The sequence below is a fragment of the Lolium rigidum genome, chromosome 5, assembly GCF_022539505.1.
Source record: "Lolium rigidum isolate FL_2022 chromosome 5, APGP_CSIRO_Lrig_0.1, whole genome shotgun sequence".
Lineage (NCBI taxonomy): Eukaryota > Viridiplantae > Streptophyta > Magnoliopsida > Poales > Poaceae > Lolium > Lolium rigidum.
The window spans coordinates 189935314-189998969 of NC_061512.1; the positions used below are offsets into that span (position 1 = coordinate 189935314).

General features: G+C 46.0%; 1 protein-coding gene and 1 long non-coding RNA gene across 2 annotated transcripts; one reads left to right on the top strand and one right to left on the bottom strand.

The window, feature by feature from the left end:
• Window positions 1-34948: 34948 nt before the first annotated feature.
• Window positions 34949-38910, bottom strand: LOC124651967. The gene is made up of 4 exons (XR_006987532.1): window positions 36570-38910; window positions 36050-36442; window positions 35584-35782; window positions 34949-35325 (listed from the first exon to the last, which is right to left on the bottom strand). It is a non-coding gene; the product is annotated as an uncharacterized LOC124651967 (long non-coding RNA).
• A 6643-nt stretch (window positions 38911-45553) lies between these two features.
• Window positions 45554-46678, top strand: LOC124657963 (gibberellin-regulated protein 12-like). Its single transcript, XM_047196420.1, has 4 exons — window positions 45554-45694; window positions 45792-45839; window positions 45955-45982; window positions 46263-46678. Exons 1-4 carry the CDS (start codon window positions 45623-45625, stop codon window positions 46442-46444), a joined length of 330 nt encoding a protein of 109 aa, XP_047052376.1. The 5' UTR covers window positions 45554-45622; the 3' UTR covers window positions 46445-46678.
• The last annotated feature ends 16978 nt before the right edge of the window (window positions 46679-63656 follow it).

Here is a 63656-nt window from a genome sequence, read left to right on the forward strand (position 1 = left end):
CAGCGACGGGCAACACCGTAGAGCCGGGAATCTCCCGGGACTACGGCTGGCCCTGGTCCCTCCGAGCGACGGCCCGCAAAGCCTTCGGCACGCACGTCCGATGCCGATGCAGGGCGTGCCACCCGACCTATACCTGGTCGGGAAGGTGTTGGATGATGCCTCGCTTAGTTTCCTGCATGGCATACACGTAAACATTAAATACGAGCCTCGATCGGCTCTCGGGTTGTCTCGTGAATCGGCTCAAAGAGCCGATCCACCCATGATGCGTACGAGGTGTACGATCAGATGGTGGTCCTGCTTGATCAAGATAAAGCTAAAACGACCTACTACGATTTAGGGTTTTCACCACATAATCGGAACATCCTACTCGTGATTGAGCCTGGCGGCCACGCACGGTGATCGTAAACCGACCCTAGACAAGGCCTAAAAACCAACACGAAGTTGATCCTCGGAACATCCTGTCTAGGGCTAGCAAACTACACCCTACGCCACTGGATCCTTCAACCCGTTTGTAAGGCCTAACTATGCAGATATTAAACTAATCCTTGAAGAACAAGGAGCAATCATAACGGATCGGATCTACTAAATAATGATCAAGCGGGGTGCCGCCCTTACACCCAAGGTAGGTGTAAGGGCAGCTAGATGCCTAAGGGTTGCACGACGATAGCATATGATATGATGAACAATGCTAACCCTAAAACATCTATGATAACCACGTTGCTCGCCATCAAAAAGGCTTCAGCACGAGCAACGCATGAACGACGAATAACGTAGTCTGCCTAGATCGCAGGATGCGATCTAGGCAGCATGGTGCTTACCCGGAAGAAACCCTCGAGACGGGGGAGTTGGCGATGCGCCTAGATTGGTTTGTGGTGAACGTGATTGTTGTTTATTTCATAAACCCTAGATACATATTTATAGTCCGTAGACTTTCTAACATGGGAACAATCCCAACCGGGCACGAGCCCAAACTTCTAACTAACCGACACGTATCCTACTATGTTACAGATACACGGGCAAACTAGCCCAAACTTTGCATATAAGGCCGATTCATGTCTCTCTTCCATGTATATTCTTCAAGCCCATTTTCAATCGCGGCCCACCTCTGATCCGGTCAAATTCTGGTGATAACACATGCCCCCCTGGTTTTGGAAATGACATTTCCAAAATCATTATGCTTTTCCTTCGTCGGGTCATGTCGTGGCGGAAGCGTAGACCGTCGCAGTATCCTTCATCATGATGCCTTGCCTTCTTGACTTCTATGCGCGATTCGCCAATTCTTTGGCACCACTTCCTCGGAAACTGCTATAACATTAACTCTCCCCAATATCCCATTATTTAACCGCGTCGCGCAGTTCGCCCCTTCACCCTCCTGCTCCGTACTAGCCATCGGCAAAAACCCCCATTCCCCCGTAGCCATGTCTTCTTCTTCCTCCTCCTCTTCTGCCTCCTCAAACCTCTCCTACGTATCATCTCCCTTCCGTGAGCCGACGCCAGAGTGGGGCTCGTTGGCGGCGCACGACATCCTCGCCCCAACGACGTGGGATAAGGAGGAACACGATTCCTCCATCTGGTCCGAGGATGACAAATCCTTGACCGACGGAGAGGACGACCTTCAATTCCTCGTCGACGGGGAGGAGGAGGCGGAGAGCGAGGACGACCGCTTCTCCTGGGACGACTTCACCTCCTCCGAGGAAGAGGCGAAAGAGGACGACGACGACTCCCTCGAAGGATACCCACCGGCGAAGCGCCTCCGCGCCTGGTGGGACGACGACAGCGATGACGACGATGAGGAAGACGAGGCTCCCGTAGAAGGCTACGGGAGCAGCGATGAGGAGCCTATCGCAGCAGCTGCGCCGGCGGCAGTGACGACGACGACGAGGGCAGCAACGGCCCTTAGATTAGGGACTAGTAGTAGTAGTCAGCTTTTGTTCTTTCTTCCCCGAGCAATCGGCTCTTTCTTTGTAAGAAATCCCACTATTAATGAAGAGAATATTCCCCAATTAATCTTACTTTCTTGTCAACTTTGCCGATCGTCGAACGAAGTCGCTGTACAGAGAGCCGATGGCAGGGCACCAGCTTGTACTATAAACGCGATTTGAGGCCAAGTCGTTGCCTATCCACACGGGCCAACAGGTCTAGCTCATGTCCCAACCATCCTCCAATCTTAAACGTGCAGATTGAACTCCTTAGCAACCACTAGGAGACTCATCCCAAACATCATGATTTCTGGTTTGAACCGATACGTTAACCTGCTTAATTGAGCTTGTACCTCTAGAGTCGATGGCAATGTATCGGCTTTTATTATTCTGAAGTCGATACCCGTGCATCGGCTGTCTCCACATGTTTTCTCAAGTCGATGTCTGCGCATCGGCCGTGATTTTTTTTACCGGCCGATTTAGAATCGGCCTCCATATCTCACTGCCCATCCTCCCACATGCTTGGGAAATACTTCTTGAGATGCTGGCCATTGACGGCCACTGGAAACTTCACACCATCCAACTGTTCAAGCATGTAGGCATTGCCCTTCAGAACTTGGATGACTTTGTAAGGACCGTGCCAATTAGGAGACCATTTGCCGTATGCTTTATCCCTGGTTCCTAGTGGCAACACGGCTTCCCATACTAGATCACCAACTTGAAACTCCTTTGGTCTCACCTTCTTATTGTATGCCCGAGCTACCTCGGCTTTGTTCTCTTTAATCTTTTCTAACGACCAAAGTCTAAGTTCCGTTGCATCCTCAATAGTGTCACTCATCAGGGTTGCATATTCCTCAGGCGACAGGTCATTCTGAAACGTGACACGTCTCGATCCAGCCGTAATTTCCCAAGGTAATACGGCCTCCTTCCCATGATCAAGCTGGTACGGCGAAGTCTTTATAGCTCCATGGCATGACATGCGATAGGCCCACAAAGCCTCTGACAACGTCTCATGCCACACCCTGGGGTTCTCCTCAATCTTCCTCTTAATCAGCTTGATCAGGCTTTGATTGGATGCTTCGGCTTGCCCGTTGGCTTGAGCATAGTATGGAGATGATCGGATTAGCTTAATCCCCATGTCATCGCAGAACTTTCCGAATTCTTTAGAGACAAAGACCGAACCTCCATCGGTCGTGATGGTTTGGGGAATCCCGAACCTATGAATGACATGTTCTTTGACAAATTGGATAACATCTTCCGATTTTACTTTCTTCATGGGAACGGCCTCCACCCATTTGGTGAAATAATCTGTAATGGCCAGAATCCACTCGTGGTTCTTGCTTGACGGAGGATGTGTTTTGCCGATCATATCCATGCCCCAACCTCGAAATGGCCAAGGTTTGATGATGGGGTTCATCGCTGATGCGGGTACCATCTCGGATTTTTCCGAACATCCGACACGCTTGGCATCCCTTGTAGTAGTTGAAGCAGTCTTCCAGCGATGGTAGGCCAATAAAACCCCGATCGCCCGATTAACCACTTCATCTTATGGGCCGATTGGTGCGTTCCACAGCGCCTTCATGCACCTCATGTAAGAGCCGATTAGACTCGGTTGGTCCCGTGCATTTGAGTAGTAACCCTTCCAACGTCCCGTAGAACATGTCATCTCCTATAAGGACATATTTCATAGCCTTGTATCTTATCCTTTTAGGTACCCCCGAGCCGAATCCTTCAAATAATTGAGATATCGGCTCTCCAATCATCCTGTTCCGGGAACCGCACTCGAACTTCTGACCCGTCCGGTATGTCCTTGTATCCCGACGCCATCCGTGCGAGATCATTGGCGTCGGTATTCGAGACCTTGGGACCCAATTGAAATTGATGTACCGAAAATGTGTCATCAGCTCACGACACTCCACCCAATATGGAAAAAGTGACTCACTCTCGCACTTGTATTCGTCCGTGAGTTGAGAGATCACCAACTTCGAGTCTCCAAAAGCTCCACCGCCTCTGCCCCGGCTTCCAAAAGCAACTCCATTCCCTTGCGCACTGCCTCATACTCAGCAACATTGTTGGTGCAAGGGGTAGATAGCCTGATGGCGAAAGAATATGTTGCCCCCCGAGGCGAAACGAGCAGAATGTCGATGCCACAACCATCGTCACAAGCCGATCCATCGAAGAACATAGCCCACTCACGTACAGATAGTGCTGCTATATTAGTATTAATCCGTTCAGCTATAAGATCGGCCAATGCTTGTCCCTTGATCGCTTTCGCAGGCGATACCGAAGATCGAACTCCGTCAACGCAAACATCCACTTACCAAGCCGGCCTTTCAAAACGAGGGCCGACAGCATGTGCTTGACAACGTCGACTTGCATATGACGATGATCTCTCGTCGTCAAAAGGATGTGATGAAGCTTGGTGCGGGTGAAGAACAGGCAAAGGCAAAGCTTCTCGACCTCGGGATACCTTGTCTCCGCGTCCAACATCCTTCTGCCGAGGTAGAAAACGACCTTTTCAACACCCTCGTAGAGTTGCACCACCACCGAAGCGATGGACGTGTCGGCCATGCGATAAGTAGATATAAAACGGCCTGTCTTGTTGGGGTGGAACCAAGCACGAGCGGCGTTGTCAGATACCGCTTAATCTCGTCAAACGCCTGCTGCTGTTCTGCCCCCCAGTGAAACTCGTCATCGGACTTAATCTTCACCAGCGCCATGAACAGCTCGATTCGTCCTGACAGGTTAGAGATGAATCGTCGGACGAAGTTGATCTTGCCGATAAGACGTTGGAGCTCTTTCTTCGTGGTGGGCGGCTGCATGGTACGCACTGCCTCCTGACTTTTCAGGCCGATCTCAATTCCCCGTTCATGAACCGGAAAACCTAGAACCGACCGGCCGTCACACCAAAGGCACACTTCTTTGGATTCATTCTCGGTCCGAACTTCCGAGTTCGGTCTAGGATGCGTCACAAATCATCCAAGTGTCCCTCCATGGAGACGGACTTGACTACCACGTCATCGATGTAGATTTCCACCAACTTGCCGATCAGATCGTGAAATATATAATTCATGGCTCTTTGGTACGTTGCACCGGCATTCTTCAACCCAAAGGTCATGACCACATATTCAAACAAGCCTACCGCCCTCGGTACTCCGAATGCGGTCTTGTGTATATCTTCCGGAGCCATGAAGATCTGGTTATAGCCGGCGTTGCCATCCATGAAGCTCAACACCTTGTGACCAGCAGTCGCATTGATCAATGTTTCCGCCACGGGCATCGGATACTCATCTTTTGGAGTGGCTCTGTTAAGATCTCGGAAATCGATGGCCACACGCCATCGGCCGTCTTTCTTTTCTACGAGAACGATACCGGAGATCCATTCGAGCATACCCGCATGGCCCGATGAACCCGGCGGCCAACATCTTCTCGATCTCTTTCTTGACCTCTTCCAGAATTTCAGCCTTCATCTGACGTGCTCGTTGTTGGAACGGCCGAAACCCTTTCTTAAGGGGAAGCCGATGTTCGATGCTCCTCCTGTCCAACCCAGGCATCTCTGTGTAATCCCATGCAAAGCAATCTGGGTATTCTTTCAGCAGAGCTATCATCTGACCCCTAAGATGTGGATCTAACTTCTTGCTGATAAAAGTTGGTCGCGGCTTATCCCCAGGACCGATGTCGACTTCTTCTAACTCATCAGCCGATGTAAACCCATATCCTAGCTTTCCGTCACCCGTGAGGTCGACACCAAATACGGGGAGAGCGTGTGGTACGGATAATGCGGGCCGATCGCTGGAATCGGCCTTCATCTTGATTGTAACCAGGATTTTTTGGAGGTGTCGGGGCCGATCGCGTGGAACAGCTTCCTCCTTGCCTTCGCTGTGAGAGCAGCTGCCCTCGTCTGTGTCCTTACCAGGGTGGTGCCCGAGCCCTATCATGTTGATGTTGAACGAGAATCTTGGCTGGCACCCTCCAGGGTAAGTGAACTCCACCATGTTAACGGCGGGTGCCGGTGAAATCGGCACTTCTGGTGCTGCCAACGCAAACGGCAGCGGTGGACGGGACTGGAGTGGCATCTCTCCTTGGTGAGTCCCCAGAGCTGGTCCTGACGGAGAATATTGATGGCTCATGATTTCCTGGATCACGCGCGAGCGACACGCTCCAAAGTGTTCACCAGGCTCTCGTAATGTCGGTGCAGCCGAATGAGCCACCATGAAGTTAATCTCCCGACGCAGCGACCTGGTGCGTTCTTCTCGACGGGGTAGACAGGTCCACTCCATCGAGCGCGCCTCAGGCGAGAACCCTTTCCACCCGATGCCATGTGAGCGGGTTCTCGTGAAAAGAGCCGATGAGGTCGGCTTCGAGGACCGCTTTGATCTCGTCATGCTTCTTCTTGAGCTCCTCGCTCGGATCCTCGTACTTGACCGGAGTGCCTTCCGCCATCTCGGATGTAGATGGCGATGCGGTTGATGTCGAAGATTGTCCCACCGGGCGTGCCGGAATGTGTTGCGGTCGGAAACCCACCGGCGGGCAGCGACGGGCAACACCGTAGAGCCGGGAATCTCCCGAGGATCGCGGCTGGCCCTGGTCCCTCCGAGCGACGGCCCGCAAAGCCTTCGGCACACACGTCCGATGCTGATGCAAGGGCGTGCCACCTGACCTATACCTGGTCAGGAAGGTGTTGGATGATGCCTCGCTTAGTTTCCTGCATGGCATACACGTAAACATTAAATACGAGCCTCGATCGGCTCTCAGGTTGTCCTGTGAATTGGCTCAAAGAGCCGATCCACCCATGATGCGTACGAGGTGTACGATCAGATGGTGGTCCTTCTTGATCAAGATAAAGCTAAAACGACCTACTACGATTTAGGGTTTTCACCACATAATCGGAACATCCTACTCGTGATTGAGCCTGGCGGCCACGCACGGTGATCGTAAACCGACCCTAGACAAGGCCTAAAAACCAACACGAAGTTGATCCTCGGAACATCCCTGTCTAGGGCTAGCAAACTACACCCTACGCGCCACTGGATCCTTCAACCCGTTTGTAAGGCCTAACTATGCAGATATTAAACTAATCCTTGAAGAACAAGGAGCAATCATAACGGATCGGATCTACTAAATAATGATCAAGCGGGGTGCCGTCCTTACACCCAAGATAGGTGTAAGGGCGGCTAGATGCCTAAGGGTTGCACGACGATAGCATATGATATGATGAACAATGCTAACCCTAAAACATCTATGATAACCACGTTGCTCGCCATCAAAAAGGCTTCAGCACGAGCAACGCATGAACGACGAATAAACGTGTGCTGCCTAGATCGCAGGATGCGATCTAGGCAGCATGGTGCTTACCCGCAAGAAACCCTCGAGACGGGGGAGTTGGCGATGCGCCTAGATTGGTTTGTGGTGAACGTGATTGTTGTTTATTTCATAAACCCTAGATACATATTTATAGTCCGTAGACTTTCTAACGTGGGAACAATCCCAACCGGGCACGAGCCCAAAATTCTAACTAACCGACACGTATCATACTATGTTACAGATACACGGGCAAACTAGCCCAAACTTTGCATATAAGGCCGATTCATGTCTCTCTTCCATGTATATTCTTCAAGCCCATCTTCAATCGCGGCCCACCTCTGATCCGGTCAAATTCTGGTGATAACACCAATATAGATATATTTTTGGGTGCGAATCTGGAATCTTACCGTTGAAATATTTGGGCATCCCTGTTCATTATAGGTCACTTCGGAATGCGGAGTGGAATACTATTGAGAGTCGGTTTGCATCCAAGGGGGTGCTGGTGGAGTAAAATGTTTTCTTATGGAGATAGATTGGTTTTGATTAACTCGGTTCTTACAAGCCTTCCTATGTTCATGCTTTCGTTCTTGGAAATTCCGATTGGGGTGAGGAAGAGGCTAGATTATTATAGGTCAAATTTTTTCTAGCAATCTGATGAACACAAGAAGAAATATAGGTTATCTAAGTGGAATATTTTGTGCAGACCAAAGGAACAAGGGGGTTTGGGCATTGAGGCGTTGGAACTTAAGAACAAATGCTTACTTAGCAAATGGTTGTTTAAACTCCTCTCGGAGGAGGGTATGTGGCAGCAAATTCTTTGTAACAAATACCTCAAAATAAAACACTAGCACAAGTAGAGGTTAAACCAACTGATTCACCCTTATGGAAAATGTCTTATGCATGTTAAATAAGACTTCTTCAATAAAGGATATTTAAGAGTTGGGGATGGAACAAATGTGTATGGATGGGAGATTTGCCTTTGTCTCATCAATATCCGGCACTATATAATATTGTTCAACTTAAGAATGTGTTAGTATCAACAGTACTTTCTACTGAACCTATTAATATTACTTTTAGAAGAGGGTTGAATGATAATAAATGGGTACAATGGTTACATATATGCCAACGCTTAATTTCAATAAATTTAACGGCTGAACCAGATAAGTTTGTTTGGAAGCTTACTGATTCGGGTATTTTTTCCAGTCAAGTCTATGTATCTTGATTGGATGAATGGGCATACTGTTTACCTTCGAAAATATCTATGGAAGCTAAAAATTCCTTTGAAAAATAAAATCTTTATGTGGTTCCTTAATAACATGGTGCTTCTAACTAAGGATAACTTAGCCGAAGGAAAGTGGAAGGGATGTCAAAAGTGTTGTTTTTGTGATTCCACGGAAACCGTTAATCATTTGTTTATTCAATGCCCTTTTGCGAAGATAATATGGTGTATGATGTACCTTACATATAACATCCCTCCACCAGCTAATGTTACTAATATGTTTGGTAGATAGCTGAATGGTGTGGGGAAAAATAATAAACAGAAGATTCGGATTGGAGTTTCGGCCATTTGTTGGGCTGTTTGGAGAACTAGAAATGATATAATTTTTAACAAACAAAGTGGAACTAATTTTTTGCAGGTTATCCGGCTAGCTGCTCATACAATTCAGAATGGGTTTTCCTTCTCCCGTCGGAGCAGCGGGACGATATGGTTATGGATGCAACCGGATGCTAGTGGTTGCTCAGGACTTCTATTTCCAGGCTACTGGGTGGCGGCATCTTAATAGAATAGCAAATGCATAGATTTTCTATTAGCCGTATTTTCTTTTGGTTGATTCATGTATCCACCTTAGCTTTTCCATAATTTTATTGAGTGAGGATGGATTCTTCTGGATTTGATACAATGATTTTAATAAAGCAAGCCGTGTGCATATATTGATGCAGAGGCTGGGGCTATGCTCCTTTATCGAAAAAATGTATAAAAGAGCAACCGCACAGAACTAAACGATCTTTTCAAAATAGGTAAGTTTGGCCCAAAAACTTTATGCTCGAAGCAAGCCTTCATATTTCCCTCCCTCGACAAGCCCCGGTAAACACTAGTTTGATTGTCGTGATGCGAGTAATAAGTTTGACATGATAAGGGGATCAACACTGAAAAGTCCCTTTAGCTCCCAAGTGAAACTTTACTATATCTAAGTAGTTTACACAATGTCGTGGGTTTTTGAAAGTAACGAACAACCCTAGTCAGTGTCTTAGAGGAAGTATTTATAGACGGTGTCACCCTAAGATTCAGCCCAGCCCATATGTCAGCTATTGAAAAGGGGAAAAAATAAAAAGGCCTACCATCAGTAAGGTGAGCCTGACCCTATAGAGAAATGGGCTGATTACAAACCCAACTTTAGAGCATCTCCAACAGAGCCCAAACTCGCGGCCGAAACTGAAAAAGTCCGATGAGAATAGGGGTTCGGTTCGGAGATGGGCCAGAACGGAGCCCGAACTCGCGGCATGGCCCGTAAAACGAGTCCGGGCCCCCGAGAAATCGAGCGGACGCCCCGTATTAAAAGGGGCCACAGAGGGGAATTCGGTTCGTAAACCCTACTCCCCTCAGCCGCTTTCACTCCCGTCGCCGCCGCCCGCATCCTCTCCGGCGAGCGATTCCGCCTCCTCCGACGCCGCTCTGCCGCTTCGGCCACCCCCGTCCGTCCGAAATGGGGCGTTTAAGAGTGTGGGTAGGGGAGGTGGCCGAATCGGCGGCGGAAAAGCACCTCGTCGTCCGCTGGGTGTACGGGCGGAGGTGAACTGCGCCAGGCGGTTGCGCTCCGATGGCGCATGGAAGCGGGCCGGCCGAAAGTGGCCGTAACTTATGGCGCACCGTCAAGCGCGCGAGGAGGCGGCTGAGGAAGGAGGAGCGGAGGTGCCCCCCCGCGCGGCAACGATGATGACGACACCGACGGGCTGCCTCTAGCATGCGGGAGCACCTCCGAGGCGACGGCCTTCGAGGTGGTGGCGCTCATCGTCGCCTAGGAATAGTCGGCGACCAAAACCCTCCGCCGGCGACATGAAGCACCTCAGTGACAGTATAGTCCATCCGGGACTAAATCTAGTCTAATTAGGCCCCTATTACCGAACGCGAAGATGCATGTATTTTGCCTGCCTTATTGTAAATTATCAACGAATTCAACTTGATCAGAGCAAATCAAGTTCAACCGCGAGTTTCATTTTCCCGCGACGTTTGATTTCCGCGTTTTCGGTTCACGAGTTCGTTTTCTGTTTTGCGCCGTGACAAAATCCAACATTTTCCCATAGTTCGGAAGACCGAACTCGTAGTATTCGGTTCCGCGATATACAGGTTCTGCTAGAGATGCTCTTAAAGTTGTCGAGAGCTTGGAACGAAGCGGAACGGACGGACCGGGTTGCTTCCTGAATCTGTTCTGTGAAGAACGCTAGGGAGTGAGTGAAGGGAAATAAGGGTTAGGGCATCTCTAACGGGGCGACGTAAATGAAAGCTGAGCGACCGTTTGCGTCCGTGTGGGCCAAAAATGCGTCTAGAATCGGCTCCAGTGGGACGACGCATAGTGACTGTGTCGCCAGCAGCGACGCAAACGTGGCGCATATTTGCGCCTGGGATGCGTCGCGACGGACGCTGCGCGGATACCCAAGTGATCGCTCGCGTTTCCACCGGCCCACCTGTTAGCGAGCCATATGGCTGCATCGAGGGCATCGCTTCCGCGGCCAGCGCTTTCGCGTCTGCGTCGCAGCCTTCGTCATCAATATCGCTGCTGCCTCTTCTGCGCGCGCACTGGCGGGCGGCGGCTAGGCTTCTGCGCCGCCTTCAATGTCATCGTGTCCCGCGTGCGGCCGGCATTAAAAGTCGACCGGCAGCGGCACCAAGAAACCAAGAAACGCCCACACCATGGATACATCCACTCCCACCACCGTTGCGCGCCACCGCAACACCAGAAGAAGAAGAACGGTATCGAGGCGTCCGGCAGCGGCACCAAAAAGCGGAGCGGACGCATAGGGTGCTGCTACCCGTCAACATGGCGCGGCTCATGCAACGAACTGGATGACGTGCACATGCTAGGTGGATGGCGGCTCAGCTACCTCCGGGTGCCTGTCCCGCTCGTGCCTGCATGCGAGCCAGAGAGGAGCGCCGAGATCCGGCGCAGGCGGCGGTACCTGCCGCCGGACCTCCGCGCCGATCCCGCCTACTCCATCGACTCCTACACCTGGCGCACCTAGCGCGAGACCGAGAAGGATCCGAGGAGGAGGGCGTGCTTCCTCGACGACATGGACTTCCCGTTTGACCATCCATTGTCGCCTCGTTGTCGAACATGGAAGCCGCTAGCCCCTGCATAGGACGACGACGACTACAACGACGTGCTGGCCTACCACAATGAGGAGGCCAAGAACGACAACGACGACTACGTCGCCTGCATTTTCCAGGAATAGCAGTTGGCCATGGTGGAGGGCCGAAAGTTCGAGTACCCGGAGACAATGACGGACGATGAGATTGCGAGGCTCAGCGTCCTCGTCTCGGAGGCTCACCGCTACTACCGGCCTGGGATGCTCCACCTCCACCACCGCCGGCGGCACCGGTATATGTTCTGTCGTTTAGGTCGGCTCATATGGTCGCTCCCGTAGTCGCGTTAGAGATGCCCTTAGAGCATGTCTAACAGGCCCCTTATAACCCGCCCACCCCGTAAAATTCCGGCGAGATACGGGGCAGGCGCGGTTTGGGCCGTCTAGCAGGCCCCGTATTCGGGCCGCCCCGTTTCGGCGGAATACGGGGCCCAGGAAATCGGCCCCTCCGCCCCCTACTTAGAGCATGTCTAACAGGCCCCTTATAACCCGCCCACCCCATAAAATTCCGGCGAGATACGGGGCAGGCGCGGTTTGGGCCGTCTAGCAGGCCCCGTATTCGGGCCGCCCCGTTTCGGCGGAATACGGGGCCCGAGAAATCGGCCCCTCCGCCCCCTACTTATACCGGGCGCAGGTGCGAGTGAGGGGTTAACCCCTCACTCGCAACCCTAGCTCCGCCGTGCGCCGCCGCCTCCTCCTCCTGCTCCGGCGAGCAATTCGTCCCAACCCCGCGCCGCATTCCACCCAATCTCAAGCATGGACCCCCGCCGCCGTAGTACCGCCTCGCCGACGAGCGGATCCAAGCGATCCCGCTCGCCGGACAACGTGGAGGATGCCTGGCGGCTTTTTTGCAAAAGATCCGCCGCCGACAGCCGTCGCGCGGCCCCGCAAGCACGACGGCGGGGAGTTCGTCCCGGCAAAGCTCGCGACTTCACGCGGGGCGGCCGCCGGTACCACGAGGACCCGCCGCTCAAGCCGATGAGCGGCCCGAAGTTCCCGGCGTGGCTCGCCGAGCGGGAGCGCCAACGCCGGTGAGCGAGGCGTGGAGGGCGACCATCGGGAGCACCGGCCGGCGGAGGTGCCCCGCTCGCCGGCGAGGAGGAGGAGGAAGACGAGGACAAGGACCCCGCCTTCTTGAAGGCGATTCAAGACTCCCTCAAGGACGCCGCCGAGAAGGACAAGGCGGAGGAGGAAGAAAGGGCGCGGCCATCGCCGCCGTGAAGGAGGCGGAGGCGCGGGCGGCGCGGGCGCAGGCGGAGGCCGATGGGTTCATCATCGACCTCTCCGACTAGAAGTCGCGATCCGATCGCGCATTTTGTATGTATGTAGGTACGTCGATTTCTATGTATGATCGACGAACTATGAATGAAAGTTTCCCGGGGTTTTAAATTTACAAATATACGGGATCAAATACGGGTTCTGTTAGACGGAGCGGTGTCTAATCGACCATTTTTTTTATACGGGGCGAAATTCGAGCGTTATGCGGGGCAGAAAAGTAAGGGCCTGCTAGACATTCTCTTATTAGCTAGCTCTTGCCGCTGGCGCGAGCTCAGGGTGCAAGCGGGACGCTCTGCGGGGGCCCGCTGGTGCGCCGCACATGACCGCAACTTTATGTTGTGTGCCGCGTATGAGCCGCGTGTCTACGGAGCGTTTTTGCGGCGCCGTGCATACGCCGCGTATGCCGCGCATTGGCCGCGTCGCGCAGCCAGCGTGCGCTAGCTAGGCTAGCTCGTTTTTCATCCTGATCGGTGATCGCTAGCTAGCACCCTGATCGCTAGCTAGCTCGGATGAAGAAAAAACGTCAGCTCTCTTTATACACTAATAAAGATCAATTAGTTTAGCAGTAATACTTCATCACAACACAATATTAATATTTCTGAATAATTTTTCTGAACAATCCTATTCAGAAGCTTCCTTATTTCTTCAAGATCAACATCACAATAGCAGATGAACATGAAAATTGCTTCTTCATCTTGACTGAAAATAAGACAATCTTGTGCATTCAAACATGGAAAGGCAACATTACAGTACCCCTGAATTCAAACATCCAGAGTTGCTTCTTCATCTTGACTAAAAATAAAGCGATCTTGTGCATTCAAACATGGAAAGTTGCCATTGTCACTTGCTACCCAAACATGGAAATTAGCTCTGCTCTTACCTAGCTAGCTCAAATGCAAAAGGAGTCAACTCTCATACTGCATTACAACACAACAATAGAAACCAGTGGCTGATAATGTGTATTAGCTCCCAGACTTACTCGCCATCCTCCCTGAACAAGTGCTGGCCATCCAGCTGTTGTTGCTCCCTTCAGGTCGTCGCTGAAGAAGCACATTCAGCCTGAAAGAAAATTCAGGTTAGATAGTTTCCTTTCTCAAGATACTCTACTGCCTGTTGTAGCCAACAAGATTCATGTCATTTCAAGTGCATTCCCAAACACTTGTTGCATACTCATGAGAGGAAATTATTCCCAGGAATTGTTCTACAAAAACACACTGAAATTTCTTATGCAAAAAATGTGTGAAAAAACCTGCAAGTAGTTTCATTGAACGTAAGTAACTAGAGCCCTAGATTGGAAATGCAAACAAGGAATTTGCTGCTACTAGTTCAAGTAGACCAAGTGTCCATGCTCTATTACACAGTTACAGAAATTTTAACACATAAATATTGCTGCAAACATTTCTAATGATGATTAAATTTCAAGTAGACCAAGTGTTCAGGGAATGGTGGATTTGCACACACTCCTGGAGAGGGTTCTTTCAAACAGTGTAGGATCCATGAGCACCACATGTTTAAAATCACAGAAAAACAAGTGTACATCTAGTTCCTGGTAGCACATTTAGTTAACTAAAATATAGTTCCTGGTAGTACATATAGCTCTGGTTGCCAATACATAGCATGGTTGCCAATACAGGCCCTCAGGACAGAGAGGGAATAGAGATAGAGCAACTCAAGGTACCTGGTATGATGCAAGGGAAGCTTCAAACAAATTCCTACTCATTCTTCCTAGCGTCTGAAAGTGTAAGAGTAATTTTATTAGCCACAAGAAAATATTACATGAGCCAAAGGAAAAGGGAAAAAAATACATACCAGCTGCCTTAAACCAATCCTGTAGACATATCAAAGACTCAACGGTAGTGGGCGCAAGGCTGCTCCTATAATCGCTGATGACGCGTCCTCCGGTGCTAAAAGCTGACTCAGAAGGCACAGTTGAGGCAGGGATAGCCAATACGTCACGGGCAATTTTAGAGAGCACGGGATATATCTCAGATTTTGTTTTCCACCAATGTAGCATATCAACCTTCTCCTTTCGAGGTGTCAACTGTTCTTTCAAATATTGATCTAGCTCATTGCTTGATTGCTGTCTTTTGGACTTCATGTACTGATCCCACTCTGCTAGTGGATCATTATCATCTTCCACTTCCTGAGTATCACTGTCTCTCTGTGACTCAACCTCTTTATTGTACTCATTGAAGAGCTTCTGCATGTTATTCTTCACTTCACCCATCCATGTTTCCGCCTCCTTTTCACTTCCAAAGTCATTCAATAGAAACTCAAGGAAGTCGTACTTGTACCTTGGATCAAGAACAATAGGAATGCAAGCAGACATGTATGTCTCCTGCCAATATTGGTTGAACTTGGTTTGCATCTGTTCAACCATCCTTGCAATGGTTTTGTCCTGAACTGATGCTTCATTCCTCTCAATTTTTCTGTTCAGAATTGACCCTTCTTTATTCAACAAATTCTTGATGCTCCACAACTGGTAGAAGTAAAGATGAGAGGTTGGGTACTTTGAGCCTGAAAGAGTTTCTGTTGCCGTGTAGAAGACCTCCAACACCTTCATTACAGCTTCAGCCAAGTCCCATTCCGAGTTCAAAGGAGCAAACGTGTACTCCTTATCTTGATTTTCTAGGGAAAGGAATGCACTCCGAAGAGGTAAAGCAGCTTGAAGCATCAAGAATGTTGAATTCCAGCGGCTTGCCACATCAGGAGAAGGAGTATTCGTAGGCAGACCTTCTTGTATGATTATTGCATCAAACTTCTCAATTCTTGATTGCGAGCTTCCCACATACTTCACACTCTCTCTAATGTTATTGATAATATTCTTTATAACTCTAAGACCATCTTGGACAATTAAATTGAGAACATGTGTAGCACAGCGAAAATGAAGCAACTTCCCTTCTAAAACTAGAAAACCTTTTTTCTTCAAATTTGTCCTCAATGAGTTCACCATTGCCGTGTTTACTGCTGCATTGTCCAATGTAAAGCTAAACAGCTTGTCTTCTAAGTTCCAGTCATGAAGAGTGTTTAGAACTGAGTTGAACATGTTCACAGAGTTGTGTGGTGTCTCTAGCATAACAAACCTTATAATATATTTGTGAAGCTTCCAATCATCGGTAACAAAATGACAAGTCAAGCACAAGTATCCCAATTTCTGGTTTGAGGTCCACATATCTCCTGTGAGAGATACGCGATAGGAAGCATTTTCGAATAACTCTTTCATTAAATCTCCATGATACTTGAATGAATCTAGACAATCATTCTTTATTGTTGTCCTAGAGATATTCTCAAACCATGGATTCAAGGAGGCTGTGAATTCTCTAAAGGCTGTGTATTCAACTAAAGAAAAAGGCATTTCATTCATGACAACCAGCTTGAGCAACTTTCTTCTTGCCAACTTAGGATTGTACTTCCAATTGGGCGCAATCTCATCAGGACGACCCATCTTAGCAATCATGTCATCCATAGAAGTTTTAGCTTCACATACCTTTAAATGTCTTTTCATGTGGCTGGTTCCAGTGTCTCTACTAGCCGCAAATATTTGATGACAATGAATGCATTTGCCTTGCACAAGCTTCCCATCCTTATATATTGGTTCAGCTTCTCTCCATATGTCCGATATCAATTTGCGGGGCTTTCGTTTTGATGCTACACGAATGAGAAAAAGATTAGGTAGCCCAACAAGAGTAAACAAAAACTAATTGAGTAATACATGTATACATGGTCCAGGAGAAATATCATACCATGTGAATTGGCCGCTGTTGTATCAGGAGAAAGATCATGAAGAGAAGGGGAACCTATTTGAGAACAACTTGGTGGTTGTGGTGTCTTGGGTGAACCTGCCATTTTTGCTCTTTTCGCTGCTGCAGACCTGACAAGGAAATTAACCCCCGGTGAACTCGTCAATTTTGGAGATCGTAGTCCCGCACTGGCTGGCTTGGTATTTCTGCCCCGGTAATCTGGAAGCTGCTTGTCCTGAGACTTAACCACCTTCTGGCACTTCTCCTGAGAAACAAAGGTAATGAAATTAGTATATCAAAAACAAGCAAAAGGTCATTTGTTTTAGGAGCTAGCAACTACTATAATTATATCACCATTTCAGTTTCATGTGCTACATAACTTGCAGTAAGCAGGTCAAATGTTCCATTCCACAGGCTCTATCATTTGTTTCAGGAGCTAGCAACTACTATAAGTATATCATCATTTCACAAGCACTGTTGTTTGTTTCAGGAGCAACCAAATTCTGGACCCCCTCGGCCCTTGTTCATTTTAAATGGTCCTCTCACATCCTTTTTTACTTCAAAGTGCATGTACTTGGCTGTATACATGAGACATGAACTGTAATGTGCTTCCCAAGGTAACCAAGTACGTAAGGCTCGGCAATTTTCAGACATAAGAAATAAGGAAACTAAATAGAAGAGCTTGATTAATTCATTAATTTTGAAACATATCCGGAACCATAAAAGCCATACCCAATTACCCAGAGCTCTGATTAGGAACAATAAAATGGCTTGTCTGACTACGGACAGGACAGAGAGCACATCTCAAAATCTGAATATATGGGAAAAATCAGTACTACTATACTAGTCCTATGACTCCTATCTGAACAGACATGGTGGGAGCCTGGGTTACAAAATTAGTTTGTCCCTACTTCCAGTGATCTGGATTGTGTGAAGAAATTTAACAATCTAGACGAGGAGATTACATTCAGACTCTTCTGCAAACTAAATTCAGGCTGCGATGAATTCAGCCATATCTCTGAACCGACGTGATGTTTTGCACTCAGAGCTGAGAACCAGATGTGGCAAATTAGTTTTGCTTGTGACAGAAATTTAGTTACCTTGATGAGGGAGCTACCGTTGAGCTTCTTGCGCTGATTTTGCTTCATGTTCTTGCACTGCGGCTGCTTCCCGCCGCCGCCCATCTTGAGACCACGGTCGCCGTCCGTCCCAGGATTTGGTTCGCCATCAACGACCTCTTGGCCTCCGACCCTCCCCACGCCGTACGTGCCAGCCGCCGCCGGTAATAACCCTGGCTCGGTTGCCTCCATTGCCGTCCCAGCCTGCTGCTGCCCGTCGCCGGCCCTGGGGGCTGTTGAATCGAGGCAACCGAGCAGGGAGGGGGTCGAGGGGAGCACTGGAGGTGGCAACGGAGAGGCCTCCGGAGCCGGAGGAGGAAGGGCGGCCATGGCGGTTGGCGGCGCTCCGGTGGCGGCGCCGAAATCCGGTGGCGGCGCTCCGGTGAGGGCGCTCCGCTCGGGCATTAGGAGACTCCGTCTCCGTGGCGGTGGGGAAGGAGACGAAGGAGCCCTATCCTATCGACGCTCTCTGCGATCTGCGGCGTGATACGGCAACTGTGGGCCGGCCCGCAGTTGCCGCTTGTTTTTATTGCAGCTCCGCGGATGCTCGCATGTGTGGCTAAATGGGCCCAAATTCGCGGCACCGCGGACGGCCCACTCCCGCTTGTGTGGCTAAATGAGCCGTTGCTGACGCTGCGGCGCGCGGCGCGACGCACGAGTTCATGTTCAGGTGAGAGTGGGATTGCGACAGTGGCGGTTGTTGGTCGCCTCGCCTGGGCCCTGGCTGGCTATGCATGGGGACCGCCGTGCCGTGCCGGGCGCTGCAGCAGCAGCACAATTTTTTTTTTTTTTTTTTTTGTTGCAGCAGCAGCACATGACGGCCACGACGGGCGTCTCGTTTCAGTAGGACCCGACGGCTCAGGGTCTCAACTCTGGACCCGGCCTGGGGCCTGGGAGCGAGCTGCGGAAATGCCTGTGACAGAGTCATACCCGCCGGTAGCCCGGCCCATCCCCATCTGGATCTCCGCATTGCGAGTTGTTCTTCAAATTGGTTTTTTTTGTCTCCAGTTGCAGGCTCCTTGATTGCGAATGCGAGGACCCCGGGGGCCAGGGGCAGGACACACAGCATAGCAGTTAGCAGACGCGTACTTCAGCCTTGCAGTGCATTCCTTGCGTACGAACACTACTTACAGTTGGGGTAATCTAATTATGAGCACGGAGGAATGTGGATTTAGTGGTATCTTTCGAGGCAACCGTGCGTGCCTGCAGCTGGTAATCGTAAGCCCAGATCGCCAATGGTGCGCCCCTACGGTTTACTATCTTTTCACAGGGTACCGTGCGTGCATGCAGTTCACTCCGTCCTGCAGCTAAGCGTCGCTCCCCCTGCCTAGCTTCGGCAAAGCTCCCATTCCATTTCCCCACAACGTCGTACGTGGAGACGTAGACCCACGGGCCAGGGGAGGAGGTCGCGGCTGGACTGGGATTCAGTAACTACAGCAGGGCACGGCGTGCCATGCTCCCTTCCATCCACCTTTCAAATTGAATCCAATGGCTCACACCAAGCAAAAGCAAAAGGAGAGGCATACAAAGACTTCCCCTCCGTACTTGCCCAGTATTTACCCAATCTTAGTCAAAATTGAAGTTATAAACTCTAGCTTACATTATTTTCCGTGAACATACTTGCCCATTGTAAGAGCAAAACACGCGCGAACCTCCAGCGGACGCGCGAAAAAGCCGCGCGCCTTAAATTTTTTGCCGCGCGCTTTTGCGCCATCCTACGCGCCAAACTTGCTGCGCCGATGGCCGCGCGCTATAAAACGCCGCGCGCGCACAACCGCCAGGAAGTTGCACCCTCGTGTCGCTTCGCCGCCCTCCACCTCGCTCCACGTTGATCCCGCCGCAAGGCGGCGTGCGTACGAGGCGGCGCACGAGGCGGCGTGCGTACGACGCGGTCGTCTGGCGCCTCGACCGCTCCCGTCGCTCGATGAACTTCGATGACGTCTGGACGCGGCAGCAGGCGGAAGCCCTCGTGCCGCCGGCGGCGGCCGTCACGCGCGAGGCGAGGCAGCGCCAGCGTGAGCTCGAGTAGCGCCTCGTCATCGTAGAGCGCGACGAGCGCCTACGCCTCGAGTGGGGGCGCCAGTTCCCGGAGGACGTCGGCGCGATGTAGGCCTTCTACGAGAAGAAGGAAGAGGAGAAGGCGACGCTTAAGGCGGTCAAGAAGGCGGACCGGGAGGAGAGGAGGGCGAAGGCGGCGACGAGAAAGAAGGCGAGGGAGGAGAAGGCTGCGAGGAAGGCGGAGGAGAAGAAAAATTGCGCCGGCCTGTCGACGATCATCGTCGACTCCTCCTCCTTCGAGTGGACATCAACTCCGGGCTCCTCCGACTTCGATTGGGATTACGAGTAGTTTAGACTGCAGCTTAATAATCTAGATATATATGGAATAAAATGAAGCCAAGAAAAAAATAGTGCCTCTGAACTGATACAATTTAGCAATTTGTCTAACACTGAAATTCTACATCACTTAACAGTGAGCATACTTAACAGTGTGTGTGCCCTTTTTTTTGCCTTTGCTTGCTGTGAGCCATTGGATGTAATTTCGAAGGTGGGTGGAAGGAGGCATGGCACGCCGTGCCCTGCTGTAGTGATGTTACTGAATCCCAGTCCGTCGTGGCTGTGTTCTTCTTTCCTTTGCCATGAGGGGCAGGATCTCCCTCCGCCGTGCCTCGTGAGACCATCTCTAAGGTCTTGTTTGGAAACAGTGAATTCAAGTGTTCTGTATTATAAATAATATCAGTTGGTTCCCCGCGCGTTGCTGCGTATAACGGTATGAACATAAATTACACAATATATCTTAACAATCTGGGATCAATAAAAGAAAATATATTACACCGAGAATTTTGATAACATAATTATTGTTCCAAATATGCAAAATACTATGACAATATACAATGAAATTGAAAGTGGCTTGTCTTGCAGCACTATGGCGTGTAGCCGGTGATGATGACCGAGAAACAACTATCATAAGGATACACTTACAGGCTTACAGTATATGGTAAGAATCTCGATCCAATGTTTCATATAGTTTAATAGATTAGACCTCAGGTAAAGGAAGTGAAATCAGGACTAAGATATTCCCACATTTATATATTGGCTATGGGCAGCAAGCATAAGAGTTGATGCTTTCGGCATATAGAGCTCAACTCTCCCATCACTTTTGCAACGTAGGGTCTTCAGACGACTTTCAACTCAGAGCTGACGGCACATTCTTGCATCTCCGAAAAACATAAGGGCATGAACAATGGAGGCAGCTGTCCAACTAGGGTTGGATAAAACTTTTGACATATGCATGGCATGTTATGGTCCCATTAATATGTCTTTTTCTCAAAAGCTGATTTGGTTTTTCTTTTTCTCTCTCACATTTTCCACTTTATGGCTGAAGAGGTTGCCTCCTGACGAAGAGGCTGCCTCCTCAGCCGAACCTACTTTGGACCACCCGAACCTAGTTAAAGGTGTGAGGCAACACCCCTAGGGCTATGCATTGGGCATGCCCTAAGAGTTACCTTGTAGACTGAATAAAATACAACATCTTATGGGGATTCTTGGTGTCAATATGTTGCCACCACATTGGTGCAAATAATTGAATCATCCGTATAGGTTGTTGCTGCAAAATTCACTAAATAGATTGAGTATTTTAAAACTACTAAAGCTTATCTAAAAAAACTTGACTACATAAGAGATAACATAAATGCAAAGATAGACGATTTAAAAAGTAAGAGATCATCAGAGTGCTCTTACGTGTCTGTTGTGAAATAAAACATGTGATCAATTGTATTGGGAGGGATGCCTCCCAAAAGGTGTCTGTTGGGGAAGAGGTGTCTCCCCAACACACCCCTTCAGCCTGTATATAAGTGGGTCTCCCACATTACAATCAAACAAGAGAATCATTTGCTCTATTTCTTTATTTCTCTTCTCTTAATACTACAACACGTTATCAGCACGTAGATTCTACGGTGAGCAGTAAACCTCACTCATCGGAGATTGTTGTGCGGCGGCTCAATATGCACATGCATCAACTTGGATTCTGGGAACAATCCCACAGACTGCTTCGTGGCTTGAACTACTACTATCAATGCGTGACGAACTCGCCGACGCACACACTGAAAACAGGCAATGCTGAAGAAAATCTGATCGGCATGCATCATGTAGCATGCTGTTGCATGCACGGATTTAATACTCACCGGTCACCGCTTTCGATTGGTTAGTTTAATGTCTATTTTGTTGGAACGGGTGAACTAACCATTACACTGTTTACCTTGCATCAAATAAGCGGAACGCATGAACTGGTGCGGTGGCCTTGCCTTCGCCGAGGCGACACCGACGGAGGCCATCAGCGGCATCAACCACTACCGGAACTTCACGGAACTTCATCCAGCAGCAGTGGTAGCGGCAAAGGCGCGTAGCGCCACTCCACTAGCCTGTCGCGACATGGCCATCGGTCTGAGGCAATGGCGGCCGGCGCGCTACCAACCTGGCGCACGTGCTCGTGAGCGGCGGCGGCCAAGGGCTAGCACGACATCAGTGTAGCCGCGGCCAAGAGCGACGGCGCTGGAACACGGGATCCTCCCGGCACCGGCCTGGCCCGAGGCAAAGGCCGTAGTCCAACGCCGGTACGGTGCTTTCCACGGCGGCAAGTGCGCTCCCGAACCGGCGCGGGTGTTTGAGCCCGGCATCGGCTAAGGTCCTGCGCGACACTGCTAGGCTCTCAGTCTCAGGGCGGCGGCATTTCCTCCGCACGGCGTGGCCTTGTCTCCAAGAGGCAGACAAACGAGGCGACGGGCTCCCGCGCGGAAGCCGACGGCCACCCCGCACGGCAGCGTGCAGCCGTGGAGGCATGGCGGGTCTGCGGCCTCAGGAGAGTGGTCAGGTCGACCATGGCCTGCCCGTGGCGTAACGGCCTCATACAGACCGGCGGCGAGCCGGCGAGAGCCAGTCCCGGCGGCGGTGGTTATTTCCCATTGGGGAATTCTGTAACCGCACGGGAGAGGATGGAAAAAGCCTATCCATTTTGTGATCAGCCCATGAATTCTTTGGTATTCACAAAAGTTCATGGATTTTCTGATTCACCACCAGAATTTTTCAGATCTTGAGGTCTACCTCTTGGACTTAGAGAAATTGCAATCGAGTCTTGTTGGACTCTTGCTGTTTTCAGCAGTTCGACCATTAAGTTATTGATTGATATTTGTGAGGCTTGAGAGCAAATATGCATAATAAACCATTGGTCCTGCTGAATTGCATAATAATTAATTATGCATCATTTTACGACGTATGTATTACATGTGTAATACTGTCGCAAAGTAATATGGTTGCTCCATTATTCTTATAGAATATGGAATTTGCTTGCAAATTTGGAATATATCAGGTAGCAAAGTGTATGACATTTGCATAACTATGTCAAGTTTATACTTGTCAATTAGAAGGTAATTGATATGTGGCATCTACTACTTAACTGTAGATTATGCACCGTTACCTTAAGGTCTAAATTATGTCATTATGACATAATGACCCCTTCAATTTTGCACACAACTTATGGATTGCATGATGGCAACGAATTTATTTCGTTCTCAACTGCGAGGTCTACACCACCATGCGGTGATTACCTTCAATGTGTTTTAATTAACACAAGGTTGAAAAAGCTCCATAAGAGTGAGGTCTACACTACTTAGTAGCGATTATCTCCATCTGTTTCAAGCAAAAAACAAAGACGCAATAGTTATGGCATAGTATCATAGCAACAAAATATTTTTTGTTTAAAACTATGATGTCTACACATCTGGTGACTACCTTGATGAAGTTTTTTCAAATGCTTCGCAACTTCATAGCATTTGTCATTGGTTGTGACTTTAGTGTCACGTACTTCACCAAATGTGGAACCAAGACATTAGCGACGATAACATCGCCATGTTATGCTATGAAGAGAATTATGCAACATACTTGCATAATTTAGTGATTACCTTCCATGGAACACAACTTATGAGACGCCATCATAGCTATGAATTAATTTTTAGGCACAACTGAGAGGTTTAACACCATTTTATGGTAATTACCTTCATGTGTTATAAATAACATAAGGTTGTGGAGGCTATGATCGATGAGAATGTCCATAAGAGTGAGGCACCACTAGGTGGTTGACTACCTCCATGTGTTGAAATTAAAGATTTATCCCTTTTGAGGTGACTAACTTTAATTTGAAGATCTACACCACATTGTGGCGTTCTTGTGGAAGGCTTGACCTATGGGTCACTACGAATCACCATGACCATGATTATGCTTAGCCATAGCATTTTCATCCTACTTAATTTACTCATGGTAAATTAATGCATCATATGGCTGACCTTTCTCGAAAGGTAGTGCGATGAGACGACATTATGTGGGAGTAATCATTTAACATGGATCCTGGACATTGATGATTTTGTCGACCCGTGGCCATGTCGCCACAGAAACTCCACATGTAGATAATGTCATGGCTATTTATAAGATAGCATAATCGCAATGACTCAATTCTCAAATTGAGTATTTAAATGGATGGTGAATATCCATTTTCCCTTTTGGGACCCCCTTAAGGAGATATATTGTTATAAGCATCACACAATGACTATTCATTCGTGTTCGGGACTTCGAGTCCGTTGAGGCTTATAAGTTATTTGTCTATAAATCAACATCTAGTTGAGATTATATGATAAGGCAATTTCGGATACATATCTGATTGTAAGCCCTTACTGTACTTTACATTCTCCTATGATGGTAAATATAAATATCATTTTATTTCAGGGCGAAAATATGATGAACTTCTTATGAAGGATCGTCATGTTCAATGGGTGTTATACCATAGCCTGAAATTCATGCTTGCGCTCTTAGTGCTAAGCAATTTAGTGGTTAAAAACCATGGAGAGTTGAATGTAAAATAAAGGTAAAATAACAAATAAAAATGGAGTATATATCTCAAAAGGGAATGGATCATTTAAGAGAAATGATCGCAATGACAACTCTCAAGTTTGTCAAAGGGATGGTAGTACGAAATATCGTACAAATGGTTATCAATATGTCAAGTATCTGATTGAATCATACCACCAACTCCATATCGGAGAAGGAAAATAAGTTTAATGGGATAAGATTGAAGTTCAACTTCAAAGGAACAACCAGAAATATTCTGGTACTGTAGAAGGAAAATTAAACTCCGCTACAGTGATGATATACTTGTGGATGCTTATTCCCAAGATGTCCTGGAGATCTCGTGTAGTCTCCTGGTTATCCTAAATATCATTAGCCTATAATTGTACTACTACATGTAGTATAATTCGCAACATTATGTCCCGAGGACATGATAGTTGAGAAAATTGAGTGTATGAATCATTTCATACTCAATTTTGTTGCGTCCACAATAATTTTTCCTCCTTTATCACCATGGTATGGGAAGTTAGAGAAATTATTGACAATTCTATTGACCAACACTTGACTGTTGAAAATTCCCAACAATCATAAGATTTTATGTGCACTAGACGTGCCATAATGGGAATTAATTTTAAGGCACTCTCACCTTAAAATTTAGAATGAGCCACACATTACTCTTGAAAGCATTCAAGAATGTATGTGGATTACTCAACCATTGTGTGGGTTATGTTGGTGCTTCGTGGTTGCACAAATGCATATTGAAGATGGTCTTATGTGTGTATCATTCACACAAAACCATGTGAATACTGAATTAAGTGCTCAAATTGACGAATTTAGAGCAAAGTATCCTAACGTGGGATAATGCCATTGGAATGGAATTTTCGTTGAATTTGATTCATGAACATACAATGGTCATATTCAGTATATTTTGTACATACCCACAATGGTTTGGCTGGATCTCTTCTGAAAGAGAGTCAAAGTTGCACGGTCAATGTTACATAATTGCGATTTTCCAATATTTAGTTGGTGGTAAAATGCGAAATCACACGCCGCATGTTTAATACCGCGTCCCCTTGCAGTTTGTACGTGGAAATAGGATTTCCCATCTACGGTAATCGGTTGCATCCGATATCACCACCCCAGCGTATGTCATGGGCCCTCACATATATTTGGGATCTATGTGAATAATAACTGTGGTATGATTATTAATCCGTCACATAACTTAACCCTGAAAAGGGCGTTAGGGCCTGTACGCTGATTGCTTTTGCAATAAGGACATTTTCTGGCATTAGGGGGAGATATGTACTACATGGAATGCCAGGAAATGGCTAAGAAATATCGTTGACATTTGATCCACGTACTTAAGAAACTGAACTAGAGGTTCAGGTTATGAGTAATTTGCATTTTATTGCAAATAATCTGCCAATATATTTACTAATGACAGAGGTGTCATTTTGTCCATGTATCAGATTGAGTGGAGGTACCTAATAAACCACTCGTCTCCCCATATGAGAGCAAGAGGGGGAGAATTATGATCATATGAGACTAAGTTCTCTTTGTTTTTGTTGGAACAAAGGAGATGGTCTCCCAATCACTAAATGTGGTTCAACCTGAGATTGAATGACACCTGAAGGATGTGTATCATCCAGGACCCAGCAGAGTGTGCACACATTTTTGTATGCTGGGACATCGAAACACCTTGACTCTGTTGTTATGGGAAGTCACAACGAGTTGAGAGGCACAATGAAAATTCCACTGATGATACTGATTCATGAGAATCGTATATGAGAAAGTCTACATATGTCGACATATAAATCTTCCTGGAATTGCTAAAATCCTTTTGGGCCCTGAACCAAAATCCATGGAGAGTGTTGTTGCACTTATATTGGTTCAAATGAAAGAAAGCAATTGATAAAGAATAGCGCTCGCTCATCAGAGAGAGGTACTTACGATAGTAAAACCTTCTCCTCATAAGTATCTCCCATAGGGAAGAGAGAATGAGGTGGTGATAAAGCGAGGCTTTTGTAGCACAAGGGTTTTTCGCAGAAGCCCGACATCAGTCATGATGTGATATACCTTCTTGGTATGAGTGGAATTATGTTTCGATACTAAATGTCATTAGCAGTCATGATCCATGTGGTTGATGTATGTAGTTGTGCCTACATACTCCCACTGGTCACTCAATTTGGACTTATATATTGAAGTCATTGAAGGACTTAATATTCTGAATCCAAAGGAAAATCGCAACATGTGTGTGTGAAACTTTTGTAGTCATTCTATGACTTGAAGTAGACGGAGATAATAATTTGGTACAACCGACTGTGTGAGTTCTTCCATGATAAGGATAACTCTAATATCAATGATTGTTGATGTGTACTCATGGATAAATCTTTAATTGGATTTTACGTCACATAAGTGGTGTTGATGATCCTATCATCAATGTTTTCATGCGAGACATTTGAGATACACACAATCATTTTAAGACGGAGATTTGGGTCAAACCAAATCGTGCTTAAGTCTTAACTTGAGCTTGTTCCCCCAGGAATAAATGTATATCAGTCTTCATATATCCCAAAATATTGAATAAGTTCAATACAGATATATAATATCAGAGACACATATGGTCATATTATACCTAATATGGGATACCAATCCTTGTAAAGGTGGGAAGATGGTGAAGTGATAGATGGAGCTGAAGTTCCATATCTACCATCGGAGCACTAAGATATCTTGCAAAATACGTCAGGCCTGACATTATGTTTGTTGGCAATTTATTGAGAGTGCAATTCCCCGAAAGGTATAAGGTTTGTGTATGGATTATTCTAAGATATATCCAAGGCACAAAACTCTTGATTATTTCTAGTATGAAAATCAAGATGGGACTAATGTGTGATATATGATAGTGGCTAATTATCTGATCCCAACAGTGCCATATCAAAGACTGGATTTACTGGAAGAGTATTCAGAAGGAAGCCTTCAGAATAGACTCTAAATGGATCCTTCCAGTGATCATTCTGCAGAAATCATATGAATCATCACAAGATGTGTATGAATTCGTAGAATGATTGGCCACATGTGAGTTCATGTGGAGATTCATTCGAATCACCTATCATTATCTACCAAGATAATGTCACTTGTATTGCTTATGAGTTATATTTATCCTCATAAATTACAAAATATTGTGATATTCACAGTATCTCTACCAACAGTTGTATTCCAAAATTAAGTTTATGGAATTGGTATGAGACAACCTTTAGGTTTGCAATGTTGAGGGGGAGTAAATCCCTAGTTATAACTCGTTGATGATCTTCCGATCACTTATGTTGTACTCTTTTTTTCTTTATGAGTTTTTCCTAAGGTTTCTCATATAAGGTTTTTAATGAGACAATATAAATACAAGTGCGGACGTATGACACATGGTTTCTCCTTAATTTTTCACACTGAGTTTTAAAGGAGTTTTCGGTGGCATAACATTATAATATTTCTCCTCAATTTTTCCCACAGGTTTTTTAGGAGGAGTTTTTGGATTGCAATATACAGATGACAAATTGATCAAGTGTATTGGGAGGGATGCCTCCCAGAAGGTGTTTGTTGGGGAAGAGGTGTCTCCCCAACACACCCCTTCACCCTGTATATAAGTGGGTCTCCCACATTGCAATCAAACAAGAGAATCATTTGCTCCATTTCTTTGTGTCTCTTCTCTCAATACTACAACAGTGTCCTCATATAATGTGGATAATTAGTGAACCAATCAGAGTAAGGATATGAGCAGCATGTGTTCTAGGGAAGGAGAAAATCTGCAAAAGGAGCAAATTAGCAAACGCTTAAGCTGGAAGAGCTAAACAAACATAATTTTGGAGAGATTTACCAGAGAAAGTGAGCGAGTGCAGCTGCCAATGGGGAAAGAGGTTTTGGAGCCAAGACCTGTTGCCGGAGACTTGAGCGGCTAAGCGGAGTCATGGTTGTGGCGTCGGTTGAGAAATCATCACCAAAAATGTTACAATGCGACATGTGGTGTCACAACCCAGCAGGATACCGCGCGATTGTCGCCGTCGCTATATCGTGGCAATTCTTGCTGTAGTGAAGCTGGATGTTCGACTCAATAAGAGATCCTACACGGAAACAGAATGAAGGTTGCTTCCGAAAGGTCACTAGGGATCATTGGGAAATATAGGAGTGGTGTTTTGGAACATGGGAGCATATGCTCCCTATATTTTGAAATGCATGTTACATGTATTTTAAATTTCAAAAAAATTGAAACAAAAAATCCGCACGTACATCTTCACGTGCTACGCGCTCACAAAGTCGTTTCATAAAAAATGAACTTATCATGTGACGTGTGTAAAAAAGACAAAATTCACTGCTGAAAACAATGCTTTTCACAGGATAAGTTTTCTCTTTTTTACATAGGCCACAAAAAATATTATTTTTTCGTGAAACTTGACGCATACACACATATTATGGAGATGTACATGTAGAATTTTTTGTCAAAATTTTTCCACACTTCGAAATATGTTTTGTTGGTAGAGGGAGCATACGCACCCGGGAGCCGAATTGAATTTCCAGAAATATAGAGAACACATAGGCAAGGGAGAGTGGGCATATATATAAGTAACGGGGGTGTGGCCGACACAAGGAGAAACGATGGATATCAAAGGGTTGCTAGTGGATAATGAATGAAGAATGGCAAAGCTGGAATAGGAAGCTGAATAACTGGATGAAATATGACTATCATTAGCCTAAAGCTAGCCTCGTGGAAGAGAAGCAGACTTTGCGTCCTCTGTTGTAGAAAAAGATAAATGTAAGTTTGTTTATTGTGAGGAAGGTGAGAAATCGCACATGAGAAGATGAAAACAACAGTATTGGTCCACCATCTATACACTCGATGAAGCCAATAGCCCTTGAACCGAATGAATAAGGCAATGTTTTTTTGGACTAAAAAAGACACGTAGAAAAAGTAAACAAAAGGTGACGTGGAAATGTACTTAGTGGCAGGTGGACAGTTTTTCCTGAGGTGGCATATTGCTTATGGCCCGCGCTAGGCGTCGGTCGCCGGATCCGCGTGCCAAAGATCGGTTGTAGCTGCGTCGTTGATCCACCATCGTACGGTAGAACATTGCCTCCTTTTTCCTCCCATGTTCTGGTCCCTGCCGGCTTTTGCGCTGCGTCAGGCGACAGGCTCAGGAGTGTGGTCCCTCCCGGCTGCTGGTGAGTGGGTTTGCACTGCATGCTGCATGCATATATCTTGGTCGTGTGGTGTTGTTAGCCACATGGGTGGAGCCCACCATGTGCATGCTATGACTATTCTCTCCTATTTCCTTACACCATCTAATGCAGTATGTATCGTAACATTTCTAAAATGAAGTTTGTATCATTTCAGTAGAAGAACAATAAACAAACAAATATGATTGACGCAAAATATTTGTATTATGTAGCATATTTTATGTAATTTTACAAAAAAAGCACATATGTTGCATTCTAGCAAAAACTTATAACAAACCAAGAAACGAGCGTACCAAGATATTCGCATGTTTACAACATATTTTCTGTAGTTTTACAATATAATATTACTCGGTTTACAACATATTTCTTTGTAGTTTTACAATATAATATTACTAGGTTTACAACATATTTCTTTGTAGTTTTACAATATAATATTACTAGTTTTACAATATAATATTACTAGGTTTACAACATATTTCTTTTTAGTTTTACAATATAATATTACTAGGTTTACAACATATTTTATGTAGTTTTACAATATAATATTACTAGTTTTACAATATAATATTACTAGGTTTACAACATATTTCTTTGTAGTTTTACAATATAATATTTAGTTTTACAACATAATTTTTGTAATTTTACAACATCATTTTGTTGTTTTACAACAAAGGTAACACGTATGTAGCATTGCAGCAAAAGGGCAAAACAAAAATAAAACCTATCAAAACCAAATTATTATTTGTTTGCACCATAATTTTTGTACTTTTACAATAAAAATAAATACGTATGTAGCATTGCAGCAAAAGCTCACGACAAAAATAGCCCCTCGGTCACGAATTACATGTCACGTATATTATTAGATATACATGTATCTAGATGTGTTTTTGTGCATAGATAAATGCAAATCTAAATAAATCAGTGACATCTAATTCAGGGGTACCATAAAGTATCCAAAATAATTGCATAAATGACATCTAAAAATTCTAAATCATGTCTCCTTGTTTTGAGGATCGTGCTACTGAGAGCAAAAAAGTAGCTATGTGTACTAGTGCTAGTTCTATAGCTACATGCATCCTAGCTTGACGACCTATCCATGCATGTGGGCTCTAGGCAAGTACACCAACTACAAGCTATCTCCTGGAGTTCAATCCTTGTGGAGGTCACAAGCAAGCGAGGAAGGAAACAAAGGAAACTAAATTAACTGCATGGGCCTTTTCCTCACACGCCAGACGGTGCAGCAGCCAGCAGGAGAGCAGCGTGCGGTCTTTCGGTGGCAGACGGTGCAGCAGAAGAGCAGCGTGCTTTCAATGGTAAATAAAAAAAGGCAACAGACAGACCGGCAACGAGCATGCAGAGGACAGAGAAGGAAGTCGCGGGCACGAGTCGGGGCGACCGATCCGAGGGCGGGATCGGTCGCCCGATTACAAGCATTTTCCTATTGCTTAGGTGGACGGTTTGCATGCTGAGAGAATTCTTGTAGTGGGGTGCTCCTATTTAGGAATAGAAGATTCCCTCCATTTTTTTTAAAAAAAAGCTCAAGTTTGTATAGATATGGATGTATCTAGACATATTTTTAGTGTGTACATACATCTGTACTAGGAAGTTTGCGGCGCGGCGCACGCCGCGCCCGTGTTGTTACCGTGTGGGAAGTGTATTATGTGTTTCATTTTAGCTTGGATTCTGTGTTTTTGATGTGTTTGGTTTAGAAGAGAATCACGTATTGAGGATAAAAGCGGAGGCAGGCGCTGACTAAAGGCTGGCAACGCACTTTAGAGTAGGTCGACACCACCTATCAATATGTTGAGCGTACTCAGTCGACTATCTTTGAGTAGTGTGATGATGGAGGTACAGATGGAGCGTGTCAACACATTGAAAACTTTGCTTCAATGGCAATTTATGATGGTATTCACGAGTTTAAGCAGGTGGCTGATAAGTATATATTGTCTAATGCCTATGTTGTTGGTCAGTGTCTTTAGTGGAGAAACTATTTCCATGTTTAGCAAAATAGAGCTAGTTCTTTATCTTTTCGATCTCGGTTTGTTTATACTGTAGAGAAATAATGCTAATATATAATACTTGGTCTGGAGCCTGTTTATTTCTTTTGATAAAGTGGCAAAGAAATACCTAAAAATTATGGGTAGAATAGTAGGTTCAATTTTTTTAAAGGCTGCAAATAGTGTCGTTTTCTTTGAGGCCCATTTAAGCTGTAAAACTTAACATGTCTGATGGGTTTGTGTTGTCTATTAGCGACCTTAATAAATGGCACGATTGGAGGCAGTGGACAGTGGTACGGCTCTCTACCGCGTCTCTCTCTTTCGCGCACAGTCACCTGTACATACACTCATTTCTCTCTCACGCGCAGGCACCTGTACCTACACTCACGTCGTGTCTCTCTCTCTCTCTCTCTCATTCTGTCCATCCCCTTTCCCTCAAGTCATGGCACCGCTTAGGGCATCTCCAACCGCGCGACCCAAACGGACGCGCTGGGCCGTCCGTTTTGGGCCGTTTGCGTGGCCGAACGGACACCCGGACAGCGGCCCGCGTCCGCGTGTCCGTTTGGGTCGCACGCTGCGCCCAACGCGCGGACGCAGCCGCATTGGTAATAAAATAAAACAGAAATGAAAATAAAAAAGGAAAAGAACAAAACATAAATTTAAACTAGTTGGTCATTAAACTTAGCCCTATTTTGGGCAAATTTTACACAAAAGAAAGCCATATATGGCTTTAAACTAAAAAAGCAAACCCTAGCCGGGGTTTGCGAGCTCGCGATGGCCGCCGGCAGCACTACCCCCGGTAGTACTCGTCATCGTCGGCGTCGATGACGACGACGCCGCCCGGCGGCGACGCGCTGTTCCGGCTCGACACGCGGAGGGCACCGGGACTCCGGCCGGGGTCCCATCGCGCCCTTTCCCGGGCGGAGTGCGCGTTCGGCGGGCTCGCCGCGCCGCGCAGCCGTGCCCTCCGCGCGGACTCCTCGTCGGAGGCCGCTCCTCCGCTGCGTGGCCGGCGCTCCTCCTCCGCCGGGCGCGCGGCCCGGCGCTCCTCCCTCCCGGAGCGCCGCTCGATGCGTAGCGGCCTCCTCCCCGACGGCGCGCCCGGTGGAGGAAGGCCCACGCGTCCGCCCGGGCGTCCTCCCCGGGCCTTCTCCGGCCGCCTCCTCCGGCCGCGGAGGTGCGCAGCGTCTCTGGCGAGGAGCGGCCATTTGGCCAGCTCGTCGAGGTCCTCGCTGCTCGCGGGACGCCGCGGCGCCGCCGCTGCGGCTCCGGGTCGTTCTCCTCCTCCCAGGGCTGCGGCGCGGCCGGGCCGGGGGCCGGGGCGCGGGCTCGCCGATGTAGAGGCCGCCGGGCGGCGGCCGGCCCGCCTAGCGGTCGTGCACTGGCTGCGCGAGGCCGCGGCCGTGCCGCGGATGTGAAGCACGTGCGCCGCCGCGCATCGTGCTCCACCTCGAACCACAAGTCCCGGTTGGGACTTGCGTCGCCGTACGCGGGGTCTCGCCGGAGGTCCGCCGGCGGCTGAGCGCGGCGCCTCCGGATCTCGGCGTAGCGGGCGCGGCCGGACGCCGGGATGGGCGGCACCGGAACCCGATCCGGGCTCGGGTGCCGCCCGTGGGGGAGGTGCACGTCCCCACACGGCATTGGGACGCCGGCGTCCCAGAACATCCGCGCCACCGCTACGGTGACGTAGATCCAGTCGCGTACGGCGTCGCCGGCGGCCCCATGGCGAACGGCGCGCGCGGCGACCGGCGTGCCGCCGCCGGCCTCGTGGTCGTTGGCGGATGGCGAGAACTCGCGCTCGGGGCCATGGCGGCGCGGAAGCTTCCGAGCTCGCGCGTGCGGCCGGAGTGGAAAGTGGGACCGGATAGGGACAGGTCCACTTCCCCGGTCCACATTTAATAGGACCGGGCACCGACAGTGGGCCGGCCACGCGGACAGGGCGGACACGCGAGGACGCCGCGTGCCATCCGCGGCCACGCAAACCCGGCCCGGATTTGGGCCGGGTTTGCGCGCTTCCGGACGCCGCGGCCGTCCGCTTTTGCGGTGCGTCCCCGCGTTGGGCCGGGTTTTTGTCCGGATCGACCCATCCGGACGCGCGGGCGCGGGATGGGTCGCCCCGTTGGAGATGCCCTTAGGCAACTGAAATCCGGTTGCCGGCCGGACACCGGCGCTAGGCGCCAGCCTGCAGCCAACGTCCTGATCTAATCTTTCAACACGCGGTGGCCCTCCAATCACTTTGTACCGTCTCTCGCTGCAAACCTTGACATCCCCTATATGCAGATCGACTCCGGCCGACGTCACCGCCAATCGACGCCGACGACCACATCCTACTGCTCCCCTCTGCATGTTCCGGCGACGTCCCAGGTCCTACTCCACTACAACTGCCCCTTTTATGCTGCAATGCAATGGACAGGCTGCTGCCGGGATGGGCATGGTTGTCGTCCCGCAGCGGCACATCGAACCCGTCGAACTCGCCCTCTCTATAGCTCTGTGGCTGGGCACTTGCTCATTCATGCTCTACTCCTCCCAGATACAGAGGTGCCCATAGAGTCCAGAAACATAAGGTAGCAAGTCCTCTTACAATTTTACTAATTTTCATTTACTATTAGGCCTAATTAGAGGGTTGAATCCTGAACTTCTAAAACAACTGACTCATTTTGATTGTTCTGAACCATAATGTAAAATTTAGAATGTGGCTATAATATTTACTGTCAATGAAGATGCTAATAATAGTTAAACATTGCTGCTACTGCACTCATAGGAATGTAAGTCGAAAATTTACATTTTGATTTTGGTTCTGGGTAGAACATTGAGGTACAGATGCACATGGTTCTGTAAGGCCAAAATCCTGTTTTTTGCTTTTATCTGTAGGTATGAACATTCTGTATGAGTGTTTCAAGATGCCATTTGCTTCTGTTGTGACATTCCTTTGAGACCTGGCATTTTTCATATAGTCATGTTCATTCTTGGGCTCCTCATAGATTCTGAATTGGTCTTCATCTTGCTCTGCAACTGGTACTTGAGTTTAATAAAAACGTTAAATGCATACATTGTCTTGTTCACGCATCAGGCAGTAGGGAAAAAATTTCTATTCAATTCTAAAGCTCGAACTTGCAATGTGAAATGAACAGAAATTAGTGAAGACAATTAACAACCAGGCAAATGTTTTTTGTTTGTATGTGTTCCGCAGTCCAAAGTCAAAGTGAACAATGAGTATGTACAACTTGAAGATGGTGGCCCTCTCGCAGTCTCGCCGTTAATTCTATCAGTGATAATCCTGTTTTGTTGGGACTACTTGAGCTCATGTATACCAACGGAGAAGAAGTGGTGCAGGCAGTACCGGAGTTGTTGCTGCTACTAATGCTAACCCTTATCGTCAACAGTGTTCAGCCACCAGTTTTCTTGCAAGCAGCTTATCTGGTTCATCACTTCAGGTGCTTGCTTGTGGAAGGTTTGGTGAGACTTGTTGGCTCTCTAGATCAAAATCTTGTGCTTCCTAGAAGGGAGAATCTGGAGTTAATATTCCCTCTCTTGGTAAGGCATGTATTATTTATCTGAAGTTCATCCTGAAAATATTTCCTTACGGTAAGGTCTACATCATTTATCTATAATTCATCCGGTACCTGGTGAAGTCGCATAGCTTATTAGGTTGGGAACAACCCGTTGGATGATTTTTTTTTCTCATAGTTGCAATGCAGACACTAAATATACATTGAATTCAGACTGCTAGTATTTAGATGATATGGAAATATACCTTTTTTAGTTGCTGCAATAGCGCAATGGTAGGTCCTGAGTCTCTCCACTTCTTGTTATTATGTGTGGGACAAAACGATGGTAAAAACAAAGATGGTTTGCTACTAAAGCTGCACGTACTTAGCCTTCTTTCTAGTTACGCCAGGGCTTTCCATATAAAGTCTCATATGGGAAAAACTTCAACAATTATAAAATGAATCCTACATCAAGCAGAACATGTGTACATTAGTATATCACTACTTCTTAACCAACTGACTATGATGAAGTACATCATTGTCATAAACTCTACCCTTTCACATTTCAATTACAATAAATAATAATGAAGAGAAATATATGGGATGAATTTGCTTTCAATCATCTACAATCTAAACATAGCTCCAACTGAAGAATAAGAACCATGGACCTTTCAATAAAATTCAGAAACAATAAATAGATAACTCATGAATTTTTTTTTGTAAAAGAGTTACCTTAGATCATTCCCTGTGTTCAGGTAGATAGGCACATATAAGCATCATCCAGGGGGTAAGTTCTTAACACCGCCTACTGAACGCTAGGTACACAGAATGGCCAACCTATTCCCCGCAAAAAAAAAAAGAATGGCCAACCTATTACGTATTGTTAGGGAGACAAACACAATGGATGGTATTGTTAGCCAGACAAATACAATAGATGGTGTTACGTACTGATTAATGTCAATGTTTGTGCTCCTCTGGTACCTGGAAAGAACAGAGAAACAAGGCTATGTTTCTTCTAATTGTACGTAAGGTAAGAAAGCAGATGCATGAACTCCTGAAGCGCCCCGGCAGTGAAGCCGATCTCGTCATGTGCAAAACATGGTAATGTGTTGGTCCTGATGTTCCCTAGCACAGACAACAAACAGAAAGCAATTAGCCTCACGAAAACACACATTAACAAAAGACACTTGCAAATCACCACCGCACTGGTAGTTGATAAATATAGAAAACATAGCATAAAGGGAGTACTTACAACCATGACAGCGTGTGGCCACATGTAGGAAGTTGAAATTCTTCGGATGGTTTACACTACAAAAACTTATGCGACTTTGTCCATAGGTCAAAATAAAGTTTACTAAGAAAAATAAACCGAAAAAGGAATATGTAATGTCAGCTAGTAAAAAAGAAGATGAACATGTCTAATTGTAGGTGTTTCATATGAAGATGATAACAGTGGAACTAAAAATTCAAACGCTCAGATGAAATACTGAAGGTTGAGTAAATATCGGCAGATAATTGAATGAGATGGCTAAGCTAACAGCATGAATCTCATGTGCAGGTCAGCGTGGAGGATCAAGAAACTGAGTGTTCAGGAGATACCAGTTGGTCAACGACAATGAACCCCAATTCATACACATTCTATTCTTGGTCCTTGTTCTCCAAGATCTGTGAAAGATGCAAAAGAGCATTCCGCCGAGATCGAGGTGAGACATCTTTTACTGGAGTGGCCTGCATTTCTATTTTCTTAAGTTTCCTGCAAGATAAGTGTGGAGACCAAGCGTGAACTGATTGAGAAAACAAACCACCGCAACAATGATCAATCTAAGCCAGTGCATAGGGTTATCTTTACTGCTCGCGCATGCTGTGAGGTCTTCAGTGTTCAAGAATCTAGATCATAGCATCATAGCAGAGCCATCATGACCAAGCAAATGAATCAAAAACTTGTGTGGATAGGTCAGATCATTTTTTATCAAAACTTCAAACAATTTACTTGGAAAAGGTAATAAGAGAACATAATCTGACCATATGGGAGTAACTTTGTAGACTTTTATCTTTAAAGCAAACGTAATAGTTTGAACAACAACCGCAATTAATGGTTTTAATTATCTGTCTCATTCCACCGATCATTGGACTCTCAAAATGAAGCTTGACGAAGTGTTTCTTCAAAGAAAGTAGTGACAACACACTCTTAAAGGAGAAATGATTCTCACAACACTGAACCTCTGTATGATGATAACCTTATAAAAATTATGCTGAACTCATAAAAGAAAAATATCTATAAGCTAGCTCGTATCTTAACAAATGATTCTGGATTTTATTGCACACCGCATATAAAACAATATGCCATAATACATAATACATGTCTATAAGTTATTCAAACCTAACAGCCTACATCAATCCACCTGAATCACAATCATTTCCATATGAGCCTATGTATATGATAACCATATGAAAAGGACCGGTCAACATATATCGAATAATAGTATGAATAGAATCTGTAGTTGTGAAATCTAAACAAATACATTTCCAGCATGTCCAACCAAACATGTATTGGAAAAATAAATAATCTCGTGTCTTAATTGTGAGTTGTTTGCAAAATCCACATCTGTTATCTTCCAAAAAAATATTCTAACGCTGCAGCAGGCCTCATGTATTAAGCCTATCAGTAAGTAAAAGGTAGAACAACAACGGTTTAGTTCACTGTATGATTTCCATTGCAAATGAAAACTTTTGGGAGGATACATGGGAGAACTTTGCGTATACCTTCGGGGTGCTAAAACCTGATGTTTTCCGAGACCAAGGCTTTGTTGGAAATAATAAAATAGGAGCATCGCAGCCCTCCTCTAAAAGAGGAATATGAAAAATATCACAGGCAGTTGAAGACATGCTGGAGTGGAAAAACGTTAATCTTTCAGAAAGTAAAATATATGAGGGAACTGTTTCTTGTTGTTAAGAAATTGCCAATCCAAATAACCAGATTAATTTCCCATTTCTCTGTGCAATTAGAGCTTCCAAGATAATAACTGAATCCGTCCGTCATAAGGAATAAGCGGCAGTGGTAGATGTTTGGCACCATAAAGCTCCCTAATCAGATTCACTAAAGGTAAGACATGGCGTTAAAATAAAATGAAGCAAGTTCTTCATAACCAGGTTATGTTCTGCTTTTGATAGCACCAGCAGGACTATCAGCTGACTCACATTCCATCCAGAAGAGGAAAATTATCCACCAGAAAATGACCCAACAACTCTCCCATCAGAAGTACCAATGGAAGCAACCGACATACATCTTCGAGGCGGAGATGGAGCATGCAAACCAGAAGATGGAACCACTGAGGAATGCCTCCCGACCATGGCATCAACAGCAGCATGGCAACCTACAACATCAATCAATCAGTAAACAACATGACATTGCTGATAAATTTCTATGAGCCTCCTGCTACATCGCCTTGGAAACTCTCCCTCTTCACACAACTGTCGAGCACCCAGAGCCAGCGAGGTCCATCACCATCAATCCCATCACCACGAACAGCTCGCCTTCCAGCGGAAGCGGAACGACAGTGAGAGGTCCGGCCGGCGCCGCGGAGTACCCAGGCAACGCTGAAACTCCGGAGATCAATAGCATGGCCGGAAGGGCTCGAGGATCCTCCATGGCGGCCAGGAGAGAGGAGTCCGGTGGAGGTAGATGTGAAGATCAGCCAAAGGGATCGGTGGAGGCATTCAATAATCGGTGGAGAGAAAGATTGGAGCTATGGAGAGGGACAATGGTGGCAGTGGCTCTGACACCGGCATGCGGCGGTGCGTTCCTGGAAACCAACCGCGGTAGGCCAGGCAGGGCCCGTCACCGCGCTGCGCCGCCGCCATGTGCGCGAGCTCTGGCCGCCAGCACCCACTCATCTGCTCCCATCCTCCTCCTGGACGTCAATGACCATATGGTTTCTTCCGGATCCGGCGAGGTCTGACAAAGATGACATCGACGGAGAAGATGAGACTGGACCTCGTCAGCTGGCTCGCCGCTGCATGCATCTACAGGACGGTGCCGGAGGCTGTTCTGGACATCTTCAGACGACACCGTCCATTATTGCGACGGCGCCGCGCGGAGAGGGTGACGGAGGCTCCTCCGCCGCTAGACTCCTTGGGAAGAGGGGGTCCTTGGGAAGGAGAGGAGGGGTCCGACCTTCTCCGTCATGGCGCCAGCCGCATAGAGAAGGCCAGGCAGGGAGAGGAGAGCGCCGGGAAAGATGTGGGCGGCGGCATTGGGAAGGAGGAGAGCAGTCAATTCCTGTTTTTCCTTGGCATGGAGAATTGGAGCGGTGGTGACGTGCGGATCGATGGTTGCTCGATGTGGGGTCCTCCACACCGCTTTGACCGTCCCACGTTGTGAACCGGGAAACCGGGGATTGTGAGGATAGAAGAGAAAGAAACCTGTAAGGGCATGTACAATGGTACACAGTCAGCCGTCTGTAATATGCTCCACGTAATAAACTAGATGACGTGTAAGAAAAAGTAACGGAAAACGACCTAGTCCGTCTGTAGAAATAAAGACGGTCTATTGCCGTAGAAATCGCTGCCTACCGACGGCCTTGTTTCCATTGTACGAAGGGGCCGTCGCAAGTCGTGGGATCGTGGCCTGATTGCATCTCGTGTTCTCTCGAACTCGCCGGTCTTCCACCAAGCCCTCGTGGCTTCCTTCAATCGTCGCCCGTGCTCTGTCTCTACCAAACGTCGCGGATTCTTTGCCGCGGCCGCGGCCGCCGGCGAGCACAGCTGCTGGCAATCTGGCATACCCTGATGCGGCCGCACCCTCAAGTTCTTGCTGCCTGATTTGTTCTTTTTCACCTCCTGATTTTGGTGTTAACACTTGATCTAAGGATGCTGCCCTTGATTGAATTCTCCGCATCTTCATGTAATTTGTTTATCAAGAAATCGACCAGAAATCTTCCCGGGGATTGGAGGAATTTAATGCCTCCTCTTGCTGCGGTTGATCCCTTTTTCTCAGTGAAGAGAGATGTTACAGATAGCCAAAAGACACTCTGCTGTAGAAGTTGTTCTCTATGCTGTCTATAGCTGACGTGGACTGATACTACAGACAGCAGGTGTCTAAACTGTTGTACATGCCCTAAAGAAGGAGGAGCAACGGAAACCATACCGGAAGGAGCCGGTCAGATCTGATTTTTTCACTCTAGAAAAAAAGAAAGGAATTTCCCCACGTCCAGATTAAACAGCCCGTGAATAGTGGAAGATGTAACCGTGGCAAAATCTGATTGGCTAAAACGGGACAACAACAGTGCCCAAACTAATCTCCTTGCGGCAAATCGGTTTAGCTTTGATATAGTTAATAATCTAGAAAAAATGAGCATCTTCTTTTTTTTTTAGATGGGAGGGACGGCGTAAAACATGTTTTGGGTGAATATTCCATCACCCAATTTCCTTTCTCCCACCAAATACGCTCTACACCAGTCAATCCCATCGTTTGGCAAATGTGGATTAATCTGATTACCATTTAACACAACTTGGAAGCAAATGACTTGTTACATTGTGAAGTAATAGAAAACAAACGTTATACCATTCTGTTCATCAACTGCCCAGAAGTAATAGAAATGACAGAATCAATTCAATCACTGGTGACCAAAGAACCTGAATTCAGTATCAACTAAATACAATACATTAACATGACACCTGGTGTGCTCAACTTTGGAAGCAGAGATGGCAGATTCACCCGTTTACGATCTCAGAAAACAAGACACTAGAAACTACTAGCTGTGGAGCATCCTCCTCTTGGATTCATGGAGTCCAATAAGGCTTTGGTTCCTGAAACAACAGAGGCATAAACAGTTGTGTACTTCTGGCGTATCTCTTGAATTTATATCCGTATGAAACGTCTGCTTTTGTAAATACCCAAACCCCAGAATATAATTAGATGGAAAATATTGGATTTTTAAATTCGAAAATCATAACCAGTGACATCTAAAAAAAAGGCTAGTGCTTATAGAGCGACAGACAAGATTTGGATGCCCGTCAGTTTGAGTCATCCCCCCCCCCCCCCCCCCCAGTATTTGTATGTAGTGTAGTGCTGTAGTAAGGAACTAGATTTCCATGTTCAGCAGTGCATGCGAGAATATAAACAATTAAACTATAGGTCTACAATGTAGTAGAATCCATGCTAATTTATGTTCGCTGATCTAGAACCAATGTTGTTTAAATAAAACTGGCACTACCAGATTCTTGACTTATTAATGAGCCTGTAAGACACGTTATACCCAGAAAATAATAGTAAAGAATCATACGGATGTTTAATTTATTTTCCTGAATTTTCAGTAATATGGTCACCTAGAAACATACTAGAGACCACTATAAAGATATTTGGTAAGTTGTTCTCTTTATAGATTTTTACACAAATATGTATATACAACATCATTTTTGCAATTTTAGAAAATAATTCAAGAAAGAACGTTGGTTATAAAATACAATTGAATTGAGCACAAGCAAGTTTATTTTAAATGATTCTTTACATGTATAACAAGGAATATTGCAACCAATGATTAACCGACTATAGAAAATAGGGGAAATCCTCCACATCAGCTATAGTGGGGTAATTATACATGGATTACATTTAATCATACCGCTATTTAACTAAACCAATGATTACAACTAACATTTAGCAACATTTCTATATGTTTAGCTATATTAAGTAAATAATAGAAGACTTTTGCTGATTAATATTGTACTATTATAAAGTTTTTCTAAAAAGTATGAAATATTAGTAGAAAAATATAATTAATTACTTTTTCCCGGGTTCGATCAGAGGTGACCTACTAACCTCACGTTGGTTGTGTCGCCGGAGGAAACAAGGAAGGAAGAGAGATGTAGATGACCAAAAAAGAGTGCTCTAACTGCACTTTATGAGGACCTCGGAGTTGGAATGGCACTGGTGACCAATCCGGCTGCACATTCGGTTAATTTGGTTAATTCAGTTCGGTTAATACTTTTCTAGTAAATACGGTTTTAATACTTTGGTAAATACGATTTCGTATAAAAATACGGTGCGGTTTCAGTAATAACCATAAAATATCAGTTCGGTTTCGGTAATAACCAAACTAACTAAAGTTGACGCAAATTTTGAATAGCACATAAATTTTATAGACATATATTTCATATATATTCATTTTTATGATGGAATGGAATGTTCTGCAAGACACAAATACCAAAAGTGAGGCCAAAGTAAAAAAAAAATGTAGCCTAGGTTGGGACTTGAACACACGACGAGCATCGCGCTATGTTGTCCTCTGTGTTTATACTGAAATTCAGAGCGTATATAAATGCAGTCTGCGAAGTTTAGCTCGCCCACGAGATAAAAAATATTACTCGCTACCTGGGATATTCGGTTTAACCGAATTAACTGCTTGGCATATGGTTAATTATTTTGCTAACTGTAACCTAACTTAAAACTAAAAGAAACCATAATTTGGTTACGGCTAGGTTTTTCTCGGTTCGGTTTTTGGTTTCGCTTCGGTTATGCACGATCGGAGTGACCAACGAATCACAAGGATAAAAGAGCATGACAGTTAAAAGAAGACAACAAGATTAGGGAAATAGAAAGGGTTTTGTGATACCATAGTCTCCTAGCCACCCACACAATTAATTTATATCGAATGGTAGTTGGTCATGTTTACATCGATGCAATGATTAAAGTTTTGTCTTATGGGATTAGCTCACTAAACCTGAAGCTTCTACGCGTCCTCGCGTCGTCCCCCAGGGCGACGCCAGGGCGAACCCTAGCGCCGCCAATCGCCGCCCCCCCCCTCGCGTCTCTCCCTCCGCCGCTGCCGTCGGCGTCGGCCACGGTGGCGGCGGGCCCCGGCGCCAAAGGGGGTCGGGGGTGGTGGTGGCGGTGATCCACTGCGGCGGCTGGGGCGGCGGCTGCGGGGAGGCGCGTACGGCGTCCGGGGCGGAGATCCCTTGGCGAGCGGCGGCGGATGCTCCATCCATGGCCTTCCGGCGATGGTGGTGCTGATGGCTGCGGATCTAGTTCCCGCATAGACCCGTCGTCGGTTCAGCTGACGGCGCGAGAAGGGGGCAGCGACCTTGCGAGGCGTGGATGGTGTGGTACCGGCGTCCAAGACCGCGTGGCGTGGCAGGCCCGATCTGAGATCCGGGTCGCGTGTGTCTCGGATGGTGCGTACTCCGATTCCTCCTTCGTTTTCGGCTGGCTAGCGGATGGCGGCGAGGGGGCTTGTTCGTCCGTTTCGCGGTTTGAAGGTGGTGGTCCTAGGGTTTACGTTGCGCGAAGATGGAGACTTTCCTGAGGTCTGTTCTTCTTGATCTGGCCGAAGTGTTGAGTTCCGGAAGGCGCCGCCGGTGAATGGAACAGTGCATTTTGCCTGGATTTTGCTGGATCGGGTGGTATTCGGTCGTGCGCACCCAATGTTTTATTCCAGCCATTTGGTTATGGAGGGAGCGACGCGAAGCTCTATTCTGTGTTGACATCAAGTGACATTTTGGTCCATGGTGAAGTCAGAACAAGAGAATATCATGAAGGTCAGATCGGAGGACTAGCTAATGGAGGTTCAAGTCTCCGCGCTGTTGAGGACTGGCTTGGTGTTCCGGGCTTCGCAACAGTGGTATGAACGCGGGGGCGGCAACACATGCGAAGTTCAGAGTCCTACCTTTCAGGGTGAAAATCCAAGGTCTGGCCTTAACTGGTTGTGCCTGGCAATGAACTTGTTGGAGGCATTGTTTTGAGAGCGGGGACTATCTTCAGGGTGAAAACCTAAGATCTTTGGTCGGGCGACGATGGTGTTGGTGCACTGTTTCCTTCTTGGAGGCGTCGTTTTTTGAGAGTCTGTATTTCAGGTGTTTTATTGGTGGTGGAGGTATTGCTGTTGCTAGGCCTAGAATACTGTAGCGGAACTTTTGTTTCTTAGTTTTGTTTTCTCTTTTTTGGTTGTGTGCATCCGTACTACCACTAGGGTGGGGCGTTGTTGCAGAGGCTGGGTGTAATTGGTATTTCTCGATATTAATATATTCCCTTTATCAAAAAAAAAAAGAGTAAGAGCGGTTAAAAGCAGTAATAACAGAAATAAAGTAATTAAGGTTCTGAGCCGTAGGATCTACATGATGGTACAGGAGCATCCGAGCAGTCTTGTCAATTTCAACGTATTGATCTTCATTTAACTCCAACGAACAGCTCAAGACAAATCTTGAGAGAACTTGTTTCTAACATGGAAGTATAGGACCCATCTTATGGACTGGGTGGGGATTAAGCATTGGAGACGCCCGTAAAAAAAAAAGAACATTGGAGACGCCAACTCACTTGCAAGTTGCATGCTCCCCACCGGGCGTCCCACGTGAAGGGGCACATGCGCGTAGCAAGAAGGGTAAGAGCAAGTACAATAAGGCTTAGTCAGCAGGCTATAAGGATTTAAATATAATATATGTGCTTAGTTGGAGGAGAGAGAAGAAGAGAGAGAAGGTGGGTGGGCTATAATGCAATAGCCAGCTCTAGCACGTGCTCCTATGCACTTTGTGAGACTAAATAGTGGGCCATGTGTTGATAAAGTAGTGCAATCTTAGAGCCAACTATTGTACATGCTAGCTATATATTAACTATAAATGAGGTGATATATTGCTTATAGCCATCAGCTGGCTATATTATTGGAATTGCTCTAACGTGCACGCACTGATGCAACTAAGCGACGCCCCCAAAGCACCGGCATTTCAGCACCGCCCTCGTATGGACGCTACTCCTAATTAGCTAGATCTGCGCCGATCTGAGCAGTGAAAATCATACTACCCGCATCTGTGCCCGGGACGGGTCGTCAAATTAATTTTGGGGCAGTCCAAACGCATTGGATCGCGTGTGTTGTGCTAGCTAAGGTCCTAGTCTAGTCCAACACTTCAGAATAATATAAGATCGGATTAGTAATCCACCTTGCAGGTGGGGAGGAGAGAGATAAGATTAAGCAAGATCAAATCTGCCCTTTGCAGTGCACAGCGAAAAGGTTTAGATGGGATGAACATGGCATGAGTATCTAGCATCTGTCAATGCAATACTTTTGATGCATGTTGTGCTCTGCACTTGTGCTATGATTCGCTATTCCATCCAGCTTTAGCTCGACCATTTTCGTGGTAAAGAACTCTAAAAACTTGTTGGAATCCACATGTTTGGTCTAATGTTCTATAAATACGTCCTCAAATCCACCTCACTCTACCCAGTCGAGCTGCGCTTCTTCAGTAAACACCACCCACTGCACTAGTACTAGCCAAGCCGGTGTCTTCTCTTCTGGCAACCTGAGTAGCTTCAGAGATATGGCACTAGCTGGTAGGCTGCTCGTCCTGCTCGCCGTCGTTCTCCTCGCCATCTCCATCGCCGAACACAAGGTGAGCTCCGGCGGATCCACCCGGAGGGCACCCGTAGCGGGCAGCCCATCTGTTTCGTTCAGATACTTACACACTCAGTTGCATATTTTGTCATCAGGCGTTTGCTTCACGAACTGAAGAGCAGCGCCAGGATAATGAGCACCAGGTGAGCAAGGGCTCTGTCTTCTCGGCGTCAGTTGAACATCTTTGAGATATCTTGCAGGCAGATCTATTGCTGATACGTGTTTTTTTCTTTTTCTTCTTCTGAATTATTTCAACAGGGAGGTCACGGTAGTCTCAAGATATACGGTGAGTCACCCTTCCAGTTCATCACCCTTTTTGTGTTTCACCGGTTATGATTTCCTTGAACAGTAATTTGTTTGCTGTACTTGGAGATCCAGATTAGGCTAGAACCAGAACCAGCGAGATCCACATGTATAGCACCTTGGAGGCAGGCTTTGCAGCAAATAAAATCAGTTACAAACATAGTAGATTTAAAACTTCAGAGTGCACGAAACGGAGCACATGCACACACGACCTGATAGGATTCGCCTGAAATGTTACTAATCTGTGTGTTGGTTGCGTGCAGAGTGCAAGCCGAAGTGCGATTACAGGTGCAGCGACACCAAGTACAGGAAGCCGTGCCTCTTCTTCTGCAACAAGTGCTGCAGGACCTGCCTGTGTGTGCCGTCAGGCTTCTACGGCAACAGGGAGGAGTGCGCCTGCTACAATGACTGGAAAACCAAGGAGGGAGGGCACAAGTGCCCTTGATTACAAGAGGTGGCGTCTTCTTCTGAAACCTACAACCAGTGCCATAGCTGTATCAGCCAAGCCTGAGCTGGTTAGTTTATGTGTAACGGGTTTAGCTTTTGCGGGCGTCAGTGGGCTGTATTGTTTGTAGGAGTATGTGGTGCGATTTGCCCGCCTGATCTGCGATTCCAGAGGGCGGCGCACGCAGAGTTGTATCGTCGGATTCACCATTTGTTTCAGAGTTCGAACACACGCGAAAATCACAGTTTGTTACAGGAGAGTGTATTCTGACAGCTAGTGTCATTGACATTGTTGCATCAGCCAAGCCGGAGCTAGTTACTTGTATTGTCTACTGTGTAACAAAGTTTTGGCTTTTGCCGACGCCGATTCCAGAGGGAGGCGCACACATTTGTATCGCAGGATTCACCGCTGGATTCACCGTGTTCGAACACACGCAAATCGCAGAACATCGAGAGCAGCCTCAAAAAGCACCTCGGACGAACACGAATCTCCGTTCGATCCCTCATCCTCCACCTCCAGACAAGAGTAACGAGATCCACTGGACGAGGACGGATCGGAGAGGACCGGAGGCGACCAAACAGAGAGGCCCTCCGGCACCAGCGTTAGACGACGACATCGTTTACGAATCCCACCTGTGTGTGAGTTTCCTTTAAAAACCTGAATGTTGTATTGTGGTTTCATGCAATGGAGCCGGGGCGAGGCCCTTTTCATCTAAAGCATAGTACTCAAATAATTTGCATGAAGTATAAGCATAAACCAAAATTTGCATCTGTGAGGATTTGAATTCAGGTGCTCATCCACTCCTCAATCAGTTGAGCTAGAGTTTAAACTCAGTACATGCTAGATAGTACCTGCACTGAATAAATAAGCAGTTGGCATCACCCTGTGAGCTTTCTGGCGTTTGGTGGATGGACGAGCTTCTGAGTGTGTCGTCTTGGATTGGTTGTCTGCTATTAAGAATGAGTTTTTAGAGTGAGATTAAGAGTGAGTTTGAGAATGCCTTCTTTCTTCATGGGCTGCTCCTTTTATATCCTCGGCCATCGGCATTGGGGCATGCCAAGAGGTTATCGCCGTGGTCGACTGACATGGTGTTGGGGAGCTCCTTGGCCGCTACTCGATCTTCTTATCGTTAGGCCATCAGGACACGCTTTACTGTAGCTAAGGTCATCATGAACTTCTGTGCCCTTAGGGATGACTCCGCGGTCGAAAGGTCGGGATGTGACCTAGCAATGGGTCAAGCCGCGCTAGGATGCCTAGGGACGTGCCCAAACAACGGGTTGCATGGTCCCATCAGCAAGTCGTGCGTCATGCTTGACATCACAAGTGTTGACTTCTATGATGTGGGGCATCTTGGCCTCTCTAGCTGGCCGATTTGGTTTGACGGCTATTTTGGGTTTCTTTAAACATAAGGCTCGAAATTCCGACTTTGAATCAACAAAGCCATCAACTAGCCAGGACTACAACGATAGCACCAACAAAAATACAGAAAAACACAACGAGCTCCTAGGGTACCAGCCTATAGCGCAGCACAGGAAGCAACGAAGAAGAAGAAAAGCAAAGCTACACTACACTAGCTACACTAGGCAGATAGCATGAGCTCATCGATGGAAGCGCAATCCTCTGTTGCAAGGGAACGATGCGCAAGCTAACCCGATCCAACAAACGCCCATGCCAAAGCAGAGCGCACCCATGACCGGCAAAGTGTACTTATCTTTATGCCTCTGTCAAATATAAATACACTGCCTAGTCTCGACCCCAAGATGGGTTGTTAGGGTTATTGCTTGGCCTTGGGCCCCAACGGCTTTTTCCTCCCCACCAAGTTCGTCTTTAGTTGGGTTCTTCCTTGGTCACACGGTGTTTCAGGGATGGTGGAGTGGACGCTGTCGAAAGTTCTATAGGACCTTCGACTTGCGGTTGTGACGATGTCTTCGGATGTTGCTGCCCTCCTTGGAGGCGTTGTCAATGTTTTCCATCCTGCATTCCAGTTAGCCTACGATTTTTTTGTTATCGTCTGCCGATCGGACACTTGGGTGTTGGTGTTGCCCGTATGTGGGTTTGATGTGGTCTGGCCATTTCCGCAAGCTGCCATGTGTTTGAAGTCTCGGTGTTGCCTCTCGTTCAACTGAAGATGCTGCTCGATGAAGCTGTGGTTCAAACGGCATGCTTTATTCTCCGTACTTAGCTTAGATTTGTTGTCCCTTATTTATCTTTCTTCTATTGTCCTCCATGCTGTAATCTTAAGATCGTATCCACAATAGTCTGTTGAGTGTTGTACTTGGCCGTTTGAGGTTTTATTAATTTAAAGTTGAGCCCATTTCATCTGAAAACGACCATAGACTATGCGTGAAGAATTTTCCTAATGTTCATAGGAAAAAAAGCACAAGGCTAAGGCAAACATGTCATCTAGTAAAAGGGAAAAAAATCTAAACATATTTGTGATATTTTGTTATCAAAACTAAAATTCACTTTAATGAGAGCCAACTATAGGCTGGTTTATTGTTGATAGTTTTGTTTTATCTAAGTTTATTGAAGATAGGTGTATCTGAGTCCATTATGGATCATACCTCGTGTTTGATGTTGTGTGGGTCTTACCAAGATGATAATTTGACATTAGGAGGCATTGTTTTCGTGAAAGTGAGATGTCAATTAAGAATTTCTAAATCTTGAAACTCCATAATGTCGATCTTGTAGGAACCGTGTGAGCGTGTATATGCCTACATTGTACATTTTTGTAAACCTTTTTTTTCAAGCATAAAGGTATAGAGAAAAAAATGTGTCGAACACACATAGATCTGCCAGCCCAGTAGCCCAGTAAGCGAGCTGGAAAAGGAATCGGAATAGCCAAGGTGGCCGTTTTTTTGTTGTTCCAAATGAAATATGGAGCGGGCTTGCTTACAGCCTGGGTTGTGTAACTGTGTTAGCTCAACTTTCTATTTTGGTGCGGGTTGTGTTGGTTCGTTCAGGTTGTTGCGCCTTCGCCGGAATTTGTAGTTGGGCCGTGCTAAATATAACCTAAAACGAACATCCTTGGTTTATTCAGTTAGGATAACGATGGTAGTGATACTAACTAGCAACGGAAGTGGTTTTCTTAGCAGCGGGCTGAGCTTCTAGGTGTAAGCATCTTCACCGACATATTCAGTAGCTTCCTAATATTCTTATTAGATGCCACCACGAAAGAAGCTCTTAGTGACTCCATTCCCCCCTTGCCATAACTAGCCGGCATGGTTTGGAGTCGTAAGGGCTGGGTTGGGACTTGGGAGCACCAATACTTCAGTCCACGTCGGATTTTGTCCGTGGAACCCCTTGGCAGCCACACACGCCCAATCCTCACCCCTCCAACTCTCTTTGATGCACCTCCCACCCCGCTGAACGCTGTTGATGCCACCGCCATCCAGTGATTGCCTCCACCCTACCCACCCCTGCCACTGACGCCATCTCCAGCCAACTGTCGCCATGGTACGGCCGGGACAGCCGACGGAGCTGTTTTTGCCGTGCTCCGAGGGGAGCAATCTGATAGTGCCACCGAGTCCCGCCTCTTCTCTCGTCGCGGCTGCCACAACATGCCTTCGGTCCCGCTCGTGCGGCGCCACACGTCCTCTTTGACCGCGACTAGTCGGCACAACAATGGCGGCCGACAATGTTGTTTGTTCGTCTCGACCGCAAGGTGTTCGTCGTTTTGTGGGAGAGGAGAGGAAACACCGCCCAATTCTTGAACAAGTTGAATTACAATTTATTTAAATTCGTGTACGTATAACTTAATTTGTATGTTTAGATTATTGTGTGAAACTATTTATGTGTATAAACTATTTAATATTGGTTGAATTGTTGTTTAAAATCACGCGGAATTTAATAATGTTTCAAAAAACATAATTTTTTGGAGCCCGCAGATACCGAGAGCGTTGGTGTGAGACGGTCTTTATGCTGAAATATGCCTACATTAGATTTCATATTTCTCTATAAATCTTAAAGCCCACCTATGTGACAGCATATGTAAGTTTGAGCTCAAGTTGGTAACAGCTCACAAGGGAGTGTCAAGTGGTGGGATATTTAATCTCACATGGAAAGTTGGGAGAAAGTTAGACCATCTTATAAGGTGAATAAGTTGGGAGAAAGTTAGACCATCTTATAAGGTGACAGCATATGTAAGTTTGAGCTCAAATTGGTAACAGCTGCACGCCCATGCTCCACGGCAAAACCCACTCACTCTTTCTCTCGCTCGGTCGCCAGTTTGCACGTGATCTCATATAAGTGCTGCGCTGCTCACCGGTCGGCGGCCCTACACGATCGCAATGTACTAGTATAGCTGAGTACTGGGAGCTAGGAAGTCAGGGCATCTTCAGGCGGTTCGAAATGTCCGTTTACATCCCGCGATATATGCGAGACCGTTTTTTTGTCCGCGCGTCCATTTGCACCTAGGGGTGGTTCCAGCGGCCAGATGCATTTCCGCGTTTGCATCAATTTATGAAGTTTTCAAACAACAAAATAAGGAAATCAACGAAGTCATAGTTATTACATTTAAATTTTTAAAAGTCTACGTGAAAATAAGATAGTATTTCTCTAGGCATGATCTTCATGGCCAGCCAATGTCCACTGATGCTCAATCAGATCCGCCTGCAGCTGTTTGGAGACGTTCTCGTTAGTGACTTCTACATTGATATGTAGATACTCCTGCCAAGATGAAGCTCCAGGAAGTGGCGCCACCAGCTCACCTTGAAATTCCCAGTGGTTCTCATTGCGGCCATCAGGACGCTCGTTCTCCACGTTCATGTTGTGCATGATCACGCAGCATGTCATTACCTCATGCATGGTCTTCAGAGACCATGTTCTTGCCGGGGACGGACAATTGCCCACCGAGCTTGGAGCACACCAAATCCGCGCTCCACATCTTTCCTGCAAGCCTCTTGCATCTTGGCAAACCTCCTCGTCTTCTCGGAGTTCGGATTACGGACAGTCTTCACCAATGTGGCCTAGTTAGGGTAGATGCCATCAGCAAGATAATATGGTTTGTCATATGTATTTCCATTGATCTCATAGCTCACCCGGGGAAGGGCGGCGCGGAAGGGCGGCGCAACCGGGAGCGTTTGGCCCGAAATCAGCCGGCGGGTACGCGGCGGAGCCAAGCCCGAGTACGATCCTGCTCTCCCGCGCGGCGAGAACGGAGCTGACGGCGACTACTGCCGCGCTGCGGCGGGACGGCGCCGGGTGGGGTTGGGGTGGTGGCGTCGTACTAGGGCAGCAAAGAAGGGAAAAAAAGAAGCAAATCGAAGCGGTCGATTTCGCTGTCCCTGACTTGCGGGACCGGGTAAGAAATGGAGGACGCTCCGCGCGACCGCCGAGCTTCCGCAGAGACGCAAACCTGGGCATATTTGGGTCAGGTTTGCGTCTCCGCGGACGGCTCGATCACTTTGCGTCGCTCCGCTGGAGCAGGCTCCAGATGCATTTCCGATAACGGCGGACAAAAACGATCGCTCAGCGTCCGTTTGCGTCGCATCGCGCCGTTCCGCTGGAGATGTCCTCAAGCGTGTATGACCGTGTATGGGAACTTTTGCTCACCTCAATTGTTATTAATATTTTAACGTACTAGTATCGTGCGGACAGGATCTTCGTACCAGTCTACCACCTTAAACACAGCAAGATAGACATGATCTTCGTACCAGTCTACCACCTTAAACAAAGCAAGAAAATATCTCTACGAAGAATTGAGAATTGAGCTCTTTTAGGGTGGCATGGAACTTTGGTTCGAATCTTGGTCCGTCAAATCTAACTTTTTTGTGACCGTTGATTAAATCAGTCATAAATTTTCTCTAAATTCTATAATGCTACAACAAATCTCAACAGACATTTAAAAGTTAACTCATCGAAGAATCAGAATCAAATCAACAAAAAATCTGATAGAAAACGGAAGCTCTTCAAATCAGAACTCTGTTCGTCGTGCTCTTCCCACGAGCGCCCGCCGCCGTCCCGCAGCCGCCGCCGAGGCCGCCGCACCTCCCCCCGTCGCGTGAACTCTCTGGCCTCCCCGTCGCACCCCCTCTCCTACGTCGCAGCCACGAGGCGCCGCCCCTCCCTCCGTCGCGGGGACTCACGGCCCCAGCCTCTCCGTCGAACCCCCGTCTCCTTCGTGGCAGCTGCGAGCCACTGCTGCCAGCCGACGCCCCCTCCCCCGTCGCGGGGCCCATCTTGTCTGTCGCAGCCGCGAGCCGCCAGCCTCACAACGGGATCAGAGCGGCCTGCCTCTTCTGATCTGGGCTTATGCACCCTGCAGGTTTACCGCCGTAGTTTGAGACATTCAGTTTGCTGCGGTTTCATTTCTTGGAGGAAATCCTCATCAGAGTCGATGGAAAAAATTAAGCTAATAATGGATGATCACTTAATTAGTTCTTTGTGCTGCAGGAACTTTTTATGGATGCAGACCCGGAGACCAACCTGAGCAAATTAGCCTGCCCAATCCATTACCTGCTAGTAAGCTCCATCGATCAACAGTCTGCGTAACAGCGTAAGTGGTCTTGCCATCTGCGTGTCAGCAGCATATCCAACGTGCTAATCGGTGGCATCCCTATTTTGTTATTTGTCGGTTTCTTTTTAGGCCGACGAAATCCGATTCGAGCCTTGAATGTTCTACTTTCAAGAAAGTGTACTCCAGTACGGATGATTACTGGGACTGTGGCACTTGGTTCTACTGAGTATTCCGAGTCCATGCCAGCGGCAACTAAACTTTTGAGCTTTCGTCATATTGCAAATTAACTGTGTTGAAAGCATGTCTCATGACTATTTAACAAGTAGTGCAAGAAACCTCTAAGACTAGCTCATGTGCACATTCTGAAAATTGTTGTTTTAGTATATGACACCATTGACACATGGCAGGCTTCACCACTTCACATCCTCTTAGAACACACCCACTTACACTTGACTTTTGAACAAGCTTCTTCATCCTGTGGTGCTCTTGGATCATCTCTTTTTTCTTTTTTATGCGAATGCTTGGATAATCTCTTGACTCAAGTTGTTGCCCTTTGTAGACTGTAGTACCAGCTCCTGCCACTCCGTGCTTCTTCCTCTCCATCGGGGTGCAGAAGTGACAGGTTGCAAGGTTTTGTTGATGCTAATGCCTATTGAACGAATTTGTCTTGCAGAAGTTTGACTGTGCATTTGCTATTTAATTCTAAATGGACAGCGACCACCTCCATCAGGATACCATTGAGAGACACCCCTGCCCCTTCTGGTAGAGTGCCGACATGTTACTCATGGACACCAAAGCGCTCTGAACTGAAACTAATGCATGTACGCTCCCGTCGCTCCTCTGGGCGAAGGCTGCCCGTGTTCGTGAGCATTTGCTCAGCGTGACCACACAGAGTGCCTGAAGACGACATTGTACCCTCAATGCTGCACTTGCAAGTGGAGAACCTGGGCAGGCGTTGCGTGTGAATGAAGTATGATTCTCCAATTGCGGTTATGCGTTTGGTCGTTCTCTCTAGTTAGCAACTCTACCGCACCCCCTCTTCCGCACCCCCTCCCAGAAACCCTAGCCGCCTCCCGCCGCCGCCGGGCAAAGGCCGCGGGGCGTGGCAGCGGCTGCGGGCTTCCCTCTTGAAGCGGCGAGGACGACGGCTGGGGGATCCCCTCGATGCTGCGGCGGTAGATCCCCTGCCCACGTGTGATGGCTGGGCGGCGGCGGTCGGAGGAAGGAGGGGCAATGGTGGCCAGTGCCGCGGCCTCCCCTGCCTCCCGTCGGTGGCACCGGTGGTGGTTGGTGGGGGGACGGGCTGTGCCATCCCCTCCCTTTCTCGCCGGTGCGGGGTGGTGACCTTGGGATCTTCCCGCGGCACGAGGACGCCCGGGGCAGCAGCCTCGGGTTCGACGGAGGAGGTGGCCTTCTTCTTCGTCGGAGGTGGTCGTCCAGGCTGGTAGTCCTGTGTGGGGGATCATGGGATCTCACACAGGTTTCAGCCAATGGTGATCTACTCCGGGGTTTCATGGCGGCCGGTGAAAACTGATCCTCGACCTCGGTCTTGGCGGATGATGGCGGCGTCGGTCGACGTCGTTACCTTGTCGAAGGCGTCATCTTTGCCCGTCTTGGCACTACACTCGGCGAGTTGGGGATGCACAGCTGCCGGTGAAAACCGTGCTCCGACCTCGGTTGGCGGACGATGGCGACGTGTAGCGCCGCTACCTTCTTGAAGGCATCGTCGTCACAGTCTGCGGTCTCTCACTCGTGCTACTCCGGGGGAAACCCTAGGTCCTGGTCTCCTGGATCGGACGATGGCGGCGCGCCCTGCGTCGTTCTACCTCTTGGGGCATCGTTTTTGGAGAAGTTGCTGGATGTTGGCGGTTTTCGGTGGAGTGGTGTTCTTCCACCACATTGTTGGCGCTGAGTCTCAGTGGCATGGTGCTACAGGGTATAAACGACAGATGCGGGATGATGTATATGTGCAGGATGGTGGAGCCGTCTGGCGTCATGGTGGCATCGACGGCAGGTCTTGCAAGGTTAATGTGATGATCTCTCTTGAAGATGGAGTCGAGGAAGACGGCGGGAGCAACTCCTGTGGCGTGGGCGTTGGCGTGCGTTGAGAGTCTGCTTGACTGGATGTGCTTCTCACCTGCTATTGAGCGGTTTGGGAAGACATTTAGTTTTTGATGATGTGAGTTGGTGTATTGTCACCCTCTTCATCCCATTGTAGGTATAGTAAGGTTGCTTCGAGATTGATCTTTTGTATTGTTTCTCGTAAGGTTTCATGAATAATCTAATAAAGAAAGCCGTGTGCATCCTTTGAATGCAGAAGCTGTGGCAATATTTCCCCCATTTCGGAAAAAAAAATGTATCTCCAATTGCAAATGGAGAACCTTGTTGCACTTGCAACTAGAGTAATATGTGAATTGTCTCCAATGGAAAGAATGTGATGATGTTGCAATGGAAATTATTGAAATGGAAGCATGTTGTACCGGAAATTATTGAAATGGAAGTATGTTGTACTGATCATGTTGTACCAGTGTGATAAATGAAAATTGGGCAGCATTTCGGCAGTATGTTTTACTGTACCAGTCTGATAAATGAAAATTGGGAAGCATCGTAGGAGTTTTGTTTAGTGATCTATTATATACTAAAAGCAAAATAAGGGTGTTTTTCGAGGCATTAGGTTAATCCACATATGCTTAAAAAATATGAACCGATGATTTTAATTTTAACGTCCGAGATTTAAAGATAAAAGCTGTTACGTACAATTATATACGTGCGCAAAAGTAAATTCATGTCACGTAACAAATATCAGCCCGATGCAATGTAAAATGTAGATGACGTACCTAATCAAAACTCCATGTAATCGGCACGTATAAGAGGTTTGTGGGCCAAGTTAGTAAATATAAATAGAGATTCATTTATCTGTTATATCGGACCGAATTAGAACCCGTTCAAGAAAAGAAAGATGAGGCGGTCCGACTGTGACACAAAATGTGGAGTTCTCAGTTTGCACGGGAGTTGATTTGCATGGGCTGATCTTAGGAAGGTAACATCGGTTATAACTATTTGTGTATATTATAGTAGTATCTTTTGTTATTCCTTCTGACTGTTCAGCAACGGACATATCTAAAATGGCACATCATGCCCCGTGTCTATAAATAAATGTTTAAGATTTATTCAAATGTTAATATATCTAAACACTCTTTTGTATTTAATTATATTAAATTTAGACAATGGTAAGATATCCCTTTATGTCCAGAGAGAATATATAACGGGTTTTTCCAGAGAGAATATATAACGGGTGTTTTTTCTAGAACACTACGACTTAGAAAATTTGTTGATGTAATTTGTACATCCGTAAAAAATAATTTTTGCACTATAGGATCAAGCGAGCTGCGCCCATAAAAAGATATGGTAAGGTTTCACGTATAAATAGTGAACATATCTTTATGAAGTCGAGTATATTGATCACTGATGTATGTCTATATATATATATATATATATATATATATATATATATATATATATATATATACATATATATAGGTAAAATAATAGGGGCACCATGGTGTCTGGGCACCCAGATCATCAACCATTGAATTGATCGCTGTGCCACGAAATGAATCAGGGCATGCTCCTCATTTAAACCCGTTAGTGCACGTCTCAAACCCGTTTATATCTCCAAGGAGCAATTCCTGATTACCTTCCAAATTTGATCTGCATGCATGCAGCGTCCAGGAAATTTGAAATTACTAATTAGCTTCCATAATTTATATGCATGCATGGAGCGTCCATGAATCTTTCCAAATCAAATACCTGATTTTTTTTTCTTTCCAGTCATCTTGATTCCATAATTTGTCCGTCATAAATGTCTCTCGAGTATATTTGAACTTCATACCTCCTGCCTATTTATGTGCTCCCAGATCAACTCATAATCCCAAATCACGCCATATTCTAGTTGCACATTCGCTTGGCTGTAATATTTCTGTATCAAATCGCTCGTCGTCGAGGTATGTTGTTGCAGCAGCTTTTTTGCATCCATGCTTTTGTTTCTATCCTCATTGTAATTTCCATCTCAATCGTTGTCGCCGCCGCGGTAACGATGACCGTCGTTATATTGTTTTCGATCACCCAGGTGTGACCATGGTGCCCCTTATCGTCGCCGTGGCTACCATTGTCGGCGTCGCGAACGATGATGTTGCCATGATTGTGTCGTGGACATTTAACTTTCGCAGTTAGATCCATTATCATTCACCTTTTTTTTTCAAACGCAGGTATCTTGAAGCCCATGCTGCTGAAATGTGCTAGTCCGTTATCATTCATGTAATTTTTTTTCCTTCAACCGCAGGTATCTTCATGCCCATGCTGCTGAAATGTGCTATTGTTAGAAGGTCCATGCTTGGTCGCGTCAATATGGCTCTTCATGGATCATGCTCCCAGGTTAAGAATTCCTCCAGAATATTCACAGCCAGTATCTAGGCGCACCTTTATTTCAATTTCAAGCATGTGAAAAGATTCCACGATGACAAGAAAAAACTGGTCGGTTAAATAAGGTTGGATGGCATGTTAAAACTGCCAACATATAGCCTTTCAAACAACCACATACTCATGTTTCTGACATATTTATCGTTCTCAACACACAGGGTGGCATGGACAATGTTGGAAGATAAATTCTGATGAACATTCTTAGCTACGAAGAGAATGCTGCTTTCTACCGGAGTTCAAATATTGTGTATTGATTATGTCATTTTAAATATTGTATCGTGTATCAAAAATAGTAGGTCGTTTTCACTAGGTTCCAAAATGTATAACTCCAGTCCACCGATATATTTTGTATTCTTATGAAAGATCAAATCACCTTGTCACCGGAGATGCAATACGCCGATACCTAAATTGTTTGGACTATGCAATACTGAATAACATAGACATGTCAGAAAATTAAAATAATGTTCAAGGTATCTAAAATTCATATACAATACTAGGTAAGCACACGTGACAGTTTTTACCATATGTTGTACCTAAATTGTTTTGCACCAACTTTCTCAATTATATTGATTTCAAAAGTCACATTTTGCTAATTACTTGGTTGAGATTGGATAGGCACGGACCACGGATGGTTCACATTACGCAATTTCTGTTACTCTACCGACCTCGTTCTATCTTATAGAAAGTATAGTTATTAGAACAGTGTACCGTCACAAACAATTTTCACCGGGCACCATATACGTTTGCTAGGTATCATATGCCAACAATTAATCAATTATACCCATGTACCACATACCCAATAATAGTCAGCAGGTATGATACCCAAGGTACTTAATACCCGATCATTTTCACCAGTGTATGATACCCAAGGTACTTAATACCCGATGATTTTCACCAGGTATGATACCCAAGGTACTTAATACCCGATGATTTTCACCAGGTATGATACACATTGATCTCTAGGTAAGTATATACACTTCAATTTCTAGGTATATACACCAAGTAGAATATACCCAAGATTTTTTTTAGCATGTAACATAGCTTAAGCACGTCACTGACTAACTAGTCAGCGTATCTCATGGTCTCGTGCTTTCGGTGGAAGGCGCGGGGCCCTACCGATGGAAGGTGTGGCGGCCATGAGTATTTGATGCCCGTAACCCTTAATTGCAAGCATAACTAACGGAGATGAAACATTTCACTAGGTGATCGAATATGAAAGTATGGTTATTACAACACTGGTACCATGTACATTTGCAAGGTATCAAATGCCAACAATCAATCATACCCATGTACCACATACCCAATTATAGTCAACACGTATGATACCCAAGGTACTTAATACCCAATGATTTTCACCAGGTATGATACCCAAGGTACTTAATACCCGATGATTTTCACCAGGTATGATACCCAAGGTACATACACATTGATCTTTAGGTAAGTATATACACTTCAATTTCTAGGTATATACACCAAGTAGAATATACCCAAGATTTTTTTTAGCATGTAACATAGCTTAAGCACGTCACTGACTAACTAGTCAGCATATCTCATGGTCTCGTGCTTTCGGTGGAAGGCGCGGGGCCCTACCGATAGAAGGTGTGGCGGCCATGAGTATTTGATACCCGTAACCCTTAATTGCAAGCATAACTAACGGAGATGAAACATTTCACTATGTGGTCGAATATGAAAGTATGGTTATTAGAACACTGGTACCATGTACATTTGCAAGGTATCAAATACCAACAATCAATCATACCCATGTACCACATACCCAATAATAGTCAGCAGGTATGATACCCAAGGTACTTAATACCCGATGATTTTCACCAGGTATGATACCCAAGGTACTTAATACCCGATGATTTTCACCAGGTATGATACCCAAGGTACTTAATACCCGATGATTTTCACCAGGTATGATACCCAAGGTACATACACATTAATCTTTAGGTAAGTATATACACTTCAATTTCTAGGTATATACACCAAGTAGAATATACCCAAGATTTTTTTTAGCATGTAACATAGCTTAAGCACGTCACTGACTAACTAGTCAGCGTATCTCATAGTCTCGTGCTTTCGGTGGAAGGCGCGGGGCCCTACCGATGGAAGGTGTGGCGGCCATGGGTATTTGATACCCGTAACCCTTAATTGCAAGCATAACTAACGGAGATGAAACATTTCACTAGGTGGTCGAATATGAAAGTATGGTTATTAGAACACTGGTACCATGTACATTTGCAAGGTATCAAATACCAACAATCAATCATACCCATGTACCACATACCCAATAATATAATAGTCAGCAGGTATGATACCCAAGGTACTTAATACCCGATCATTTTCACAAGGCATGATACCCAAGGTACTTAATACCCGATGATTTTCACCAGGTATGATACCCAAGGTACTTAATACCCGATGATTTTCACCAGGTATGATACACATTGATCTCTAGGTAAGTATATACACTTCAATTTCTAGGTATATACACCAAGTAGAATATACCCAAGATTTTTTTAGCATGTAACATAGCTTAAGCACGTCACTGACTAACTAGTCAGCGTATCTCATGGTCTCGTGCTTTCGGTGGAAGGCGCGGGGCCCTACCAATGGAAGGTGTAGCGGTCATGAGTATTTGATACCCGTAACCCTTAATTGCAAGCATAACTAACGGAGATGAAACATTTCACTAGGTGATCGAATATGAAAGTATGGTTATTAGAACAATGGTACCATGTACATTTGCAAGGTATCAAATGCCAACAATCAATCATACCCATGTACCACATACCCAATAATAGTCAGCACGTATGATACCCAAGGTACTTAATACCCAATAATTTTCACCAGGTATGATACCCAAGGTACTTAATACCCGATGATTTTCACCAGGTATGATACCCAAGGTACATACACATTGATCTCTAGGTAAGTATATACACTTCAATTTCTAGGTATATACACCAAGTAGAATATACCCAAGATTTTTTTAGCATGTAACATAGCATACTTAGTACCCAGGTATGATGCCCAAGGTACATACTACTTAGTCACTTGAGGTATATCATACCTAAGATATCGAATTGTACAATAACATATTTTACAAAGAATTTCTTGGACACCCATGTAGCCTACACGTGCACATCTAAAGGTATTCATAGGGGGCTTAGTATAATGCGCAAGAGACCCACATGATTTGCTGCAGACATACCAAGTTTGCGTCTCCGTTCCTAATGTTTATTACTGTAGATACCTTCCATATAAAAACTTGTGAATGAATTCTGGACGATTAATGCTGTGATTATTTTTCCTCAAACACAACAACTCCAGTAATTAAGGACGCATGCATTTTAATGGGCAGAAGCCATGCATGGTGGTCGTATTATGCCTCCATTATTTATGGTACATTGATTCTTTCCAAATCATAATAAATACCGGGTCGACCCATTAGTATTCCCACTCATTCGCATGGCACATCATGATATGAATCTAACGGTGCATGTATATGGAGTCTGGGCACCATCAAGAGAATATATTTTGAATTTAAGTACAAAACATGAAAAAAGAAATCAATGTTTCGAAAATACATTTTGTAAGATTTTTTTGGCGAAGGTCGCACCTTCATTATCGAAGAGTTGGTGCCATTATAACTTACTGCGAAAAGTGGATCAATTTCTATATGTGGTTCTCAACTCGGATTAAGACATTTCAATTTGCGGATGAAGAGTTCAATCTTGGAGGGCATTCCTAATTCTCTAAAAAATTAACCGCCGGTATATTTCTTGAATATCATATAAAGAAATATATAAAATTAAGCTCATGTGATTTTGTACTCCCTCCGTGCTGAAATAAATGACTCAATTTTGTCTAGATTTGGATGTATCTATATACTTATCTTAGTTATAGATACATCTGTCTCTAGAAAAAATTGAGACACTTAATTTAGAACAGAGGAAGTACTTCTATTTGTGTTTATTAATTTTATTCGAAGAAATAATATTTATATATAAAAATGCACCAATTGAGAGTTAGAGTACGCGATCATATTTAGACTACACCATATTTTAGAAAAGTGTCATGTATTTTAAACTGGTATAGCAGATGGTATAAAAAATCAACGCATAAGAAATACAAACTTCTCAATAGTTAGTTCTCCTACCTATAAACAAACGATAGGTTATTTTCTATTAATTGCATCATGAACAAATTACTTTGCTATTTTATTCGGAAATTTTTTCCTCTTTCTAAATAACGATACACATTGGAGCTGATACATATAACATAGATCTGTTTTCCAAACAAACTCTACAACAATGCCCTCGCATTTGCGAGGGCCATCTTGCTAGTTAAAGGAACAACAAACTGGGACAAAATGCAATGTAATAATGACAAAAAGTGGCATTATCTCAAATGTAATAGTGCAGACCTGGAACAACAGATTCAAAACAAAAGCACTTAAACTAACATGATCAACATCTCATCATACACAAAAGATGTAGCTAAATTATTGACTAGCAAACTGCAACAGGAAAAAAAAACTATTCCTCTCGTCGTTTCTTCTTAGTGCCATAAATCTACCACTTGAGCCTCCCAGTAGCTTTTTTTCGAAATGGGGGAAATATCGCCCCAGCTTCTGCATCAAAAGGATGCATACGGCTTTTTATTAGATTATTCACGAACCTTACAAGAAACAATACACTAGTAGAAACAAGGGCTTTAGTTTTTTGCCCCAAATGGCTTTTGCACCGGATTTGGCACGAACCGGTGCTAAAAGGGGTCATTAGCACCGGTTCGTAGTGCGCAGCCGGCCGAGAGACCTTTTGCACCGGTTCGTGTTACGAACCGGTGCAAATGAGATATCTTTTGCACCGGTTCGTAACACAAACCGGTGCAAAAGGTTCGTCGCCAGGCACGTGTCAGCCGAGGAACCTTTAGCACCGGTTCGTGTTATGAACCGGTGCAAAAGATAGACCATTTGCACCGGTTCGTAACACGAACCGGTGCTAAAGGTCCCCAGCCCTATTTCAGCTCAGCTACCCGGCCAAACAGCCCACTCACATCATTTTTGCTAGGAGAAGGTGTGTGTGTTGAGTGCTACCTTGCATTTCTTTGGCATGCACACAAGGTGCTCGATGAAATGTCTGAGAGAATGATTTCGCTTGATTTTACACAAAATAAAAATGAGATGAGGTGCCGGAGCGACACTCAAGCTTTCTCCTCTTTCTTTCCCTCCTCGATCAAGGTTAAACAACTTTACCCTTTCATTTGTACGGTGCTAATATCCACTATATATATTATGATGTTTTGTAATGGCTTTTTGATAAACTTAATATTTGATGTAGATGAACCGGCGACAATGGATGTACGTTGACCGACGTCTGCCCGGGTTCACTTCGGGCCTGAAAGAATTTTTCCGTGTGGCTGAGGAAAACCCACAGGCGGATGGTTATATGTGTTGTCCATGTGTTGATTGCCGGAACTTAAAGCAATACCCTGAATGGCAAGTCATTCACTCTCACCTGCTTTGGAAAGGTTTAATGCCCAGCTAAAATTGTTGGACCAAGCATGGAGAAAGAGGGGTTATGATGGAAGACGACGACGAAGAAGAAGAGGATGATGATATGTACCCTAACTACGGTGATACTGCAACAGGGCATGATGAAGATGAGGAGGCAGGTGGAGGTGATCAAGATGAAGAGGCATCAGATGATCCCGTTGATGATGATCTTCGTCGGCCATCGCTGATGCACACAGAGATGCAGAAACTGAAAACGAGAAGCGAAAGTTAAAGGGCATGTTAGATGATCACAAAAAGAAGTTATACCCAAATTGCGAAGATGGCAACACAAAGCTCGATGCCACAATGGAGTTGCTGCAATGGAAGGTGTTGGAGATATGCCCAAGAGGCAATAATAAAATGGTTATTATAATATATCTTTGTGTTTATGATAATGTTTACATACCATGCTATAATTGTATTAACCGAAACATTGATACATGTGTGTTATGTGAACAACAAGGAGTCCCTAGTAAGCCTCTTGTATAACTAGCTTGTTGATTAATAGATGATCATGGTTTCGTGATCATGAACATTGGATGTTATTAATAACAAGGTTATGTCATTATATGAATGATGTAATGGACACACCCAATTAAGCGTAGCATAAGATCACGTCATTAAGTTATTTGCTATAAGCTTTCGATACATAGTTACCTAGTCCTTATGACCATGAGATCATGTAAATCACTTATACCGGAAAGGTACTTTGA

What these genes read in the sequence shown, in the direction of transcription:
- LOC124657963 (XM_047196420.1), top strand. Translation starts at nt 45,623, where the DNA reads ATGGCACTAGCTGGTAGGCTGCTCGTCCTGCTCGCCGTCGTTCTCCTC. An exon ending in GCCAGGATAATGAGCACCAG is followed by an intron (nt 45,840 to 45,954) that starts GTGAGCAAGGGC and finishes TTATTTCAACAG; the next exon opens with GGAGGTCACGGTAGTCTCAA. An exon ending in CGGTAGTCTCAAGATATACG is followed by an intron (nt 45,983 to 46,262) that starts GTGAGTCACCCT and finishes GGTTGCGTGCAG; the next exon opens with AGTGCAAGCCGAAGTGCGAT.